The 72,089-nt window shown below is 35.6% G+C and overlaps 3 protein-coding genes across 4 annotated transcripts in view; all 3 read left to right on the forward strand.

Annotated features, from left to right (window-relative positions):
• Positions 1–561: 561 nt before the first annotated feature.
• On the forward strand, positions 562–23,562 carry LOC149419139 (uncharacterized). Its single transcript, XM_089637934.1, has 18 exons — positions 562–639; positions 723–804; positions 2,736–2,871; positions 3,843–4,030; positions 5,117–5,180; positions 8,772–8,896; positions 10,355–10,473; positions 11,647–11,746; positions 11,860–11,972; positions 13,341–13,526; positions 13,849–14,036; positions 14,570–14,725; positions 16,233–16,377; positions 17,174–17,279; positions 18,726–18,790; positions 20,969–21,038; positions 22,205–22,242; positions 22,996–23,562. Exons 1-18 carry the CDS (start codon positions 562–564, stop codon positions 23,266–23,268), a joined length of 2,232 nt encoding a protein of 743 aa, XP_089494060.1. The 3' UTR covers positions 23,269–23,562.
• A 605-nt stretch (positions 23,563–24,167) lies between these two features.
• LOC149419140 (beta-ureidopropionase pyd3-like) lies at positions 24,168–39,324 on the forward strand. The gene is made up of 6 exons (XM_089637696.1): positions 24,168–24,541; positions 26,309–26,571; positions 27,841–27,935; positions 30,836–31,150; positions 34,280–34,486; positions 37,524–39,324. Exons 1-6 carry the CDS (start codon positions 24,438–24,440, stop codon positions 37,695–37,697), a joined length of 1,158 nt encoding a protein of 385 aa, XP_089493822.1. The 5' UTR covers positions 24,168–24,437; the 3' UTR covers positions 37,698–39,324.
• A 26,753-nt stretch (positions 39,325–66,077) lies between these two features.
• Positions 66,078–72,089, forward strand: part of LOC149419141 (alkylglycerone-phosphate synthase-like) — a 12,625-nt gene continuing 6,613 nt past the window's right edge. For both annotated transcript variants that reach the window (XR_016302890.1, XM_089638125.1), the window contains exons 1-2: positions 66,078–66,320; positions 70,850–70,936. Coding sequence is in view for 1 of the 2 variants with exons in the window: in XM_089638125.1 (XP_089494251.1) it covers positions 66,169–66,320; positions 70,850–70,936 (239 nt within the window). In the remaining variant the exon portion in view is untranslated. The remainder of the gene's footprint in view (positions 66,321–70,849; positions 70,937–72,089) is intronic.

The raw sequence follows: 72,089 nt of genomic DNA on the forward strand, positions 1-72,089 counted from the left end.
AAAATTTAATGAAATAGCAGGATTATTCAGAGTCCCGTAGTAAAAAATAGAATATGGAATTTTGTAGCTGTGGCACTCGTAAAACTGGTGTTGATTTTGTCGAAATTCACTAAAGTGCCAATATCTCATAAATTAACGACTTTTCCTAAAGTTATGTTTAATGTTTCTGTATATATCAAAAGTTCTATCCAAAAAACGCTTTTTCATAATATTTAATTTTATATTTATTTGCCGTGTCGCGCCACCTTCTTCTTTTGCCAAAGTTTCAGACAGCGTTACAGTGTTCACCATCAGGGCCGAGGTGTAAGTATTAACGCAGTAGTAGTAATATTAGATTAAGATATTTTTTTTAAATTACTAGGAACACAACTATTTAATACTATTACAAAAAATCCGAAGTTACATCTAATTTCAGGAAAATCGAATTCTTTAATGTTGAGTATTTTATAATTCAAACACACAAAAAAATAGCTCACTACCGTACTAAATGTTTCCTATGCCTTCCATATAACTAAGTACGCTTCTAAGTACCCTTGTGTAGTACTAACTTTGGTGTGTGGCATGCCAACTTACACCGTGATCACAGAATTTCAAGCTAGAGAGGAGAATGAAGTGCTTTTCTCCGACCAGTTGGGTGATGTAAAAAAACCGCATAACCTTTCACATACATTTCATGGTACCGTATAATCTAAAAGTAATAATTAAATGGTGTTATGTTTCAGCAAGGAGAGGGGGTACAGGGGGAGGAGGGAGGAGAAGAAGGCGAAGGAGGAGAGGGGGCCGGATCGGAACACGAGGTGACAGGTCAGTTGAAAACTAAATTAACGGAAATCATCAATATTTTTTAGTAATATATAAAAATATAAATGATAACTAAGGATGGGTTGTTTCACAGAATTTTAACAATTGAGCTGTTTGTGTGTAGACCATGTTAACTGACATTTTTGCAAAACATTTTTTTTTCTTGTATATAAATCATACTTTCTGATGTCTTATTTTGCTGGAGATCATTTTCACTGTGGAAGCACTGTTTTAAGAGAAGATTTTTGCTGCATAATCAATAGTATTCGACAGCCTGTTTCATGTAAAGAATGGTAAGTGATACAAGATGGCGGATGACCGACACATACCACATTCTGTGACATCACAATTAACTGATGAAGTGAATGCAAACATTGTAAATTCTGTGGATTCTTTTGATAGTGTAGCAGATCCCACATTTTCTGCTGAAAACAATGACACAAACTCTTCAAGTAGTGAAAATAAGACCATGATAAGATTTTGATGCATTTCTAACCTGTTTCATGTAAATCATGTTAAGTTTACTTGCAACGATTTTGATTGATTTAAAAGGCTTTTAATTGTATCTACATGCACATGCCATTGTTTACCTGAAAATATCATGTTATCACTCGATTACATCTTCTGTGATTCACGAGGATCCAGATGAAATCGTGGATGTAATATTATACCTTTTTTACTAGTGTAAATTTCACTTTCAGCATACTTATCGTGGATTTTGCATTGGTAATTTTTTTTCCCTTTTGCTCTTATAACATATAAATACAATATGTATCATGAATTGGTTCTTACGTTCATGTAAAGGATGGTAACCCCCTCTTTTTCCCATTTTCAAGCTTATTTATTTTTTTATTATTTCGGTTTAAATCATATTACTTCAAGAAACATTTCTTTACATTGTCTTATAATGAAAGATTAATACAAAATAATAACCACTCTTAATTTGGTCGGTAAGGGTAAGGAATCGACATTAACTGTAAGACCCGGCGTAGAAATGTCCCAAAATGGCTGCGCTGCAAACCGTAGTAAACTTCACTTTCCTGTGCAGGCTCTTACAGCACTCGAGTTATGTCGATTCCTTACCGGACCGTGGGACAGCGGGTTTAGACTCGTTGAGAGTGTGGGGGTGGCATAAGGATTACAATTTATGACAGCGGACAAGGACACAAAAAATAAAAAGGTAACAGTTGCAACGGGGACTCGAGACCAGAACCTGTAGTCTTACTGGACTGGGGTCTCTATCAATTGAGACATTGCCGTCATTCTCTCAATGAGATTGATAAAAAAATGAAGGAATATATTAAGGTGGCAATAGCTCAATTGGTAGAGATGCCAGTCCCGGTTAGGCTAGAGGCTAGAGGATCTGGGTTCGAGCACCTGTTGTGTTACTACATCTTTGTCTGTTTCATATTTTCATTGAGAGTTGTTGATATTATCTTCTTCAGCGAATACATGAATTTTTTTGTGAAGATTGCAATGGTGACTTATATTAAATAGACAAATGAGGTCTTATTGACTTTCCTTTCCTTTTAGCTCAAAAGAGCAAGATGTCTGAAACAATCACTGTGGGTAAGTTAGTAACATTTTCCTTTTTCATTTATAAGATACAAAAATATTTTTTAATTAAATTATTATATCCCGTAAAACGGATCAATATGATGTAAATTAAGCTAGTAATACTTGACCAGTGAAAATGAATTCCTCCGTATGAGGAATTAAACAATATGTTTTGTACCTAAATATCTAATAAGTAATAAAATAAGTACTTATAATATTAATCGTGTCAATTTTTACAGTGGAACACGTTGGGGAGGAAGGGGGAGAAGAAATAAAAGAAGGTATTGTCACCTGTAATTAACCTGTGATTATACCTGGATTAATGTTGAATTATGTGTATACTTACACAGGTGATGTTTTGTTTTTTTGTTGACTAGGCACGGGCAGCAAGACGTCCGCCAAACGCCTGTCGGTGGTGACCTCTTCGCAGTACAATCTTCTGGAGCAGAAGGTCAGTCAGCTCGAAGGACAGCTCAGCGACACGGTACCTAAGAACAAGGAACTCCTCTCCAAGTGTGTTGTCCTTCATTCTTTTATAACTACCTAGCTTTTATCAGTTCATTGTTGGACATGAGCTTCCTTACTTCTAACTCCTAACTGTTTATTGTTGGATATAAACCTCCTGACTTCTAACTGTTCATTGTTGGGTGTAATCTTCCTTACTTCTAACTATCCATTGTTGGATATAAGCTTCCTAATTCCCAACTGTTAATTGCTGGATATGAGCTATCTAACCTCTAACTGTCTATTATTGGATATAGGCTTCCTAAATCCTAACTGTCCTAAGTGTTATTAGCAATGAGCTTCCTAACTTTTAATGTTCATTTTTGGGTATAAACTTCCTCCCTTCTAATTGTTCATTGTTGGATATTAGCCTCCCAACTTCTATTTGTCCATTCTTGAATATAAGCTTCTTAATTATTAACTGTCCGTTATTAAATATGGGCTTCCTAACTTCTAACTGTCCATTATAGTATATAAGCTTCCTAAATCCTAACTGTCTGTTATTAGAAATGAGCTTCCTAACTTATAACTGTTCATTGTTGGGTATAAATTTCCTCACTTCTAACTGTTCATTGTTGGATATGAGCTTCCCAATATCCTTCCTTCTATCTCTCCATTCTAGGATATAAGCTTCCTAATTCGTAACTGTCCATTGTTGGATATAAGCTTCATTATTCCTCACTGTCCATTGTTGGATATGAGCTTCCCAAACTGTTTTCATCTGCGACCTTGATCGTGGCTTTAATGTCATCAGACAATGCTGTGTGAGGTTTCCTTCTCTTCCTCTTTTTATCCAAAGTCGCAATTGAGTTAGTAAGCTCCTTGGCTCTGGACCTTAATGTCAAAGTTTAAATATAATAACCAACACCCCTGCCATAGGTCACCCCAAGTGGTTCGCTATGTTTGGTGATGCAGTTGGAGCAGGGGTGCCCAGCTCTCCAGCATAATGATCCGCTTATCTCAGTGTGATGTTATTTCAGGACCCAGCGCGGCTCCAAGTCCGTGTCGGAGATGTGGCAGATGATGAACATGGTGGCACGCATGGAAGCGGCTGAAGCGGGCATGGAGAAGCTCTCCAGCATCATAGAGGACCTCTCCCACGAGTGCCACCGGATCAAGCAAGAGCTCGGCATGCCTTCTGATGCCGCCTCACAGACCTCTGCCACAGGTGACTCTATTTAATTAACTAACTAACTACACCGTGTTTCTGCAACGCTGTCTTGTCAGCACACTTCTATTAGTTCATCTCTTCAGTGGCTGCTATAGAAATGAATCTTTTTACAATAATGAGTAATGCTTTCCAATGAGGTCTCGCCTACTACTGTAACGTCTGGCATACCCCAAGAAGTTTATATATCTAGCTCTGCTTCTTTTTAACATATATTGATGTAACGTCTGGCGTACCCCAAGGAGTTTATATAGCTCTGCTTCTTTTTAACATATATTGATGTAACGTCTGGCGTACCCCAAGGAGTTTATATAGCTCTGCTTCTTTTTAACATATATTGATCTAACGTCTTGCGTACCCCAAGGAGCTTATATATCTAGCTCTTCTTCTTTTTGACATATTTGTAAACGATATTATTGGTGTATTTTCATCAATAGAATTACCTCTGACTTCAATAACATAATTAAGTTCCCTAAAAACTCTTTACTGTTTATTGGTTTGCCCTAATTTTGAATACGCCTGCGTTATTTGGTCTCCATTCTATGATGTTCACATTAATCACATTGAATCCATACAGCATCGCTTCTTGAAATTGTTTGGAGGTTAGGGCTAGAAAGAGGCGATAACTCATACGATGAACTTGTAGTAAAATTAAACCTTTCTTCTATAGAAAAACATAGGAAAGACTTTGATATATCTATATTTTCAAAATTACTAACACTATGATTGACTCAACTACTTTGTTGCAACTCATCCCTTTAAATATACCTTCCCGGAGATTAAGATATAATTAATTGCTTTTCCTCAATCAACATTCCATAAAATATGGATACCATTCACAAATGTAATCATTACAGTGAAAGTCTCAATGATTTTTGTCAGTCATTATGCAAGTAGTAATCCAAGTACTTTGTGGCAGAAGTCCACAAAACCTAGTTCCTGTCTTGACATTATCTTTATTGTTTTTTTTTGTGCCATAGGTGTAATTATTTTGTATCATTTCTCCTTGTGTTAACTCCGTGTAATATGTATTGTATTGTAATTGGACAAAGTTCGAATAAATAAATAAATTATTGTTATCCACAGAAGTCAGAGGTCATGGTACGGGAGGTCGCGGTGCCGAAGATAAAGAAAGGAGGGGATCGGGAGGGTAAATGTATTCCCTTATTAGAATAATATCTTCATAAATTGTGTAACATTTACACAAATACAATTTTACTACTCATATGTGGGGTAGAATTCAAAATAAAATAGATGACGTCAAATTAAAACATTTATTTGCAAGTGTACGATTTACGTGTATGAAATTAAATATGTAATACATAATAAAACTCGAGACTCTATAATTAGGACTGATTACATCTCAGTGTGTGTACAAGATTCCTTTGGAAACTCTTGTAACTTGGAGTAATTGCAAAGCATTATTTCGTACATGTGACATTATCAAACCATCAGTACTAACCTCGTTACAAAATGTTGGACGCCATGTGAGTCAAAGATTGACCTCACAAAATATAATACAAACTAGAAACACAATGTCCAGTAACATGAAAGCTAGCTAACTCGTGGCCATGTCGTCTAGAAATCCACCCATGAAATCCTTCAATAAGACCGCTTCCGTAGGCTTTCCTTTGAGCACTAACTCTCTCGTTCTCCGCCGGTAGGCTGTTCCGTTGTGAGCCAAAACGAGCGGTTATACACCCGAAATGGCTAGGTGCTCGTTTCAAGTTAATATCAGTTCTCGAGTCAACATTCGATTCCTGGGGTAGCAATTATAACTGTTAAAATTGAGCCCATGTACTGAAAAACAGTGTTATGTGAAAAAGTGCGTTCCGAGATATTGGTTGTTAAACATTTCATTTAACTGTAGTGACCATAAATATATAGGTGTCCGGGGTAACGTGCAGTAACTTCGGAAGGTGATTCTACATGATGGTAGGAGCAAAAAAGATAAATAACTTTTCGAAATTCCTTTTTTTTTTCCATACAAAAAGACACATCTACTAAAAATCCTTAGTAGAGGTACACACTTACCCGATAAATTCGCTGTGTGCTTGTCGAGCGCAAGTCTGGTGACGTTGTTTATTATTACATCCACCTGCTGTCCGGTACACCCCCAACGTGAAAAAGTATTTTTCACCAAATAGTTTCCTCGGACAGTAAGGTATCTTCTTAAGGGGTTAAACACAATGGTTTTCACAGAAAGTGTGTTGGTGTCTTCCAACTGTCGGTATTCGTTGAAGTTTCCGTCGTTGAGAGGTATGTTGTAAGTATGTTGTCATAATTTTATTGACTCATTTATTGACTCCATATATAGAATTAAGCATAATCTACACCAACACTTTGTTGGATCCTACAAATTAGAGTAGCGTTGGTAAATTAGTTTTAATGTTTTGTCTTATATGTAGTGTTGTTGTAATTTCTTTTTTACTTTATGTTACTCTTACGTTTTACTAATATTGCTTCATATTTTTTGACATTTTCTCATTATACTTGTAATCACAATTTTACAAGTGTGTATTTTTTACCTTCTTTAAAATGGATTACATCTATTTACTGTCAATATCTCCTGTATAATACATATTCTCTTATTGTACTGCATCATGTATCACTTCTATGTAAAAGCCTTTTTAGGCGTATATATAAATGTGGATTAAAAATCCTTATCTTTTTCACGGCTTGAAACGATCATTTATGAATGTAAAATTAATTTATGAATGAACCTCTTGTTACGTAACGGGCGGCCTTCAGGCCCTCTAACCCATTATCGAGTTATGTAACCCACATGTATAGTGAGTACATGTGAGGTATTTGTTTATAATATTTCTTTAAAGTTAACAAATCACAGCTGTTCTGTTACCAGCTGTAAAGCGCGGGAAGGGGGGGTAGCGGGTGTTAGTTCCAGGATCGGCCGGTCGATTTCAAATGATTCAAAATCAATAATAATGCAGTACACACACACCGGAGCAATTTTTCGTTTGTAGCTGAAAAGAACATATAAAAGTTGAAATTTCAAAAAAGTTATTTATCTTTTTTGCTTCTACCATCGTGTAGATTCACCTCCCGAAGTTACTGCACTTTCACCCTGGACACTCTGTATACAATTTAAGCCATATAAATTTATATATAGTAATTATTTCAATTAATAAACAACACATTTTATGTACCTACTTTAATCAATTCGTTCATAAGTTTAGAATACAATGCATGTGAAGGAAAAAAAATAAATATTTAATGCCATTTTTCCTCCACATATCACTGTCATTTTACTAACATAAAATTTGAAAATGAAATATTCAATATATTTTACAACAAATTAATAAATAACACAATGCAGAAATAAAACTTTATCATCATAATTATGATAAATATGCCAAGCTTAAGTTTCAATTAAGTTATGTTCGACTGGTATAGAGAGCCCGCTACCGGCCATCACCGTGGTCCTTGAACTGTCGTCTGTGGTTGAGATTTTAGAACAATTTTTTGCTGTATACGTAGTTGGATGTATGGCGCGTAATTTGAATGGATCTGCACAAAAACAGTGTTATTTCGATAAGGCTGTTTTTCCGCATAAGGGCTCGATTATTGTCATCTTTATCGATCGTTTCAAAACTACATAGCATGTAACATGATGAGAACTTTGTTGAAGGGCTGAAAATATAGCTAAAAATGAATGTACATAAAGACAGAAACATTAAATTTGTGTAATGTAAACTCCCTATAATTTACCCTACAGTGTTAATAGTTCATGAACATCGTTCGATTGTCGAACGTGCAAGTCTCCTCCACGCACCACATACCTCCCCCGAACCAAAGGAACACGGTTTCAAGTCTCCGTCTGTATGGGCTGACTAAAATAACTAACTGATTCATCATCAAGCTGTTTCTCCGAAGGGGTAGGCAGGGAGGACGGACCGCCAAACAACTCTGTCTTGAAACACACCTTTAAAAAGTGATGTAGAGTCATTAAAAGTGATGAATAAAAAACTAGGTCAAATAATTACCTATGTAACCTAGTTTTTGTTTCATCACTTTTCATGACTTTAAATCACTTTTTGTAGGTGTGTTGAACTGTCATTTTGATGAGGTCACCTATTCATTCACCGTCTCATACATACCCTTCTGTTATTCTGACATTATTAACACAACTTAACTCAAGTATTTAGATCACTTGATCATGTCATGTCTTCCTCAGGCGTCCCCGACTTCTACCATTCACATTTGCGTAATATTTTCTCCATACACTCCTTTCTTCGTTCATTCGCTCTACATTTTCAAAGTTTATTTTCAAGTTCAGTGAAAATTCTATTCAAGTTCTATTTTTTCAGTTTTGTGGAAGAACTGACCCACAATAAAATAATAACAGAACTTGAGTAAAACTTTCACAGAACTTGAAAGTAAACTTTGTAATTTGATGAATTGTTCAAATTCTACGAAACAATTAGCCCTAAGCTTACTTCAGCCATTTATTCATCGGCAATCTCCACATTTCTCAAGCAATGGTTTTACCACCCAGTCAACTTTAATCCTTCCTCTGCCAGTTCCATGCCTCACTGCTGTACATCAGGGTAGGTACCAGGACTCCATTTGGACTGCTAGTTTCTCTTCTCTTCTTTGGCCAATTTTTTTATAGTTGACTTACTACAACTCTCTTTCATAAACCTCTATGTTATTATTTACCATTCAAGCCGCATTGAAATAATTAGCACCGATGTAAAATGTGTTTACTTTATTTTCCCAGGAGGTTGGAAGGATCCACCAGTATTCTGGGTCTGATAGACGGACTTCTCATAGACTTTGATGTGTTAAAGGGAGAGGTGAAGGAACTCAGCAATGTATTTATAACCTTCAAGTCCAACATGCCAGGTATGACGCAAGTCTCATTTTTATGTACTAAATTATCTTAAAATGATTTGCCTTTGATTCAAATTCAATCACTTTGGGAGATGGATGTGGATAACGCCGCGCCAGGAAGCGTTTATTCATAGAATAAAGAAGAACACAGAAAATGCTATGTGGACGTGTTTCGAGATCAATATATTTGTTCAATCGGGTCGTAAATTTCAAATACAAAACTGTGTTTCACTATAATTGCGAAATTCAAATGGGATGGAGATCTACGATATCAGGCAAGTGTAAATGAGATAGAGCGCGTTGTAAATGGTCTAGAACCAAAGCTACTAAATCAGGCGACAATTCTAGTTTTCTTCTTCATTCTATGCTTTATTGGATAATCAACACCTCTGCCATCGGTCACCGCAAGTGGCAAGCGAGGTTTGGTGACCTAGCACGGGTTTATGGGGTGAGGATCGTCCAGGCTTGATGGAGGAAACGTCTGCCCACCACTGCATGGCGGGCCGGATCGGGAGAGATCCTTTTACCTCTTCAGCCGGACGCTCTCGACCCTTCGCCTTGCACCACAGTGGGTGGATGGGTTCAAACGTCCGTCACTCCTACACAAGATGACCCCCAGATTCCTACACAACCCTCGAATCTTTTTCCTTCCCGGAACTTCCTCTTCATACTGTCCCTTTAAAGACCCTCCACATGGAAACGTACATATATGGAAACTAGTGTTTTAGTGTTGAAACTAGCCATTTAACCTTTTGAACGGTACATAATTTCAAATACCTATACACGCAATTAAATGTCAAATTATAGCATTCTGGCATGATTTATTGGACTATATAGACAGAACAGATTATTCTCCACAATATGAAAACAAATCCTCGTGTGTCAACACTCTTAGATGTTTATAAAAACAAAAACATAAAATTTCATACAAAGACGTACCGTATCTTTTGAATGTGGTCCCGCCATTCACTCGGCGTGTGTGTACTTAGGTGATAGACACAAGTGGGACACCATGATCACTTATCATTTTTAGTTATGAAAAGTTGTGAATGACATACTAGTACTAACGCCATCCATTGAAAAAATGTAAACTAAAGGACTAAAAGACGCGAAGAGGCGCACTTGATTATCGATCTTTTTTCATGAAATACAATTTTATTTTTGAGAAATTCTTGTAGATGTTAGCATCGTGATAGTTCTACGAATGTCCAAATGAGCAAGAAATACATTTATGACGAAAGAGCGCTGGAATATCGGCCGTCAAAGTTTCTGCATCAACTTTTGATACAGCCGCGTGTGCGTATAGACTTTTTGCCGTAACAACAGTTGATACGGCCGCGTGCAAAGAGTTAAAGAATTTAAATGATTACTATTCTATATTTTTCTTTCGTAAGAATATAGAAACCTTAGTGAAATTTGTGAAAGAGTAAAATTAGTGACTGTGCTCTAATGATGGGATATCTGTGACAGAGGAACTAACGGATGGCAATGGGTCCGGCCTGAACATGAACCACATCAGCGGGATGGACGCCAAGTTCTGCGAGATAGACGAGCTCATCACCCGACTGGACAACGCCTTCAACAATCAGGTTCATATTTCACCATTCAATAAGGATATCTCATCAAATTTTTTTTCGTAAGTCAGTACTTATTTCAGTAAATATATGAAGATATACGGTTAATAGGCGCATTTAATTTTTATATTTAGCAATAACCAACTATTTCAGTAACTGGAAATGGAAAGTAATACATTTCAACAGCTATTTTGTTTAAAAAACGGGTAATTTGGCATCTTTTCTTCACCCCATGTTTTTGACATAATAATATTTAAATATGATTTTTAGCTAGTTTTTAATATATTTATTTAAACCTAAAATAAGAACCGAATAACCTGTTTTAGGTATCTAGGTTCATAGTTTTGGTTAGAAAAAAAAAACTATTTTTAAAAATTTTGTAACAATAACAATAAATTTTCCATTCTCATTGTTATCTAACTGATACAAAGTATTTTAAAATAAAATGTGCCTTCAGTGTCCCGTTTATCTGTATGTTTATCCTTATTCTTATTTAACCCCTTCAGTAATCATTTAAAAATTAAAAATGAAAAAAAAACACCTTTTTTTTTCAATGAATTTTATTTACTCAAAATATATATCCTCATATAAAAGCCATATTCGGGCCCAAAATGGGACTGAATATTGATGTTGTGGTGCATAGAGTGAAAAATAATTAAAAAATTTCTTCAGTATGAATTCCGAATTCTGGCACATAATGACACAGTGGTCCTTAAGAGGTTAAAAAGCACAAGAAATAAGATTAAGAACTGTTTTTGTGAGCTTGCATCTTAGAGAGATTGTATATTAGAGAAAACCTATGGAACGATGGAAAGGAAGTGTCAATTTCTTTGGCAACCTGCACAAGAATGTACATGCCGTATTGAACATATGTACTAGAGCGCAGCATGTCGCACACATCCTCTAGTGTGGTCAATACGTACTAAGAATTCTAAAATAAGACACTTTTGAAATGCAAGTTAAATTGATATACTTATTAAAAGTATTAGGTTGGACTAATTCCAACCCACTTATTGGACTAATCCCAACAACTATTTACTATCAGTCTCGACACGGTAACTTCTGACTTCTGCATAGTAAAAACCATTGTTATATAAATTAGTATTACCGAGACATGGATGTGTTACGAAGTGTAGAAAGATAATGAATAAATAAGTACTTGCCTAAAGTGCACTTTTCTGTGGACAGATGAACATCTTCCAGGACCAAGTGACGGATATTGAGAAGGAAGTGATGGGCATCTGGGAGAATATCAATAACAAAACCGAAGCGGAAGCCAGGGCTTCAGGTTACTATACATTTAGTTTACCTACATCACCATATATCTAATACATAGACGCGTATGACTATGTATCTTATACATATCTATCATTCTTATGTATCAGTGTTGGTTGGTTCAAGGTGCGGGCGAGTTTCTGTCCAAGATCCTGGTGGTGCAGGAGGAGATGGAGGGCCTCAACGGGAAGGTGCACCGACTTAATGAGGACAAGGACGAGAAAACTCTCAAAATCAACGTAATAGTGCCTTCAGTTTACCATTTTAACCCGTACTAACTGAAGCCAACGCGTCGAATGGCTCAGCTTTCCTACTGTCCTTTCCTTAAGTCAAGCCCATAGTTTTAAAAAAAAATACATACACTGAACACACAGCTATAAATTTTACATTAAGTCTAGTTCAATCCCTTCCCACACATTTATATTAAGTCTAGTTCAATCCCTCCCCACATGTTAAATTAAGTCTAGTTCAATCCCTTCCCACACATTTACATTAAGTCTAGTTCAATCCATTCTTGACACGTTTACATTAAATCTAGTTCAATTCCTTCCCACACAGAGAGGGAGCAAGTTGGATGCGCGTGGAGGCGGCTTTAGTCATCTTTTGGAAAATAGTATTTTTTATGATGGAACATCATTATTTAATTCTAGCTGAAGTCCCCGGCGTTGCCCGGGCTTTGCGCAGAGTTTTTCGAAACATAAATGCAGATAGTGATCTTCCTTTTGTTTTGAAGGTCAAGTGTGCAAAATGTCATCAATCTCGGAATAAAACTGTAGATTTGTATGCAAATCAAATAGATGCCGCCCGCCCCCCAGTGTCCGCTACACGGCCACCCGCCCGTTACAGACACTCTTTACATAAATAGATAACTCTGATACTTTATATATATGTATCATTTTCATCTATAACAACCGTCGATAATTACAGTCACATACATAAGGTTACAGAATTTTACTAAATATTAATCTAGTTAAAAAACCTGTTGGCTTTTATAGTGTTATTCACCTGCTTCACTAGGCTAGCCTGTGTTGAGGCATTGAGGCAATCATTTTAAAATATTTACATTTCAATGTATATTAAAATATTTCCGTTTATTTTATGTTTTAAGTGAAACTGCCCAAGAGTCCTAACTGCTTCCGACTGTCTGTAGCCAGCGAGACGATGGCGTTTAAGAAAATACTGAAGATTTTTTGTCAAAATATTGTTGGGATATCGATTCTCCAAAAAACAAAAATCAAAAACATTTATTGGTCTGCGCTTCAACCTAGAAAATTTTTCGCCTTCCATGCTTTTTCCGTGTCTTGGTGAATGTTATAATTCATATTACACACTCTTTACCCCCACCACATACCTACAACGATTGGGAATACTAGAGAAAAAATTTTGTCTGCGGCGCTTTTTCCGTTTCTTTGTGAATACTTTGTACTATTTCACATATTTCAGTTTATTACCTTGTCAGTATGTAATTCGGTCCCATTTACGAAGTTTACCAGGGTTGTCATTGTTTTTTGTTTAATGTCCCCTGGTTCCTCTACGCATCTTAGTGTCCCGATACTGGGCCTGTTGGTTTGGGGTTTGGGCTGTTAATGACTACTCGGACTGTCCAGGTGCTGAACGAGGAGCTGGAAATCCTGAAAACGGTGAAAGCGGATATGCAGGAGGTGGAGTACCTGCTTGAAGAGAAGGCCGACGTGGTGCTGACCAACACCAAGCTGTCCATCGCGCAGTTTGACATTGCCTACGCCAACATGGCGGAGTCTCTCAATGAGGCGCATGTTAAACTCACTAACCAGGTAACATTATTTATTTACGTTTGAATGATCCTAACGACAGCCTCATTTTTAATGAAGGAGCTTAAGTCACTGGTAAAGTTCACAAGCGGGGAAGAACACTGATTTGTTGGAGTGATCAAGTATCATGTCGGGAATGCCAGTGTCCGTGGTTCTTCATGCAGCGCAGGACCGGGAGGAGTGATTCACTAAGATAATCGAAGTGGAAGTCATGATCCTCAACAATGAGGCTGATTTGAAAGATTTGAGAATAGAGAAGTATTATTCTATTGAGGTGATTAAGTTAGCTTACTGTCTAAATATCATAAATGTGTTGTTTCCACAGGAGATAACCCTGCGAAACACCCTGGACGAGATGCAGCGCGAGATGGAGCTGAAGCTGTTCCGCGAGGAGTTGTCTCCGCTGCGCGACTCGCTCACCGACAAGATACGCAAACTGCACGAGCGATTGAAGGTCATCGAGAACATGAAGAAGGAAGCTGAAGCTGCTGGCACCAAGTCTAAATACCTCAAGTGAGATAACTAAACTTACCTTAAGTAGGGCAGTCTATACTCCTCAGTATCTGGCACGGTACCATATCAAATACCTTTTCCATGTCTTTAAAACCAGCAAATATCATCCTGCAGCATTCCCTGCTACTCTTTATAGAAAAATCGCAAATGAGGTTGGCGGCAATTCCAAAGGTAAGCATCCAGTTGTCCACCCTAGACAAAAGTGGCTGAGCCTGAAATACACGAAGGTCACTGAAGTAGCGCAGGACAGGGATGCCCGGAGGCGCCATGTCCAAGTGACGGCTCTCCGACCCGAATAGGGATAGAAGATGGAGATGATGATATATCTAGAGTAACAAGCATAGACCCCTTTAGTAAACTGTTATTAAAAACATTAATTTTGGCTGTTCCTCTGTCTATAACTCTGCTTCAACAAACTCTCGAACTTTTGCTTTGAACTGTGTCATCATTTTCAAAATTGGAAGTGTTTGTTTGGAGTATTCAGACAAGCAATAAAGTACCTACCTATAACTTAATGCATTTTGTTCTGTCAGGGACGTGAACTGCATCTCGTGTGACAACAAGGTGGTGATGCTGCGCGGGGAGGAGGTGCCGCAGTTCCCGGGCTTTAAGCCGCTGCCCATACACCCGCGCCAGGCCCAGCCCGGCACAGGCCCCGGGCAGCAGGGGCTGGCCAGGGACATGCAGCAGTGAGTCTCTCTCAAGCCATCTGTGATAACTATGCTTAATTAATAGTAATGATAATTTGTCAACTTTATATAGCGCTGTTCAGTGATTCACGTCACTTCAGGGGCGCTCTACATTGGTTTTTGTAAATAAGTGTGCTTTTAAGTGACTCACAGTTTTCAAAGCCAATTTCTTTATGACAAGTTATTCATAAATTGTGGACCCGATGAGTTGAATTTTCTGTTCCCAAACTTCACAAGATTCATACGATCGGGCTCAGTCAGTCAGTCGCTCAGTCGCTGGTTGATCTGAGCATGCGTTGCCTCCGAGTAATATTGTCCCATAAACAAGAAATATGATGGTGCCAGCCGCTTTAATAAACTCAGTTTGGTTCACCAGCGTATCCTTAAGGATACTATAATCTCTGAATATATGTAGCTATTCTGGGTAAACTACTAATGTTAGATTATAATATGCTATTTTTATAAATATCTAAACACAATATCTGTTAAGACGGTAAAATTTACAAAACATCATTTTTAAAAGATATTACGAAAATAGATTCGGCTGGCACACAACGAAAATTTAGCGTCGGCGTTCAAAAAAAATAAGTCAATTTTTTGACATCCAGTTTGCGTCCTCACAAACCTCCAGGATTTTAAAATTTATAAAGCAAATAATCATTCCTATATCTGTGACAAGTTAGTCTAAGTGAAGAAATTAATGGGTCCAGATCTCTGGTTCACAATATAAACAGAAGAGGACCCAGTCCAGTTCCCTGTGGTACGCCACAACTAGAGAATTCTCATGACATCTTTTAACCGAATAATAAGAGATTATCATATGTAGTACGGAGGTGTGAATACTGTATTTATTTATCACTTTATGAATTAATATTTCTTGATGCACTGTATAGAAAGCAGTGCACATGTCCAGTATTGCAACTAGAGCCAGCTTATCTTCTTCTACCGCCTTTCATTTCTTGAGAAAACATAGTAAGGTATCTGTTGAGTGAAACCTTTTTATATCGATTGAAACTGAAAGTGTATATATTTTTTTTTTCTTCCATATTTATACAAGGCGTGGAAACATGGAGCCTGTGAAAGGAAGCTGATATATGCGCTTGAAATGTAGTTCTGGAAAATATGCTCAAGAATCCATGGACAGCCAGGCACACTAGTGTATCTATTCTAGAAGAGCTAGGCATCCACGATAGGCTATCAACTGTCTGCATGTAGTGTATCCTAAGATATTTTAGACACGTTACTTGTTAAACTGAGAACTCGAACCTGGAGCAACTCTTGGTCAGTGGCAAAGCTTTTGGCAGGAGAAGCAGAGGAAGATCACCGATGCGTTGGAGTGATCAAATATGACAGGTGTCCGGAACGTCGGTGTCCACGACTCTCCATGCAGCGCAGTTCTGTGAGAAGTGAGGGAGCCTGGTTCACCAGGGAAATAGGATCCTCAGCAAGCTCCAGGCAGCGACTAAATAAGGAGAATGCCTATATGCGTGTGCTCGTTTGTTTGCAGGGCTAATGAGAGCTTGTGCAACCGGTACTGCGGAGGGGTGCACACCATGACCACAGCGCAGCAGAGGGTGCAGCGCGGAGGAAACTTTGCCACGCAGTTCGGGCTGATGGCCGTGGCTATTGAAAAGCCGGGCGCAGGAAGGAGGGTAACTATGGCTCTAATGTTTTCATTTTTTGCACATTTCACTTCTAGAAGTGTGATCAGATTTGAAAGACACAATTTATTTATCTATGGCAAAGGTAATAATTATTTGACACCGTCAAAGTCAGCAAATTTATTTTAGACATAAAATGGTAATTTTGTTATCAATAATCCTGAAAAAGTGTTCACCTATATTTCAAATTTCTATCATTCGTTTTAGCTTTTAGTCGATGTTAACTACCAAACGTAATATTGTCATGCTAGCAGAAGGCAACTAATTACCGATCAATGATGACAGTTTAAAGGCTTTCACGCTAGGTCCTGTTAGTTGATATATTGCTTGCAATTTAATACATAGAATATATTCATTAATGAGTATGCTGTGAGGTTGAAGGTATTAAGGAAGGGAAGAAGAAAGTGGGAAAGTACCTGGATATTCAGATCTGGTTACTAAACACAGCTATAACCATTTCTAGCAACTTTTGAATTCTGATTGGTGTTCTTCCACCAGGACAATAATGAGAGAATCTTCCACTCTGGAACGTACTGCAAATATGCAATATTTACTATTTTAAATGTTTTAATTGTGAAAAAACACAAATATAATTTACTTGCGCACTCTGGGATTTGAACCAGCGTAATCAGGATTCGTAGTCGGAGAGACTTACCCCTCGATCAATAAAATTGATTTTATTAAATTATTGATTGTTGATTGGTTAATTGGTTGATTGATTGGTTTATTGATTGGTATATTGATTGATTTTTGGTTGATTGTTGATTGATTGATTGATTGATTGCAGCCGTCTTCCGCCCCGGTGATGCGTGACCAGGCCGTGACGGCTCGCCTGAGTGCCGAGATGAAGGAGGAGGAGCTGCTGCGCAAGAAGTCCGTCTCGCCCGACCAAGGTATTATTATAAGACAATAGTATACATATGTAGAAAGTGTCACCAACTAAGCATTTTACCAACCACACCAACGAGCACATCCAGTTGTTCTTCCGTCTTAACTTTTCTAGAGTTAGTTAGAGGCACCTCTAACCTCTACGCTGACTGTGACTAATCTCTCCTATTAATACTATTATTGCATAATTTACAAAAACATATTAGGTACCTAAACACATAACAGATGTAATTTTCTTAACGTGTTTTGACACATTCAAACTTTTTGATTTTGATCTAAGGTTCCTGTTAGGGTTACCTAAAAGGAATATTTGTGCTGCCTTTTTCATACAAAACTTAAGTTTTGATTTGAGGCCAAAATACTCAACAAAACTGAATTAAAATAAATCTATCAAAAGATATAGCAAATATAATAGTTTTTAATCCAAATATATATGCCACCAAAAAAGCCAATTACCATGATTTTAGATACAATTATTTTTGAGTTAATTACAATCAACTACTAAATGTAAAATAAAATAAAAGTAAATGTTATAAAATATAAAATATTAAAAAAAGCATTTTGACAGGCTTAAATTTAAATTGCAAATGACCGAATTACGTTGGAACATAAATTTGTTGTATTTAAATTAAAATTTTGACCCAAAAACAACTTTTTTACGATGTTTTAATTTATATTTGTTTATATTAACACAGTAGGTTGGAAAAGATTTATTTTTTAACATTTTAGTGATTATTAACAAACTAAATATTGCCAAATTTGCAAAGTACCTATAATTATTTAAAACACAAATGTGTAATATGATTCACATCCTTACTAGATATAGACTATAAATTTTGATATTTTTTAAAATTATTTACTCTGGTTGGGTATTTTGGCCTCAAATCCAAAATTAAGTATTGTATGAAAAAGGCCACACAGCTGTCTCTCTTGAAAAGTCTTTATAATCATAACAAAATGATGTCATTGTGTTTAATCTAATCCCATATTATTCTTCTTCTTCCTTCTTCCTCTTTCTATCGTTAAAAAGTTTTTTCATTGTTATGCCGACTAAATTCCTTGAAAGCGAGTCATTTTTAGCAACGTCATTTTCATGCCGACTAAATTCCTTGAAAGCGAGTAATTTTTAGCAACGTCATTTTCATGCCGACTAAATTCCTTGAATGCGAGTCATTTTTAGCAACATCATTTTTATGCCGACTAAATTCCTTGAAATCAAGTAATTTCTACCAACATCATTTTCAATTTTTGGGGAACATTGTGAGGCTGACATGTAAGAAAGGGTGTGAAATGGGGAAGAAGAGGGTTTGGAAGCACCTGGCTATTCAGAACTGGTTAAATCCATATCAAGAAATGTTTGGAGTGGTGATTCCAACACAAGGGCGATACTGAGAGTATCTACCAGTCTGAAAGATAATAATAATATAGTGACCCGCCTTTTTCTGTTGCAGCTGGACCCCCCTCGGAGAAACCTAGAGGAAGCAAGGCGTCCTTCGCTGAAACTGGAAAACCAACCGTTGGTTCACCTTTTTTATTATTAAGCCCCCGTATACCCAATTTCTACCGATTTATAACAAGTATCTCGTTAACTCTTTAAGTTTTTAAGTTCCAAAAAAATATATGTTATTTTTGAAGATAATAACTATAAATTTGGCATGCCAAACGTTAATTATATGATAGAAAAAAATTGCAAAGTAAGCTCCGAAAATTATTAAAAACACGTTTTGTTCTGTTATTTAATATGTTATAGGCATGAAAAAATTCACAGTGTATCATTAAATGCAACTAAAGCATTTGTCGAGAAATTTTTGCTCTATTTCAAAAGAGTCATGTTTTATTAAATATTTTCAACGTTTTCGCTTAATTATTATCGTTTTTTTTATATTAGGGCGCTCCCTCTAACATTCGTATTTATATATCTCCCTTTCAAACCATATTTGAACGCTTACTACGGGGCCATAACCCAACACTGGAAGCCCCGTCGTGCCACGTTACATATTATATATTATGTCTAGTAACGGCATACCATAGTGCGTGCTTTTCCTGAAAATACAGTAACACATACTGATGGGGGTTATTATCAATGACATTACAAAACTTATAAGACACGTTGTAAGAGATCTCAAAGTGGCAAGCAAAAGATACAGTAATCCGTCCTTTCAAATTATAATGTACTAAACATGTCGGTTGTGTTCTATCTTTAAGCAAATTGCACAAATGAGAACATTAGAAAAAAATTAAGGAATAACATTTTATTCGTACACGTAAATTACTTATTATTTATTAAATATACAGGGTTTTCCAATAAGAGGTGTTATTTTGAATAGCCCGCTATTTCGGTAGATGTTACTTTTGAAGCTGTCATTTTTTGACATTTGACAAGTAGAAACTACGCCATTAATAAAAATGAAACGATACACGCTTCAACAACCCATTGAAATTATTAAAATTCACTTGAGTGAATCAAATGCAAATCATCTTGAGTGATGAGGCCCATTTCCACCTCGGTGGCTTCGTCAACAAGCAAAATTGTCGCATCTGGGGCTTGGAAATCCAAGAGTTATTGTTGAAAAGCCTCTCTATGCTTAACGTGTTACTGATTGGTGCGGTTTATGGTCCGGCGGAGTCATTGGACCTTACTTTTTCGAAAATGAGGCTGGAGCAACAGTTACGGTGAATGGATTGCGCTATCGAGAGATGATTAATGATTTTTTTAAGGCCGGAATTGGATGGTATTGATCTGGACAACGTTTACTTTCAACAAAACGGCGCTACGTGCCACACAAGAAACGAAACCATTGATCTTTTAGGATTGAATATCAAAATACCACCTCTTATTGGAAAACCCTGTACAATTATTTCGATTGTTTTTTGAAGACTTTAAGCGCCATTAGAGAAAGTTAGATAGCGAACGTAGCATAAGAAGGGCAACTTACTGATAGTTGGTCGTCTCGTACAGTGTTCCATATTCATCTTAGTAAAAGCAAGTAAGCGTATTTTCATCTCAATCACATCCGTGATATAGAATTTAGTATTCGATGTAATGCTGTTTAGTAATGCTGCCCGGTTGTGTATCTATTTCGTTCATTCACAGATATTCTTTGAATGTCTATCTGTGTCATACGTGAATGAGCGTTTGAATTAAGAATTTACTGGAAAAGTAAATGTGTTTGTTACACATTTTGTATTAATTTTGTAAGCCAATTAATTCTTTAATTAAATAGTACAAAACAATGTCGCTATCCACATCTGTTTGTTTGTGCGCTTAGTTCTTCTAAACTATGCAAAGGATTTTGATAGGGTTTTCACTTAGAGAATTTATTCTGGAAGGTTTATATATATATAATAAAGGATATAAATACATATTTGTAGAAAGTAGAAAAAAGTCCACGTTTTGTAATCAAGTCGTAAAAAAAATATTTTCGGGTGCTTACATTGGTGACACTGGCTAAACCTTATGAGATACATCAAAATAATGTACTACTGAATTACACATCTTAAAAAAGGCTTACAGAAAAGTCCGCGATGGTATATGTCTATTTTCCAAGGACAACCCCAAGCAACGCCGGGTATATGCCATCTAGTGTGTCTATATATTTGTAATGTCATTGGTTTTCCTAAAAGTGTTATTTTGAAAATTTTCTCATTTATGTATTGTTTTTGATACCTGTTATAATAAAGATTCCGTTTGCAGAGTGCCGCATCGTTGAAGGAGGGAGCCCGAACCAAGTCCAAGTCTGGTAGCAGGCACGGCTCTGCCCAGAGTGAGTACCATTCTCTATTCTCACTTCCTCGTTAATCATAATATTGCGGAAAATCTCAATTGTTTGTTTTTTCCAATCCTGAATAACTTTCACACAAAACTCTCTAAAACAGATGGCATCAATCTATGCACCAAATTAATTAATCACTGAAAGCACATCAAACACAGCGGTGCGCGCGTGCCGTTATCTTTTACTTTCTAATTTTTAACTTGAAATGAACCGACGTCAAATAAGTGCTTACTCTTCAAGAAAGTTTAAAAATTGTCAGAAAGAAGTGGAAAAAATCACGCTGTAAAACGCGTAGATGTAGTGCAGCGTTTAGGAATCGCGGCATTTAATTTAAACGCATTAATTTATAAGTGAAACATTTCATTTTTTTTTTTAAAAATGAAATGTTTAAATATTTTTATAAAATCCCGCATCCAATGTTTGTTTCAATAGGATCCTTTAAAAACGGTAGACAGAGGTTTCACTGTATATCAAGACAGTTATTTTTTTGGATTGTACATTTGTTACTTATGATAGCAAAATATATAACTACATTACAACTAAGTCTTCTAAAATAAAATAGCTAAGAAACTAGAAATTGTCAGAGGAAAGGTAAAAGATTTCGCACTCTGCATTCGGTTTCATGATAAATCAACACAATGAAGAATCCACATACCTTTAAAAAGTTATATAAAGTCATTAAAACAGATGAAAAAGTTATATAAAATCTTTAAAACAGATGAAAAAGTTATATAAAATCATTAAAACAGATGAAAAATCTAACTTTTAAACCTAACCTACGTATCCCAGTTTTTGTTTAATCACTATTGACTATTGACTCATTTTTTAAAGGTATGTTGAATTGTCATTTTGATGAGTTATCCGGGGAGCTCAACGTTCATGTCTATTTTGGACTTTAAGGCCATTCGTACATGGAGATACTTTCAAGCGACTAGAATTTTGTGCGCGTGGCATACGCGTCACTACTGGAGTATTCGCCATACTATTTTGCTAGTGGTACTACAACTACAGACAATTGTTTGTAGTTCCTAGTACGCCAGACACCATTACATCTTGTGGTTGCAAAGATTTATCTTAGATTTTCCCTCAAAATCATTCTGCTGTTCTTTATCCTAATCACAACATGTATAATAATATAATGATTTTCATGTTTTCAGAAGTGGCTGAGGAAGCTACTGCAGAAGGCGGAGACCAGGTTTGGATTGCTGTTGTTATTATGTTTGTTTATTAGACTGAAGGTACTAACTTTACCACTAGCTCTTACATTCCTCTCTGTCCCAACCAAACCAGACCCGCATTAAATCTAGCATTCACGTAGAACCTCAAAATCATTTTTACTTGGCATTATTGAAGATATGTTACATCGCCGAGAATTTTATGTCAAAAGTTTCAAACCCTTGATATTCCAAAACAATAATTTATTTCTTAGTTAATGTTCAAGTTTAACTGTCATAAATTCAAAGATGCATACTAACTTCTTTTTTCCACTTTTACATTTAATCTATTTTTTATTACTGAAATGGAATTGAGTTTGTTGTTCAGTTTTTGTGTATTTTTTATACGCCTTCTAAAGCTTTCAACAAGCCTTATAACTGTTCTATTCTCTGCCAAACACTGTTATTTTCTGTAACCGACTGCGAATGATTCCTTTATCACGGCGTATTTTTGAAATTTGTTAAACCATACAAAATAAACAATATAAGTGAATTTTCTGATTTCTTCAAAGAAAATTTTTATTCTTTGATGCGGTAAAAGTACAATGAACTATGTACCAAAATTGTTAGATACTTCTAAATACAATTACATATTGCAGCATGCTTTTTAATGTTGAATACGTACCTTTATCATTCCTCAAACCCTCCACAAAACATCCCCAAAGATAACAAAGGGAAATGACTTCATCTTTATCATTCTTCATATGAATAAAGTGTTTGTGTCTGGTTTGAAGGTGCCGAGTCGGCAAGTCAGCGCCACGAAACAAGGCAGCGCCACCAGCGCTACGAGCGCCCCCAAGCAGGTCAGCGGGGAGGCCCTCGGTGAGGAAGCCCTCGGCGGGGAGGAAGAAGTCCCGGAGGGGGCCCCGGCGGAGGGCGAGGAGGCCCCGGCCCCTGCAGAGGGCGAGGAGGTCCCTGCCGAAGAGGCCCCACTTGAAGAAGCCCCGACAGAAGAGGCCCCTGCGGAAGAAGCCCCGGCAGAAGAGGAGGCTCCTGCTGAAGAATGATAAAATGAAACGCAGAAAACACATATTTTTATCAAGATTTTGCATATCAGAATACTATTCTTTTGTTCAGGAGGAAAAATAATGGTTTTATTGTAAAATAAGGATGTGATAATGTAATGTAATTATCTCTTGTGTTTGTCCTTCTTCTGAAAAGTATTATATTAAATATAGGCATGGTTTAGTAACAGAAACGACTGACTGATATGCCTTTTTTATAGATGAATGTCTGCTTGAAAATGTGAGAAAAGTCTGCTAGAAAAAATCATACAGATTATGTTTTGTGAAAAATTTATGTGACATGTTTTTATAATTGAATTTATTTTTTTACATGTTTACAAATTGTTATTTATTAATATTAAAGTATTCTTTTTTATGAATGTGTTTGATTTATTCGAAGAACTGTATATGTATTCATTTTTATGATTAAAAATAATAATTTCTTATTTTATTATTACCTTTTAATCAACAAGGGTTTGAAACATTTGTGAAAAAGTTGTTGTTTTTCATAATAATCTAGCATTCTTTCAACACCAACGTGAAACAGTTACATATATTATGTAGGTGTGTGAGTGTATATAGGTATTAATACCACCATTCTTTCAACACCAACGTGAAACAGCTAGACATATTATGTAGGTGTGTGTGTGTGTGTGTATAGGTATTAATACCACCATTCTTTCAACACCAACGTGAAACAGCTAGACATATTATGTAGGTGTGTGTGTGTGTGTGTATAGGTATTAATACCACCATTCTTTCAACACCAACGTGAAACAGCTACATATATTATGTAGGTGTGTGTATAGGTATTAATACCACCCACACATCATTTCAAGTTCAGTCTAATTATAATCGAATAAATAGCTGAATTTTGTTTGTGTTTTCATTCCAAGCAGTAACTGTAGCAGGTACCTACTCATATCTGTCAGCGACTTGTCGCTTCTAATAACTAGTTTTAGAGTAAGTACCTGTTCACGTAGTAACAAGTGCCCTGACTAGGTTACAAATGAAAGTGCATTGCCTTCTTTAGCACAATTACATCAGCTGTGGCTACACTGTTTTTATTGATGTGTCAAACAATAATAAAACATTTTGAGGTTACTATATTAATATTAATAGCACTGATTGTGGCTATTGAAGACCATTGTTGAATCTTCGTTTATATTAAAATGGCAGGGAAAAGCGAATTGTTAAGTGCAGAGAGTATAATAAACAAACTGAGCGGAGAGGATCAGAGTGAACTGAAGAGAATTCTATATGGCAGAAGAGATGAGTAAGTATTTTGATGTCTATCCTTTCCTTGCTAAACAGATATACATCATGTCCTTTATTATTTTTTGTAATACCTGTACTTTCACGACAACATTTTCTTATACAGGTGTCGGGGGTACAGTGCACAAACTTCAGGAGGTGATTCTACATGATGGTAGAAGTAAATACTTAAATAACTTTTTCCGAAATTCCGTCATTTTTCCCCATACATAAATATTTTTCTATGGAAGAATATTATTTTCTCCATAGAAGAAATTCAACTTTTTTACCTAAAAACTACCTTAAATGTTGAAGTTTCGAAAAAAGTTAATTTTCGTTTTACTTTTAAAATCATGTAGAATTACCTCACTTTAGCCACGGCCACCCTATATGTAACCCATTTTTTTCCAATCAAGTTTTCAATTTCCAAAAACAATTTTTCTGTGCCACATTGGGTAATCGGTGTGAACATCAATCTTATTCTCACAGAATTTGGTGGCTACAATTACTACTTATATCCGATATACCGTTTCCTCAAGTCTCTCCATTTCGGATGTTTAAAATCTTTGTGGAAACCACTCTCCAATTAATTCAAGATAGTTTAGACTAAACTTAGATGTGAACTGTGTCACCGCCAGATCATAGATCTGTATTTGATCTGATCATAATAAAACTAACTGCAAATGACTTAAATGAAATACATATATCAATGGACTGCTCCGGACTGCTCCAATCCGGACTAAATGGACTACTCCGGACTGCTCCAATTGCGCCTGCATAGGGCCAGCACTACTCCTAATATGCACTCATTCACCCTGCACTCTGAAGGCATATTATAACTGAACATAATAAAATCTCAACAAATTATACTGATTTTAACTCTCTGCCGCGTAGGTGACTTTTTTGTTTTCATTCTGCTGACATATATGCATTTTAGGTACTATTAAGAGTTTTTGTTGTTGAATAGGGTTTTTTTAAAATTTAAAATAGTTATTTCATGAAAAGGTCTTATAAGAAAATTGATATTTACGAAATTTTGGTACAACCTGCTCTAAATATTTATAAAAAAATTAAATAAAAAATATACAAAAACATAACTTTGCTTTCTCCTGGCTTAAAATAATGCACATAAAAACATTAAAAAATATTTATCCTTAAGATGTATTGTCTACCAGATTTATAACTGATTACTGACCTTACGTCCCGTGTGCTCCTCACGTGCAATCACCGCGGCTGCTGTTGCTATGCTGACTTGTGGCGGGGGCGGGAGCTAGCTCAGGAAAGTACTGAGCATGATAGAATGATGTGCTACAAAATGGCTACGTAGCAACTGCACATAGATTTTGTTGTGTCTGTCAGACGTAATGTCAGCAGCAGAGGTTTAAAGAAAACTAATGTCGCCAATTCTCATAAGACCTTTTGACTCCTTATACAAAAAAGGCCAATGAAATTGATCATCTGTCCAAGAAAAAATTTTGATAGGTGAAAATGTTTTATTAATTTCTCAACAAGTTAGGACTAACTGCCAAATGCCCAATGCCAGTGGGACTATGGCATTCCCCATAATTGGAATATGTTGGCTGAAGTAGAGATAGTAAATTGGGAAGAGGAAGTTTGGGAAGTTCTTGGCTATTCAATCGGGTCAGCAAACAGCATTTCAAGGAACGCAACGTTTCGATTCTGGTCTCTCACACCAGGGGATGTCTCTAACTGTGAGGAGTTGAGTAGAGGAAGGTTGGGATGTAAATTAACCAATAAATATGTTAAAACTTTTTGATTTCCTTTCAAGTTGTGTATTGCCAACTTCGGAGGCGACCCGGCAGTTTGCAGCGGCGCGCGACACGGACGTATCGGTCTACGGCTTCACAGCTGTGCGCGAGGAGACGCGGCCGCCGCGTGTGGTGAGGGTGGGGGCAGTGCAGCATGGCATCGTGCTCCCCACCAGCGCACCCATCCTGCAGCAGCGTGATGCCATCCACACCAAGATTGGTGCGCTCATTGATGTGGCAGCTAATGAGGGGGTCAATGTTTTGTGCCTTCAGGAGGCCTGGAGTACGTCACAAATATTATTACTATTCATAATAATTTTTTATGTACAAAACACTGAAGATATAAACCGGTAGAAGTGTGTTATGTAGATCCGCTCTTGTTGTCTTCCTCGCTACACGTAATCAATCAATCAATCAATCACATCAAAATACAATTTTGTATTTAATTCAGATAACTTTCCTTATAAAAAACTTTCTATAATACTAAACTCTACAACAAAATCCCACTCTCCATTCAAAAATCACAACAATAGTAACATTTAAATCTCAAATAAAAAGCTGGATACAAAATACAGGGAGATCAGAAATAAAAAAATATACTGACAACAAATACAAACTGATACCCATACCACTCAACTGGACTAAAAAACACAATGTAATATATTTATAATTACCACAGACATAGGAATTAATAGACGAGAAGATAATGGCGAGGGGTAAAATCAACTGTTGAAGAACGAAGGGGGTTAAGCTGACTGTGATTCGTCAATAAATCAATCTGACAGTAAATAGGCATCTCGCATTATAATATCACCATTTAGTTCATAAAAGTAAAATCTGCTTTTGAATGGATAGACATTTTTACATGGGAGCGCAAATTACTCGCCACGTTATGAACTAATTTCGAAGTCCAAATTCGGCAAAGTAAATTTCTTCTGTTTGCAGAGTCGTAGTTAGTTTCAGAGTATTTAGTTAAGACACTTTTACAAATGTTTCATAATTTACTTACCCCAGTAAACAACGATGAGCACACTTGAGAATCGCTACATTGTGATGTGATAGTATATGTTTCTAAAACTGATCCATATAATACGGTGTGAATAAGCTTAAAATAAAGTAAAATAATGCTTACTTATGGAATGTAATACGACAATTGGGTTTATTCTCTTTTTCACATCTATTTTTACAAGTTTTCATATCACAAGTCAACATTTTGCCGTGTTATTTCGTAAAATGAACCGATGATGCCTCGACCATAGTTCGCACAAGAATGATGACGTCACGTTTTCAAATTTCACTTGAGGCCATACGCGAGCCCAGCCGGCTCCAATGGAACCGGTATGGGGAGTGGGGATAATACGCTTTTAATCACTTAGGGCAGGTCTACTAATATTCATATGTCTATGATAATTACATATTTCAGAAAAACACTATGTAAAATAATATATTTGATTCATTCATATTATCCTTCATGAGATGTGAGTGAAGATATCATTATCTCTATTTGTTACAAAAAGGAAGATAATAAAATATTTATTTTTATAAATTCTAGCGATGCCCTTTGCTTTCTGCACCCGCGAGAAGCACCCCTGGTGTCAATTTGCCGAGTCAGCAGAAGATGGACCCTCCACCCGGTTTCTACAGGAGGTCAGTTCATTTCTTCTTCTTTAACTTCTTTTAGAATGGTTGGCCACCTTATACTGCCGTAGGTACTAAGCATGAAGGAGTTATCTCCTCCGTAGGTATTTTTGAGATTTTTATGAACCATGTTTTAATACAATGAACGAATTTAAATATCTATAGAAAATCTAAGTACGAAGGAAGACTAAATAATGCAGTAGAAATGAAATCCCCAAAGGGTATATGGGAAAAAGTGGTCAAAGGATGAAAGGCGAGCAGGAACAGTGGAGTTGTAGGTTATATACTGATGTAGATTGGTGCTGTAGAATTAAGATCCGCAAAGCGTATGTGTGGTAAAACTATGTACAACCGTATTACGAAAGCGAGGACCAAAAATAATGTTTGGCCGATGAAAGCGTAATGAACAAGATTAAGAAAGGGAAACTTAGAAGGTTGGATGGATGAAGAAAGAAGCATCGGGAAATTACGTGATGGGCAAGTAAATGTTAAATAAGTTGGAGTCAAGAAAACATGAAATGATCATGTGAATAAAACGTTATTAATTACAAACATGTTAAAATTATGTTAATTTTCCAGTGTTGTGTCAACATTCAGTGTAACGGAAGGGTATGAATGAGGTGTGATACTATAATATTATAATGCTTGGTTAGGTTAGGTTGGGGCGTTTTTGACTTCACCAAAGTTCAGTATAACAGAAGAGTATTTATGATGTGTGATACTATAATATTTTAATGCTTAGTTAGGTTAAGTTGGGGCGTTTTTGACTTCATAAAAGTTCAGTTTAACAGAAGGGTATGAATGAAATGTGATACAATGGTTAGTTAGGTTAGGTTGGGGGGTTTTCGACTTCACTAAAGTGGTGCTGAGAATCAGCGTACGTGCTGATCTTCAATTTGATGGTAATCATGCGTGATTTTGAAACACCTCAGCTTATATTTATAATTTTACATACATCTATAATCTACACCACATAGAGAACTAAAAATAATTTCAATCTGAGCAATACTTTATTTTTAAAGTTTTGGAGACGAATACAATGTTTTTCAAATTTGACATAGAAAAAAATCCACTTTCGGATTCGATTTACTCGACAAAAGCTCAAATCAAAAAGTTTTCAACTACTCTCCAACTGACATTTATTTCATATTAAATTAACTGCCGTAATGCCACCCGATTTCAGAGTATATGTGTATATGCCTGCATGCTTATATGGGCCCGAATGCGTATATTTCATTATTCATTTACGTAAAATAAAGAATATAATTTCATAAAATAAAATACTTTTTTGTTTTAAAACCACGATATTTATTAATTTAAGAACCGACCGGTTTCGCTTTACTTAAGCATCATCAGGGTACAAATTAATACTAAACAAGAAGTACATAATGTGTGTATATATATAACAAAATATAGAGGGAGACAAGATGATACAAATATAAGCAACACAAAGACGGTCATAAAATACATTAACATAAGTGCACAAGTAATGGAAAAACCGCTAGATAATTATGTAGACTAATGGGTTATATCAATAAATCGGGAGAAACAAAGCATCAACTGGCATGGTGGTAAGGAGGTAAGGAGAACTGGGATTTTTTTATGGGTTTATTGGAAACAGACCTAATATTGGACTACTTGATATGTCTAATTGATTATTAAGTATCTGACTTTTGGTTTTTACAGCTTTTTTAATTTCTAGTGCCTCTAAGTTGTTTAGTCTGTTACCATGCCCGTTTTTATGTAAGATGTTAGCACCGGTGCTATGACAGAATGTATGATCTTTATCGATCAAATGATTTGCGAATTCGGAAAACCCGTTATTATTGAGGCAACGAAGATGCTCCTTTATCCTAATATTAACATTACGTGATGTCTTACCGATATAGAAAGCCGAACAATTATTGCAATTTAATTTATAAATCCCCGAATGACTTAATTTATCGTCCTTATCTTTAGAATTAATTAGAAATTTACCTATATTGTTATTAGTATAAAAGGCCGGTTTGACTTCAGAAGGAAGGTTTTTTACACTTAAGGTAGAAAAGTGATTAATAAATAAAATTCGCCGCCATTGATAATTAATATTATTATCATTGATTTGAGGACAAGGACAAGCAAAGAGGAAGCGATTAATGGCTATTTGTTTTAGCTTTTTATTTAAGATTAAATCTATAAAATTTGATTCATAGCCATTATTTACATCTATTTTTTTAATTAGTTTTAGTTCACTATCAAAATTACTATCGGACATTGGAATTGTGACTAAACGATTTACCATTGAATGGAATGCGGAGTGCTTATGTGAAATAGGGTGATTGGAGGTGCTGTGTATGACAACGTCAGTATAGGAGGGTTTACGAAAAATGTTAAAATTAATTCTGTTATTAACGATCGATAAGGTAAGGTCTAAAAAATTTAAGGTTGAATTTATGCCTATTTCTAATGTGAATTTAATCTTATTATGAAAAGAGTTTATAAGTTTGAGGAAGGAATTCAGTTGACGCTTAGTCCCTGTCCATATACACAAAACATCATCAACGTATCTTTTCCAGTACAAGACATTTGTGATTTCCAGTACAAGACATTTACTGGTACATTTCCAGTACAACCCCCCCCCCCCATGGAAATAGGAACCGTCAGGTATTCAGTGGCCCGCCAGTGATTCAAAATCGTCAATTTCGCCCAACTGTTAAAAAGGTTGGGCAGCCTTGTTATAGGGTATTCGCTATTATACGTCTATTTTAAAATCTGTTTTAAAAAGCTCAAAATTAACTCCAAATATTATGTAGATTCTACGGGTGAGCTTCCCGCTTGTACTATGAGTTTCCGAACACCATATATCATTATTATCATTAAATAAATCATTATTATCATCATTATCATATATAATAATGCACTTTTTGCAGTACTGCTCGAAGTATGACATGGTGATCGTGTCCCCCATCCTGGAACGCGATGCTCTGCACGGCGACACCATCTGGAACACAGCCGTGGTGATCGGGCCCGCGGGTGTGCTCGGCAAGCACCGCAAGAACCACATCCCGCGCGTGGGCGACTTCAACGAGTCCACCTACTACATGGAGGGTGCCACTGGCCACCCCGTCTTTCAGACCAAGTTTGGCAAAATCGCTGTTAACATTTGCTACGGCCGCCACCACCCCATGAACTGGATGATGTTTGGCATCAATGGGGCGGAGATCGTTTTCAATCCCTCTGCAACGGTAAGTTGGGCGACATTGCCGAGAGTACCATCGTTAACAGCTACTTCACTGACGGCCATGGATGCAGTAGGTACCTACCGCCATTTTTGAATGTAAATTTATTTGAATTTTGATTTTGTTTTCTTGATTGAATGAATAAATGAAATGGAGTCTTGGAAGTGGAATCTTGAATCCACTTCCCGACATCCGTTCGAGCTGAAACTTAGCAATAGACTCGTTGTCGATGACAAATAGGATTCTGATGCAACAAACCCTACGCCACCGAGTACATACATGAAACTACTTTGTAGTGAGAATAGACATTTAGTAAACCATACAGGACATAAAGGTATTGAGGGCAACGAGCGGGCTGACGAACTAGCAAGGAAAGGGGCAAAAGCACCACTTGTAGGATCCGAGCCGGCCGTAGGAGTAGCAGCTTGCCACACAAAGTTACATATTGATAGGTGGGTCAAATCCCAGCACCGCAAAGAATGGGAGAGGGCACCTGGAATGAGACAATCCAAAGTACTCATAAAAGGACCAGACCCTAGACGAACCAAGAAACTACTCGATATGGACAGAAACTCGCTGAGGGAACTGGTAGGGCTACTAACGGGACACTGCCATCTCAGGAGACACATGCAGATATTGGGAGTGGAAACCACCAATAGATGCAGGAAATGTGAAGAGGATGAAGAGACTCCAATTCACCTATGGTGCCAATGTCCTGCCCTGGTGGGAACTAGGCTCAGATATCTGAGGAGACATACGGTAGAACCAGAAGACATAGCCACATACCCAATAACAACCCTGGTGAACTTTATTGAAGGGACTGGGTTGTTGTTAAAGGATTGAGGTAAAATGGGAGATTACACAATGGGCCTATAGCCTAAGTGCTCACGGGAAGTATGTGTAAACCGTCTCCGCTTTAAAAAATAAAAAAGCCATAAAATAAAAAAGTTGGTCTGTCGGTGCACCTTTTGGAGGATTCCGCGCAGTCAAGCAAATAATGAACGAATTTTTTCATAAAAATTACGTCATAATGTACATGAACGGGAATAGTTTCCTGTGATAGGGGTCGATTAGTAGATGAGAAAAACAGGTCTGTCAACCGGCAGCTTGGAGCATTCGCAGGCAGCCAGATTTAAGTTGCTTAAAAATGTGTAAATTTTACGTCATCGAGTACACAAATAAAACCAACGAATAACTGTAGTCTAGATTCTAGATCATCCCATTGAAGATTTTCTTAGTCTGCTGACTTTTGTTGTTACTTGCTTTGTTTGTTATTGTTATTGCCAAATTTAAAAAAAATGTTTTTAATGATAATTAAAAATAATTTGAGTGTTCCGAGTAGCAATGGGCAAAGTCGGCGATTTATTCCAAATTTTTGACCATCGAAATATTTCGATTCATTGTCATGGACAAATCGATTCTGTCAAAAATCATCACACAGTCCGAGACAATCGTTTTCATTGAACAAGGAATCGATTCTGTCAAAAATCATTCGAAACCACAGCCGTCACGTCATTGGTCAGAAATAATCAATATAAAAGCAGTCACGTCATTGGTCAGAATTCATCGATTCCTAAATTCGATATACGTCAAAAATATATCGGACTCGGATTGCGTGACAAATGAGATATTCTTCCCGCGGGTGCATTGCGTTACGTACTCCCTAATATGATTTGATATGCATTTGGGATTACGCAATTATTGTTTGCTAATTGTGTTACGTTCCTAATGTTAGGTATTAGATATTAGCTGTTTAATTATGGTATTATCTTATTATCAGAAACCGAGGAACAACGAGCGTGTGAACAATTCATTAATTCTTAGGTTGGGATTTACGACGCCCGTACATTTAGTGTGTGTAAAAAATGGCATTCTGACTTAATATAATAAGTTCTTTCTGATATAATAAGTTGGGAAGGTAATTAATAAAAATAAATTCACATTTTTTATGGCGCCGTTTCTGTGAAAATCTAAAATAAACAATGAATAATCTAGGGTTGACATAAATTTTAAGGTTATGTAATGTAATTGTTGTAAAAAACCTAATCAGCCAGATATATAAATTTTTATTTGGTTTTCGTTTAGTGTCCAGGTTTTTATGTCCATGGGGATGAAAATTATTTCTTCTATCGAAGAATGACTTCACGGAAGTATAAGCATTCAAATTCGCAGTCAAAGAAAATGGGGATAAGCATAAATCAACCATCTATATATGGCATAAAGAGTAAACAAGAAAGATATCATTGCCAGCATGAAAACATTGGTTTTGCCTATTTATTTCAAATTAATGAAGTGCCAACCTACCAAAACGTTTTGAAAGGTTTTTGATCGTGTCAAGATTAAAAGTTGAAGAAATCGGTGAACAGTTAGTTCAACCGTAGGTAAGAGTTATGTCCAACTCTCTTCACTGCCAGAGATTAATTTCGACTAATCTCGTCGTACTCGTCCATGCATTTGTACACACCACAGCAATACGGAACGGACTCAAATTAATTTTTATTATCTAAACTATCAGTAAAATACAAATGAGTTATGGCGATATCGGAAGATGTGTTCATAAAAATTCTAATATTTTCGCATTTCGTCATTATATAATAACAAGATAAACGCAGCTGCATGAACACGTGTTCCGATATACAGGGGGTGTCCAGGGGTAAAGTGCGCTAACTTCGGGGGGTGATTGTACATGATTTTAGAAATAAAAAGATAATTTTTTGTAGGTAGTTTTTAGGTAAAAAAGTTGAATTGGAGTTTGTTTGGGAAAATATATATTCATCTATGGAAAAGTATTTTTGTATGGGAAAATAAACATTCGAATTTCGAAAAAGTTATTTATATTTTTTAATTCTACCGTCATGTAGAATCACCTCCCGAAGTTAGCGCACCCGCACACCCGGTATTATGAAAGTTCTAATAGTTTATTAGGAAATGGCTTGCTGTGACCTTTTTGACAAGATTTTAAAAAATCAGCAATACCGTTAAAACAATACTCCGTGCATATTCCCGGGCATTTCTGTTAAGTCAACAGCTGTAGCTTGCCGTTAGGTGACCTAAGACACGCCAGGTTGTTGATTATCCAATGAATGGTTCCCGGGGCGGCGGTACGCAAATGAAAGGGTGTATGTTGTGTCTCAGGTGGGCGCCTTGTCCGAACCCCTGTGGGGCGTGGAGGATCGCAACGCGGCCATCGCCAACAGCTACTTCACGGTTGCCATTAACCGTGTGGGCAGTGAGGACTTCCCCAACCCCTTTACCTCGGGCGACGGCGCGCCGGCCCACCACACCTTCGGACACTTCTACGGCAGCTCCTACGTTGCTGCCCCCGATGGCTCCAGAACCCCGGTTAGTATTCTGCCAACGAACGCTAATAAACTTTCTCTCCATGACAAGAGTCGATCATCTATCGAACCTTCCGTTGCTTGCGATCTATCCTCGATCGACTTATTTTGTCATATAAAAAAATATATTTTACAACGAAATTTACAGTAAATTTATAATTTCCAAACAATATATAATACAATATAATCTGCCATAGGATACACATGTCAAAGATATACACTCACTGACACAAATAATTCCTTTTACGATTCTGCCAAAGTATAATATCACAACTGCCATTCTCTAAACCAGTCTTTAATTCCAGCAAAAAACACGATCAAAAAATCAAATACACTTATCGTCATCTATTTACACAACTAAATTTGGAATTAACTCCTTACAATACATTGCACATAAGCAATATAACGCATTACCTAGTAATCTAAAACTTCCGGCAACGAACAAAAAAACATTGGCAAAAGCTCTTAAAAGCTATTTCCTCAGCAGTTTTATTAATGACTGACACTTAGGGTGGATCGCCATTGTATGGAATTTTTTTATTTTTATAAATCAGTTTTCGCGGGGTGCGGAATAGATGCTCTAGGTACATACAATTAAGCATACAAAATATAAATTTAAAATTTTGACAACAAGTACTGCCCCAAAGCAGTTGAATTATTTAAAATCTGGTAAAAAATTGGCCCTTTATAAAACAGTTTTGTGTCAATATTAATACATTATTTTTTACTTTTACATTTCATAATGAATAAAAATTGCCGCGCCTTAAATAATAATACTAAAAAAATATGATAATATTTATTTTCCCGCGAAAATTTGACAAATTGCTGAGTCCACTTTCGCGCCTCGCTCGCGCACCGCGCATCTTTAGATCAACCGTCCATATCTCGCAGTACAGTTGCAAGTTTTACTAACGTTGATCTTTCAACTGACCAACAATACTTTGCCTCATCCACTTCTTCTCCTTATGCAATAAATCCAACAGACAGTGGACCATCTATTGTATCCAGAACATTGGATCGATACAGTATTTTTGATCGGGCAGGTGCTACATTGCAAGATATTGGATTAGTGACAAAAGATAATCAAACACGATAATCATTCGTGCATTTGCATATCGTTTGACGGTCGAGAGGATAAAACATTAATCATGGAGGATGGACGCAGAAAAGTTGTGATAGAAGAACATATCAGTATTTTGAAAGAACCTGGCTCACAATACATTGGCAACGTAGGCGTTAAGTTCAGTGATGCTAAAACAATAGCTCACAAATTGTTTGCATATTTTGTGGTAAAATTAATTGATTTAGCGTGCATCGTGGCTATCGGATGTGACAGAACAGCAGTTAATACTGGAACTAAGTCTGGCATTATTCGACTTCTTGAAGGAAAGCTCCATCGTCCACTTTAGTGGTTGGTCTGTCAGTTATATGCTAACGAGTTAAGTTTAAGACACCTTTTCGAATACCTTGGTGGTCCTAGAAGCTTTAGCGGCCAACTAGGAAAGTTACTCAAGAACTGTGAACATGATCTTGTGATAGAATTTCAAGCAATAGAATGCAACTTACCGGACATTACAAAATCCCGTTACCACCATAGCACAGACCAGCTTTATTTATTGAAAATATGGACAATGTAACGAAAACTTCAAGAATTTGACAGAAAATCAGGTGATATTGACTGAATGTGTGCTAAGAGTGTATGCTCCGATGTGGTTTAAAATAAAAACACAGCTTTCGTTTGTTTACGGGGCGAGACACCTCCACGAAACCATAAAATTGCCTCATTACCTTCCAAAGCATTTGAAAAAGGTGGTAGATCCCGTAATTCAACGCAAAGGGTATTTTGGCCACTGCGAAAATATACTTATAAGTATGTTAAACGACGAACGAAGACAAATTAGAGAGTTGGCTCTAAGACGGATTCTAAGTATCCGAGGACGGCAGTCAGGGTTCTCTCCAATAAGAGTATTTAAGCTATCTACTTTTAATTTGAACGCAACAGACTATTTTGACTTGATCTACTGGGAAAAAACCATCAGAACCACCTCTTACAAAACTGATATCTAGCGAGACAATAATTGATGCCATTGCAGACCACGAAATTATCAATCAATTATCCAACATTTTGTGTAGATTCCGATTGATGCCCTGTCACACGCAAGCCACGGAAAGATGCATCAAAGTGGTAACGGCATCATGCTCTGCTGTTTGCGGCCCTGAAAGACGTGAAGGGTGGATACAAAACAAGCTAGAATCTTGTCGTATAATGCCAGTATTCAATTCGAAGAACGACTATAAAACACAATAACTTTTATGATTTTTGACTTTATTTTTTAATATTGTTTGTGATTTTTTTGTGTAGCAATGATACTATTATTGTTTCTTGATTAGTAGATAATGTTATTAGTAAATAAAATGTTATTTTTTTTATATTTTAACTACTTTTATTGAGCAAAGACTAAACCCTTCTTTTTCTATTTTCACGCTGTTTTTTTTAAATTTGAATTGACTTGGGGCAGTACTTGCACTCGAAATATCTTAATGCTGTCATAATGACTTTTAAAAGTATCCCCATAGAGCATCCATTCCACACCCCGCTGCTAAGAAAAACACAAAAACAAAAAATCGATCCACCCTATGACACATTCTTTCTTAGGAACTCCAAAATAACTTTTGCGTTTATTTAAAGAAGGAGGTAGCACAGCACCCCATAATATCCCAAAAATATTGAGTAAAGAAGAACACAACAAATGTCTTTTGGACGTGTTTCGTGATCCTAGAAAAACCTCAATTTATGCCTATATTTCTATACAAAACAGTGTTGATGATGGGATGGTGACATACATTATTAAGGCAAGTGTAAGAGAGAGAGATCGCGTGCAAAATGCTCTAGAACCAAAAGGTAGGTACTAAGTCGTTGGTAGTTTTCTTTACGTTCAAATGTATATGGAAGGCATTTCCAGTTTTCCTCTTTATTTTATGCCCAAAAATAAATCTATTCTTGTGATATGTGAGTAAGTTGTTTTTTTGTATTTCCGTAGGGACTGTCTCGCGTGAAGGACGGCCTACTGATCGTGCAGATGGACCTGAACCTGTGCCGCCAGGTCAAGGACAAGTGGGGCTTCAGGATGACGCAACGCCTGGAGATGTATGCTAGGAGCCTCGCGGATGCCGTTCAGCCCGACTACCGCCCGCAGCTCATCGGGGGACAATAATCTCGCCAGAAACATGAACCATTATTAGGAACCTGCACCGAGAAAAACAACCATATTAAAAAAGTGATAGCATGCCATTTTCCTGATTAAATATTAGTCATTCAGAATATATCGAGAACACGTGCTATTTTCCTAATAAATATAACGTAATACAACAATATCATTATGTCTATGTCCTCATAAGAAATTCGCTTTTGACTGATAATTTGTTAGAATCTCTGTCAATTTATTCCTTAAAGGCCTGCAATCCCGTTTTTAATAGGAATAAGAATAATTTAACAAGATTTTTAATTAATAAATTACCAGTATTTCTTATCAGTAAGTTCTCTCCGTATGACAATTTGGCAATATTTTTCGGCAAAGTTCTCGTTATGTTTTTCGAATTTCGCTATATTTTTTGTGGAATTTTTTGGTAATTTTTCAAAAAATGCGTTGGATTTTTGTAGCAAAAAAGTGGCAGAAATCCTTATTTTTATTACCAGAAGATCTCGTAAAAAATTCTAAATTTTGCGATATTTGCCTGTAAATTTCCAATGAAAATGGCAAAACCGCGTAAAAATTACACATTTCGCATAAAAATATGCTGTATCGCAAACGCTAAATTTGTCTGTAACTGCCTATTAACCATCAAATTAATGTGAATCCGACGCGCGTTAACGTTACCTACTGTAAATCATATCAACTCACAGCGGAGACCCTCCTTTCAAACCAAAGACATTGAAATACAAATTTCAACATATATATTATATACACAGGTTTGAAATGTAAATAAATTTAACTGTAAAAAAGTGTTTATGAAAAATGTACTTGCTTATAAATAAATATGTAAATGCTTGCTATTGTTTTTTCATCTCTCAGCGCATTTTAAGTGAAAGAATATTGTAATGAAGTTGATTCTATTTTTGTTTGCAAGGCGCAACTTTATAGAATAAAGAATAGTGTAATTCCTTATTCCATGCCTACCTATAGTCCGTTCCTGAATTCCTTATTGTATGCCTACCTATTATCCGTTCCTGAACTCCTTATTCTATGCCTACCGTTCCTGAATTCCTTATTCTATGCCTACCTATCATCCGTTCCTGAATTCCTTATTGGATGCCTACCTATTATCCGTTCCTGAATTCCTTATTGTATACCTACCTATTATCCTTTCCCGAACTCCTTATTGTATGCCTACCTATTATCCATTCCTGAACTCCTTATTCTATGCTTACCTATCATCCGTTCCTGAATTCCTTGTTGTATGCCTACCTATTATCCGTTTCTGAATTCGATAGCTGATAAAATAGAAGAGACCTACGTACGATATAGAATATAGACAATAAGAACGTTAGGCCCAAAATAAATAGGTAGGTACTTACTTACTTATTTGACATATTGAAGGTCTTATATCGAGGAAATAACAAATTAGTATTGATGTTTTTCAGAAATCTCAACAATGAGACGAAAACACAGTTTTTACGTTGTTTTAAAAACACCGTAAATTTTAATAAATCTACTTACCCAATGTTATTATAATATTCAACCGAAAAGGCTCTTTGGTCCAACTACTATAATGTTTTCGGGCGATAAACGATTTGTAGTTTTTATTTAGATATTTTAAATTATTTTTAAGAGTTCAGAATTATTCAGAGAACACACTATCGAAGATTGACTATTATCAGGTCAATAGTTGACTATCTGCAGCCAACAAAAACTTTGCGGAACTGCGCTCGTAACACCAGTACGAAGATTTCTAAGCCATGAAGTCCGGCGTTTTCCTCTGCGTCTTAACTCATAATTTGTTATTTTTGCTAATAATATCGACCCCTCCCCTACATCCGGGGTTAAAGTGCATCAATTTCGGGAGGTGATTCGAAATTCCATAGATTTTTTCCCGTATAAAAATATTTTTCAATAGAAGGATTTATTTTTGCACACAAACAATTCAACTTTTTTTAATACAGGTGTCCCTAAAAAAGTATCGGTCCAAAGTCCTCATGGGTAAATATATCACTCCATATATATTATGTTCCACGATTTTTTGCAGTTTTCGATTTTTTTCGTGTTTTTTTGTGAAACCTTAAGGCGAAGCTTAATGCCAAATCACTATTTTGATTAATCTTTATAACGAATTAGTGTACATTATGAAAACCAAAAAATATGCTTTAGTTAAATTGAAGGTTTTCCTATCGTTTCGCTTGAGTAGAATACAAATAAAAAATAAATTACTCAATAAAAAATTTAAATGTAAGCTACAAAAAAATATTTTTCAATAGAAATGTATGAATGTATAAAGGAAACAAGTTAAAAATACAGTATTATAGCTAAGATTATCTGTGACAGTTTCACTTGATTAACTTTTTTGCTTTCTTATAAAATTATTTTCAAAATAAATAAAAACCAGTTTTGTGCTTGAAATCGAACGTTTCTAGACTCCGTTTGTCAAGCGATTTTAATGCCTATAACGTACGAAATAAGGTATACCAAGAATATACACATTTTTGGCTTGTAGCTTCCTCTTAACTTCCAAGAGATTATTGGTCACAGAGAAATGAATTATTTAGATAATGCTTATATCGCACTGTCGATCAATGAAGGTTTTGTCGATAATGTTGGTAAATTGTCATCGTTCCCAAGCATGACTGCAAAAAGCCAATGAACAAATAACAGTTTACAATGACTAAGAAGTGTTCTTATTACTATTTATTTGACGTGAACTGTTGTTTATATGTTAGCGATCTGCAATCGTGCTCGGGAACGATGACAAGTTATCGTCATTATCAATAAATCCTTGGTCGATCGACCGTCCTAGATATCCTAGTGACGTATTGATTGAACTTACGTTCCTTACCACTCAGTAATAAAAATCAATAAATAACGTACATAAACGTGATAATACGTATAGCACATTAAGGTGCTGGCAGATTACGCTATAAGTTCAAAGCGTTTTATACATATAAATCCAGTTTGCAAGTTTGCATACAATCCCATACAGACTTGTCACACCTAAGATGATGTGTTATAAGTGTGGGCGTGGCGACGATACGCGCTGTGATCTGCTAGCCAGGCTATATTTGACCCCCTCTCCTACCTACGGCAGGAGAAGGGGTCAGAACAATTTACGGAGCGCTGTAATTACGCGGCTGCCATCTGTTAAAGTGACAGCTCCCATACAAAGAAATGATATTCCGCGGCAGTTCCCTAATTGATCTGAAGATTATAGCGTAGTGTGTCAACCCAACATATAATATGTACACGCCACGCCCAATTTAAGCGCGCATAATATGTACAAGGCCTTAAAAATGATTTACAAAAAAATAACAAATATAAAATATCATGTTAATGTTCAAAACTTGTCGTGATTATAGGCTTTTTATTTTTTATTGATATTTTAAAAAAAAGGTACAAATTAATAATATATTACATAACATCAGTTAGTACAGAAATATTGCTATTGGGTCTAACTGGGGAGCTAGTTAATTTACTTAAATAATAAATGACAATAAAATTTCTTAAAAATATGTATATCTAGTTGTAAAATATTATAAATATTGGACAGTAAATGAATCAGTGAAAATAGATAGAAAATAGCAACAGAATAGTGAAAGAAATGGCATCGGGAAAATATCAATCACTCTCTTGGTTTTGGATAAAAAGGTAATGGACCTAGTACACGTTCGCCCAATGGGCGAATGCGCTGGCCTAACGTGTACAGAAACTCTTGGTTGTTGCATGCGTTGGCCGCCAACGTTGGCCGGTCTACCCGATTATTGTCGGTTTTCGTGCATACATCTTGGCCCACCCGCCAACAGCTTTCACACGTTGTCCAGTGTTGCCAACGAAGGCGATTTATCGCCATTTAGGCTACTCAGAACGAGAATCGGCGACGAAAAAATCTAAAAGGCGACTGGTCGCCGATTAGGCTTTTACAGAAATTCTCTAACAACCCCCCCCCATGGATTTCGAATTATAAAAGGGGGAATCAAGCTCACGTAGAATATTTGTGGGGAATATGTGGGCAGAATTTATGCGAGTTCATTAGAATTACTGCAACTGAAATTCGGCCATATTAGGCTACTAAATGTTTGAAAAACGGCGACATTAGGCCAAGATCCGTTGGCAACACTGACGTTGTCCCCGTCTTCAGTAAACTTCAGTTTGAAATACACGTTTAGCGGGGCAGTCGTGTCGATTGTTGCATGTGTGATTATTTACGTTTACGAATTACGATGATTATTTTTATTTTTTATAGATACATTAGAATATATATTTTTATAAAATATGATTTGGTAATGGTTATTATACGTGCTGAACGAATAAATTGTCGCGGCTGCGATAATTTCCGTATATATCTAGATTTGACGACCTCCGTGGTCGAGGGGTAAGGCTTTCGACTAACAATCCGAAAGTCTCGGGTTAAAATCCCGGCGTGCGCAAGTAAATTTTTTTAAATGAATAAATATTTTTCTAAATTTATTCATTAAAAATAATATATGGCACACTTGCGGCACGTTCCAGAGTGGAAGATTATCTCAGTATCGCCCTTTTTTTTTTTTTTTTTATAGTGAATACCTCACAAGAGTCCCAACTGCTCGCGTCTGGAGCCAGTGCGACTATGGCATCCCCAATTGGGGGATGTTGTGAGGCTGAAGGTAGGTGGGGAAGGGAAAGAGGAAGGTGGGGAAGTACCTGGCTATTCAGATCTAGTCACTAAACACGGCTAAAGCCATTTGGAGCAACGTTTCAATTCTGAATGGTGGTCTTACACCAGGGCGATACTGGTAGTATCTTCCACTCTGGAACGTGCCGCAAATATACTATATATTATTTTAATTAATTAATTGTGAAATGACACAAATTAATCAAATAAAATTTATTTGCGCACGCCGGGTTCGAACCCGCGACCTTCGGAATGGCAGTCCAATGCGTTACCACTGGACTATGCCTGGTGAAAGACCACCATTCAGAATTGAAACATTGTTTGAAATGGCTTTGGCCGTGTTTGGTGACCAGATCTGAATAGCCAGGTCAATTTGGGAGGCGGGTTTGGGTACCGCCGCCCCGGGAATCTTTTATTTGATAACCAACTCTTCTGCCATAGGTCAAACCAAGTGGTTCGCTACGTTTGGTGACTAAGCAGGTGTGCCCATGTTCATCGGGTGAGGTGTGCTCAGGCTGCGTGGCATTCGACCTTTGACATTTCCAACTGGTCTCTCGACCCATGCACCGCATTGGGAGGCATATATTCACTCCTGGACGTATTGATCCCTAGATTCCTACCCAACCTTTTACCTTCCCAGAACTTTCTCTCCTTCCTTTCCTCAGAAAAGTCGCTCCACACAGCCTTCCAAAAGATGTGTGGGGTTAAAGTAAAAAAAAACTCCCTTAGAGATGACATAGTCTCTCTAGGTCCAGATGGTTGGGAGCAGTTGGGACTCTTGTGCGGTATTCACATTAAAAATAGATCAAATGGCCAACGCAGAATAGGGTATTTTCATTGTATTTTTGATTCTCTTAAAAAGTCACGATGATGAAGGCATAATTATTTTATTTTTATGTTGACGAATCAGTTTTCCATAACAATTTAATGTGCCAATTTCGATTTGCCGCCTAAACGACAAGATCTTTTTTATTCGTAATTGGCGTAATTGACGAGTTGGCGTCAACGTTGGCCCAATGCGTTTGGCCAACGTGAACTAGGGTCATAACATTAGCTTCCATCGATATAATAATATTTGGTCGATGTAGGCTTCCCAAAAGTAAACTTACATTCCAACAGTGTGTTTTATAAAGGACAAATTTCAAAAGCCGTAACAAGGAAGCCAAAAGATTTGTATAGGTAGGTACCATAGACATATGAATATTAGTAGACCTGCCCTAAGTGATTAAAAGCGTATTATCCCCACTCCCCATACCGGTTCCATTGAGCCGGCTGGGCTCGCGTACGGCCTCAAGTGATATTTGAAAACGTGACGTCATCATTCTTGTGCGAACTATGGTCGAGGCATCATCGGTTCATTTTACGAAATAACACGGCAAAATGTTTACTTGTACTATGAAAACTGGTAAAAATAGATGCGAAAAAAGAGAATAAACCCAATTGTCGTATTACATTCCATATATAAGCATTATTTTATTTTATTTTAAGCATATTCACATCGTATAATATGAATCAGTTGTTACTATCACATCGAGAAACGTCTGGACGCGAAACACAAAGCTGGTTGGTTGCTGGGAAGTAAATTATGAACATTTATAAAAGTGTCTTAACTAAATACTCTGAAACTAACTACGACTCTGAATATAGAAGCTGCCTTACTTTGCCGAATTTGGACTTCGCAAATTTGTTCATAACGTGGCGAGTAATTTGCGCTCCCATGTAAAAATGTCTATTCATTCAAAGCAGATTTTACTTTTAAGAAGTAAATGGTGATATTATAATGCGAGATGCCTATTTACTGTCAGATTGATTTATTGACGAATCACAGTCATCTTCACTCCCTTCGTTCTTCAACAGTTGATTTTACCCCTCGCCTTTATCTTCTCGTCTATTACTTCCTATGTCTGTGGTAGGTACCCATATTATATTTATGTTAATTTCATAACAATTTATATCTAGATACTTATCTTTCTTGCCTTTCTTGCTTATGTGCTTATTATTTACTAATATTGGGAGGCGGTTTTGGGTACCGCCACCTTGGTAACCATTTATTAGATAACCAACACCTGTGCTGTAGGCACCCCAATTGCTTCAATTGCTGATTTAGCAGGGGTGTTCGAGTTCACCAGGGAGGTGTATTCAGGATAGGCCATGAAGGAAATTATTTTCCTTTTTTTGTTTATTTTGAATCGGTCGCTTAAAATAATAACATTTTTAAATACATATTTCAATTTCACTTTCGTTTCCGTGAATTAGTGAAGGAATGCAAATCTTTAAAGTGGAAATGAACCTATTTTCAGATAGACTCGTTGTCGTTGACAATTCATTCTATCAACTTTCGGTGACATATAGACACACATTTATCTGAAATTGAAATTACGGCAGTTGATATATGAAAAAATGTCAATCCTATTCAATCGGGATTTGGCGCAGTTGTTAACGCGGTTAACTCCGGTCCTAGGGGAGGAAGGTTCAATCCTCTGTCAAATAAAAAAAATGGTGCAACAAAGTTGAAAATTAAAAACTTTAAGTGTAGTAAAAAACTTTTTTACAGGTTATCTTGGCAAAATTTTGTTTGACTTTCCGAAATAATAAGTATTTAAAAAAATATGTTAACATGGCGCATTGTTTTGCTTTCTATAATGTTATTTATAAAATACGGTTTTAAAAAATATTAATAGATTTGCAAAGTTAACCGTGTCAAGCTGTACGTGCCGTACCCCTTGCGGACCGCGAACAAATTGAAAATAGATAAATTGTTCCTCTGGTTATAAAGATTGATCACCATTGATCTAAATAAACTTTTAAAAACTAAACAAAAACAAAAAACATAAAATACGAGTATATCCCACGTTAACATCAACAAGATCAACTTATGAGGAGTGTTGTCTTGCCGACTGACGTTGTGATTTACATCACAACTTGTGATTAAGTTCACTGTCTAACAGATACCATTACCATTTTTACCAGATATTGTGATCTGTTCCGATTTGAAAGAAAACTGATGTCACCTCCTAGGCTTCGGACGGGCCGATAAAATGGATTTTTAGTATGAAACTATGGATAGCCATTTGCGGTTGTTGTGACTTGTGAGGCTGAATGTAGAGGGAAAGGAAAGGAGATAAGGGAGAGGAGTTTGGAAGTAGGTATCAGATCTGACTCCGTGCCAAAGATATTAGAAGAACGAGATATGCTATGTTGGCCGCCGGACCGTAGCCGGAGTACTACCTAATTAGGGTACTTTGAACGGTATCGGGACGTGTACGCACAGAAATCTGTTCTATGTATTAGTGCGGATACCTTAGCGCAAGCGAAGGTGTGCAGTAGTATTGGTGAACAAAACCGGCGACACTCGGCAAAACAATTCCACTCAGTACGAACTGCTCATAGCACATCTCGTTCTTCTAATATCTTTGCTCCGTGCCTTACCCTTCGACCACCGAGTACGTAACCCGTAGCCCGCGGATCTTAGTATCCCCATTGGAGATACCTATGTTGTAAAACTGGAGGAGAATTGTGTTGAATTGTCATTTTGAAGAGTTATCATGGAACCAGTAATCGTGATTACTACTTTTCATTCCAAAGTGTAGATGGTCTCAGTACCGCCACGGTGAAAGATCATTATTCTGAATCGAAACTTTGCCACTTGAAATGGCATTAGCCGTGTTTGGTGATAAGATCTGAATAGCTGGTTCTTTCCATCCTTCATCTAAACTTCTCCAGTTTTACAGGTTCCATGATAACTCCTCAAAATGACAATTCAACACACCTTTAAAATGTGATATAAAGTCATTAAAAGCGATGAAACAAAAACTAGGTTAAATAGTTACACATGTAACCGATCGAAGGAAATCCTGGAAAAACGAAAACAGTTACAACCTCAACTAGAAGAAGAGAAAAAGAAAGGAAAAATTGCTTACATAAAATATGACAAACTGATAGTGTTAAAACCAAAGGACAACATTAGCGAAAAGCGAAAAAGAGGAACTTCGGATTCTCTTAAGTCATCAGCACAGAAGAAAGTAAATATAAACAAAATATCAAGCAATCCATCACAACCTCTACCCAAAACTAGCATGGAAGAGACCAACAGACCTAACATACTGAACTATGTCAACCGGGCAAGTTCTGACCCACAACTAAATGCTCAAAAAAACTAATTACTGTCTCGGAAGATAGGAAACAAGGAATATTAACACCAACCAAAACCAACCAATAAAAAGTCTCCCAATTCGGCTGGTCCCCGCAAAAGTTTTTGACCACAACCCTCTAACAACAAGAAGAAACAAAATACTCAATATTGCAACTTTAAATACGAGAAAAATTAGAGGAGGCCTATGCCAAGAGGCAAACTGAACTTCGGGATATATTAAAACAAACAAAACATTTCTAATATTAATATACCTAACAGAAGTTCAGAATAAAAGGCTTATTATTATTAGATTATATTGTTTCATCACTTTTCATAACTTTACAACACTTTTCACCACGATTACTGCACCTGCTTTGACGGAATGTAATAGCCACCAAAAATTAACAGCATCATTGATGTGTATTTAGTCTATAATCGTATAAATTTAATTAAAAAATTTCGTATAGAGAATTTGGCACTAGGATATTGTTGAACAGTGGAACATTGGTATTTCTTCAATATATTGATAACCAATATACATAACACACTAACTGGGCCGCTCGAAGTCCGAGGACTGCGCCCCGCAATAAGGAAAACCATTAAAATATTATTTTTATATTTCACTGCACGTATTTAATATTCAGATTCAAATCTTTTCAATATTACAAAGCTCAAAGTTTATATTTTTGACAAGCCAACTTCATCTTTTGATATCCGAACTGCTCTGTCGGTTAAATATATCATTAACTATACTTTTTTTTTCGTAGACCGTCGCAAACAATCTTTCCTAAGTTTAGCAAAAATAATACAAATTTTCCAATTTTTATAGTGAATTTTAATAATTTCAATGCGTTGTTGAAGCGTGTATCGTTCCATTTTTATTAATGGCGTAGTTTCTACTTGTCAAATGTAAAAAAATGAAAGCTACAAAAGTAACATCTACCGAAATAGCGGGCTATTCAAAATAACACCTCTTATTAGAAAACCTTTATATTAGACTTGAGCAGTGTTGTAATGCATCGAGAAATCTCCTTAGTTCTGGGAAAACAAATCATTCGGAATTTTTCACGAATAAAATGATTTTTGAACCTGGAAAAAACATTAGATTTTAGTTACATGAAATCTAATACATTTTTTTTTACATATGCTAATGTTAGCCCCCAATTTAAAATAGAAATTACTTATTTTTATTTATTACACTTAAATAAATATACATATGTATTTCGATTTTTAACTACATAATTCAATGCTATTATATAAATATTTTAATAAATTATTCAAATCTTCTATGCGTCAATATAAATAATTAATTAGAGGTATGTACTTAATTTTATAAATTTAAATTATAATTATAAAACGCATTTATTAGAATATCCACGCACAGCCTTTACCTTTGTGGGATTTTATTTTTATCCGTCAACAGTCCCAACTGCTCCCTACCGTCTGGATTTGGTGAAACTGGAATCGAATGTTTCAAAACCGAATTTTGGTCTTACATTAGGGCAATAATAATAGAAGTATCTTCCACTCTATATATTATTTTGCATGATCAAATTGTAAATAACACAAATCAATCAAATAAAATTTACTTGCGCACCCCACGACTTTCGGATTGCTAGTCGATAGCCTTACCCCTTGACCTAACCTTCCTCTACCCCATCTCCTTCCCTTCCCCACTACCTATGTGAATACCGCTCAAGAGTCCCAATTGCTCCCAACCGTCTGGAGCCAGTGAGACTGGAATACCCAATCGGGGTATATTGTGAGGCTGAAGGAAGTGGGAGGGGAAGCAGATAGATGGAGAAGAGGAAGGTGGGGAAGTACTTGGCTAATTAGGCCAAAGCCATTTGAAGCAATGTTTCAGTTCTGAATGGTGTTCTTACACCAGGGCTATACTGAGAATATCTGTCACTTAGAAAACCTTTAAATTAGTTAATTGAGAAATATCTCAAATCAATTAAATTAAATTTACTTGCGCACGCCACGATTTGAACCCGCAACCTTCGGATTGTTAGCCGAGAGGTTTACCCAAGACTACGGACGCCGTGCACAATAATATATAGACAGAATACCTAGATACTTGCAGAATGTGTTAGATAGGTAGATACTTTAATTATAAAAGACAACGAATTTCCTTGTGAAAGACCACAAATCAGGAACAAAACGTTGCTTGAAATGGCTTTAGCCGTGTTTGGAGGCCAGATATCAGGCTCTTTCCAACCTTCCTTTACCCCAACTCCTTCTCCTCCCCACTATTTCAGTCTCACGACACACCCCGATTGAAGATGCCATAGTCTCACTGGTTCCAGACGGTTATAAATTTATTAATCAAATACATACATCAAAATATTAAAATAATCCCTGATAGGTACTATGTACTTCATAATAAACCCAGATAGGAAACTATGTACTTCATAATAAACCCAGATAGGTACGTATGTACTTAATAATAAACCCAGATAGGAAACTATGTACTTAATAATAAACCCAGATAGGAAACTATGTACTTCATAATAAAACCCATATAGGTACGTATGTACTTAATAATAAACCCAGTTAGGAAAGTATGTACTTCATAATAAACCCAGATAGGAAACTATGTACTTCATAATAAACCCATATAGGTACGTATGTACTTAATAATAAACCCAGTTAGGAAAGTATATACTTCAGGATAAACCCAGATAGGAAACTATGTACTTCATAATAAACCCAGATAGGTACGTATGTACTTAATAAAAACCCAGATAGGAAACTATGTACTTCATAATAAACCCAGATAGGTACGTATGTACTTAATAATAAACCCAGATAGGTACGTATGTACTTAATAATAAACCCAGTTAGGAAAGTATGTACTTCATAATAAACCCATATAGGTACGTATGTACTTAATAATAAACCCAGTTAGGAAAGTATATACTTCAGGATAAACCCAGATAGGAAACTATGTACTTCATAATAAACCCAGATAGGTACGTATGTACTTAATAAAAACCCAGATAGGAAACTATGTACTTCATAATAAACCCAGATAGGTACGTATGTACTTAATAATAAACCCAGTTAGGAAAGTATGTACTTCATAATAAACCCAGTTAGGAAAGTATGTACTTCATAATAAACCCAGATAGGAAACTATGTACTTCATAATAAACCCAGAAAGGTACTATGTACTTAATAATAAACCCAGTTAGGAAAGTATGTACCTACTTCAGAATAAACCCAGATAGGAAACTATGTACTTCATAATAAACCCAGATAGGTACGTATGTACTTAATAATAAACCCAGTTAGGAAAGTATGAACCATAATAAACTCAGATAGGAAAGTATGTACTTCATAATAAACCCATGTAGGTACGTATGTACTTAATAATAAACCCAGTTAGGAAAGTATATACTTCAGGATAAACCCAGATAGGAATGTATGTACTTCATAATAAACCCATATAGGTACGTATGTACTTAATAATAAACCCAGTTAGGAAAGTATATACTTCATAATAAACCCAGATAGGAAACTATGTACTTCATAATAAACCCAGATAGGTACGTATGTACTTAATAATAAACCCAGTTAGGAAAGTATGTACTTCATAATAAACCCAGATAGGAAAATATGTACTTCATAATAAACCCAGATAGGAAACTATGTACTTCATAATAAACCCAGAAAGGTACGTATGTACTTAATAATAAACCCAGTTAGGAAAGTATGTACCTACTTCAGAATAAACCCAGATAGGAAACTATGTACTTCATAATAAACCCAGATAGGTACGTATGTACTTAATAATAAACCCAGTTAGGAAAGTATGTACTTCAGAATAAACCCAGATAGGTACGTATGTACTTCAGAATAAACCCAGATAGGAAACTATGTACTTCACAATAAAACCAGATAGGTACGTACTTCAAATACTAATAATAATTCTTAACCTTTCAAATACATTTGTATATTGCCCAAATTACAACGAACATTATAAATTATAATACCTAAAAATAAATTATTATTACAACCAAATGATTTTTACGTCTTTAACCACAAATAAACCACTCACGCTAACACACACACACACACACACACACACCCTCACACCCTCACACACACACACACACACCCTCAGATGTGCGATGATAATGCGTCGCTCTTCGCTCTTCATAGTTCGTTTTTGTCAACAGACCATTTTTAGCGAAATTGAGTTAAGAGGAAGCTACAAGCCAAAAATGTGTATATTCTTGGTATACCTTATATCGTAGGTAATAGGCATTAAAATCGTTTGACAAAATGAGTCTAGAAACGTTCGATTTCAAGCAAAAAACTGGTTTTTATTTATTTTTTAAATAATTTTATAAGAAAGCAAAAAATGTAATCATGTGAAACTGTCACAAATAATTTTAGCTATAACACTGTATTATTTTAAAGTTGTTTCCTTTATGCGTTCATACATTTCTATTGAAAAAAATATTTTTTAGTAGTTTGCATTTATATTTTTTATTGAGTAATTTAATTTTGTATTTGTATTCTACTCAATCGAAGCAATAGGAAAACATTCAATTTAACTAAAGCATATTTTTTGGTATTTATAATGTACACAAATTCGTTATAAAGATTAATCAAAATAGTGATTTGGCATTAAGCTTCGCCTTAAGTATCCAGTCGTTCTCAGACAGCATTTATTTATACGATACAAGTGAAATAAAAAAATAAAAATTTAATGTGTTTTCAAGACGCAGTTTGTCTGTCCACCAAAATGAAACAACATTCCGAGTGTGTTTATCCAACACTGTCCTACATCCAAATTAAAAACTTGTTTTCTGCGTAATTTTAAACATTTGCAACGAATTTTACTTATATATGTAAAATTCGTTGTAGCACGACGTAGTAATTTAAAATCATCTGTTTTTGGTTTGAAAATTTGGTCGCCTAGAAAAGTTTCAGATGCTTTAATTAAATACTGCGAGTAGAATACATCCTGGCCTTTAAAATCAGAAAAAAATAATGTATAGGCCTATGAAAACTGCTTTAAAGTTCAAAATCTCCTACTTACGAACCCATTTTTGGTTATGGTTGTATTGTATAATGTGGCAAATTAAGTTATTTATAAAATTATCGAAAAACATTTAAGTATTTGTGCCTGAACATCCTCAAAATCAAATAAATTCACTTTTTGGCCATGTTTTTTTCTTGCATAAATCAAAACAGGTGGATGGTGTGAAGCGGGAATTTAAGCTTTATCGCCATCTACGTAAGGTGTGTTATTGATAGCGGCTCGATTCAAAATATTAAACGACGTAGTGCATCGCCTCAAAATAATAATTTCTATCACTTTAAACCACTAGAATTGAGCTAATTTCATTGTATATACGTTTTTCGTAAAAAAAAAATTTAAACGCTATTTCTCCCGAGCGACGAATGTATACGTGTATGCAAAGATATCTTGTATTCTATTATTTTTAAATGTGTGTGTTTGACCGGTTACCCCCCCCCCTCAAGCTCTGGTTCCTGTTCACACACTCGAATTGTGCAAATGAGAGACATAAAAATTCTCGCAAAATTCATTTTTATCAAACTAAATTCTTGTTTTTACGTAAACAACTGTTTTCAGTACCTACACATTTAATTTTTTATTGTATTCTTTATTTGCCTGAGGCACGATATGTGATTTTTTTTACGTATCAACGTTTAGTCCAAAAAAAATGCTTAAGTTGCCTTCTAAAATCATGAATAAATCACCATCTTTGAGAGGCCGATTTTTTTGTAAATTAAAGCAAAAATAGAAAATCGGACAGATATCCGCACTTTATATATTACATACCTTTTGAGTAAAAATAAGATAAATCAGTTTAATTTGGTATTTTAGCCGTAAATCAAAATATAAATTATGTATGAGACAGACCACGCAGCTGTTCTCTTCATATATTTTTTTCAATTCCCTTGTAAACCATTTGGGGTATAGAGTCACGTGGGGTAACCGTGCGCAATTTTTACATTGGGATTTTTGTATTAAAAAGCTTTAGGTATTTTAATCAATTTTTTTGTTTATTAATATGATCGATTATTGAGGCATCTCAAACAACCATAAAAACCTCATATGGTTCATAAATCAAACAGTTATATAAAAAAGTTTACATGCATGTCGATTGCGTACACTTACCCCGTGTGCGGGGTAAGTATACGCATACCGTAGGATAAGTGTTCGCACCGCGAAGAGTTACCCCCCATTGCAATTATCACACTTAAATTGCCCCTTATCGTAGTCTGTGCAGTTCTCATGCCACCAAGCTTTACACACAATACATTCTATCCAATCTTGTGTTGGTGGATCTCGATATTTCTCCTTGCATTGTGGGTAAAAATAGTCCTTAGAAGCCTTAGTCCTTAGTTTGTGCTCTCTTTAAACAGTTATGCATGCTGGAATCTCCCGCCTTATGCTTTGTGGTGTGACTTTCTTGAAAAGAGGTGCTCGTCCGATTTCCATGGTTTTAAATATTGGTTTTCGGACGATTTTTGCATCTGCATCTGTCTGCTTCTGCTGAAGTTTCTTTTTATAGGGACTTGAGATAATTATTTCAGACTTGCAAGCATTTTTCAGTTTGCGTAAAACCGCCGAACTTGAATAACGTTAAACCCAATAGCTCTCGCAATACTTGTGGGAGTAGTCTGTCTTAAAGCTAAAACAGGGTTACGTTTTAGAAATCCATACACCCAATCCTTGCCAGCCGTTTTTGTAATGTTGTCAAATCTGTTCTCGATCTTGTTGATTTCAGCATACCTACTCGTAAACAATTTTTCTCACTGTCTGCATAGTCAGGCCGTAGAACATTTCGTCAGTTTTTTTTACAATAATCAACGATTTCGGCCTGAAAATAAATGAATAATTATTATTATTGTAGAAAGCAATCACTTTGTGGTTTGACATGGGATTTTTAGTTATAATAAAATACTTTTTTGTTTTAAAACCACGATATTTATTATTTTTGCTTTTTTGGCCGTACTCGCCAATTTAATATTATTGTAGAAAGCAATCACTTTGTGGTTTGACATAAAATACTTTTTTGTTTTAAAACCACGATATTTATTATTTTTGCTTTTTTAGCCGTACTCGCCAATTTAATATTATTGTAGAAAGCAATCACTTTGTGGTTTGACATATTAGATCAATAGTTATTAGATCAATAGTTTTTGACATTATTAGATCAATAGTTTCACAAAAAAATGACATCTGCGCGATAAATTGAGTATCTATTTATCTAAAAATCTACCTCTTTATCGATATCTCCCCATTGAAGTTGCTATTAATTTTAGTTTTAGGCGTTTACGCAGAGTGGCTCCACTAATCCCAACAATATCTGCAGCAGCCCGCTGACTCTTCCCCTCTTTCATAAGCATTTTTGCAGTTTCAATCTGCTCTTGAGTGCAAACTGACCTCTCCGGGTGCTTTCTCACGTACACACGCGGCATATTTCACTGTAAAAAAATAACGAGAGTTGAAATATTATGCTATAAAATCAATTTTATCTATCGGGGTAAGTGTTCGCACTCGCCCAACTGCGAACGCTTACACCAGCACACTTACCCCATCACACCAAAATTCAAATAACTTTAAAAATCAGATTAGTGGTTATCTTTATTAGAATTATCACTTTGCACCCGTCTAACTAACAATATTTCACTAAAAATTATCATAGAACACGTCGCTCTGACACAGCTGGTTTCACAATAGCACACATCGGTAACAGAGATGAAAAATTTAAGAAAAGCACGAAAAAAAGTAATTTACCTACCAGTTTTTATTGACAAATCAGCATCCACTGTACACGTGTCCTGCTTCGGCGCGATCCAGGAGGCTACTGAATTAAGGAACGTGCGGGCGCTTAACAGGCACAATCTTGTCGGAAACATCACTGCGAACACTTACACTCCGCGTACGGTTACCCCACGTGACTCTAGATGGTGTAAAGTTGACCCTGGAAACAAAGAGTTCTATCGAGGTATTTAAAAATGAGTAAAATTGTTCTATTTTTGTTTGGGGTGTTATGCCGTGTTGCGCTAACTCCTTCTTTAGCCAACGTTTCGGACAGCATTACAGTCTCCATCATCAGGGCAGATGTGTTATTTGAGGTTGTGTAAAAATGTGAGCTTATGTATGAGGTTGTGATACCGTGTTGCCAGCTCCAACCCTCTGTGCTAACATTAACGAATTATTATTATTTTTTTTAAATTTATTTAAAGTGGTTTTCTTTGTTTAGCTCTGGTGTAGCCGTCAATTACCGGATACCAAGAACTATTGAGCTTAGCTCCATCGTCTCTATTAATGTTTACGGGATTTTTATGTATTTCAATGGCCTCCGTAATCAGCCGTGCTCTATAAGTTTTGGGTCTCCCCAGGATTTCAGGAACAAATCCAAAGTAATGCCCGGTGTCAATCAAATGCTCGGCAATTGCCGATTTGTCAGGGTGGCCGAGTTTACAGGCTCTGAAGTGTTCTGAAATCCTTTTGGAGATAGTCCGCTCTGTCTGGCCTACATAGACCTTGTCACATCCGGAACAGCTGAGTTTATATACTCCATCTGTTTCCAGAGGAAACTTAGTCTTTGCAGACCTCAGTAAGTCCTGTATCTTTGTTGTTGTTCCGAAGACAGTCTTGATATTTTCCTTTCTCAATAGCCTGGCAATTCTGTCTGTCACATTGTGCACATAAGGCAGGAAGGTTAACTACTAGTTTTAAATTACATGAAAACACTAAATCTAACATTCGAATGTTAGAATTAAACATATTGTTTGATTGAGTTAGTCCCAGGAATATGGACAATGGACATATCACGAATTTCACTGGATTTAGCGCACTGTGATTCGACCTTGTTTGTGGCAGATCCGATGTCATCCTGACTGGTCCAGTTGGGTAGATTATAATTACCAGCAATTATGAATTTTGCTTTCGTATGTGAGTATTTCTATGTCCTCATTGTGGTTTTCATACATTTGCAAATCCGATGCAGGTGGGATGTAGACACAGCCGATAATAATTTTGCCAATAGGTATGTTGAGCATTACAAAAATGTGTGCTTGATCGGTAATCTGAAACACGCATAACATCACACCTCCGTTATGTAGTACATTGATTTAGGCCTTATTCTGAGGAGCCGATATCTGCAATTTAGCATGTTTCAATTAGTAATAAAATGTCACATGAGAATAAGGGTGGTGAATTAGTTTTAAGTTATGTTATGTTTGTTTTTTTTTGCATAGCTTATGATAATTTTAGGAATTCTATTAAAATTTTTGATTTGCAAATCATTTTCACCCTTTTATTTTCTCTCCTCTATTTCCTCCCAGAGGTCAGTTAATTTTTTTATTTGTTGGAGGGTCCTATCCGGTTTCATTTTTATTCCATTAAGCAAAGCATTTTTTATTAAAAGTAATACGTTTTGCCAGCTTAGGGTCTTCAAATTCTACTTTAATACGCGTGATTTCGTTTGAAATTTTACTACCAAGCACGTAAATTTTAACTTCTTCAGATTTGAACTTGCTATTTATTTCACTAACGACAGCTACTTGTTTTAATCTCCAAGATACTCTCCATGCTTGAGTTGGAACTAGACTCGGGGACGTTCAGTAATATTACGTATTTGGTGAGGGTCTTGCATTCCTCTATCTCAGCGAATAAGTCACAGATTGGCGTTGTTTCTTGGGGTAGTACTTTCTTTTCAAATAACTTTTCCTTCAACGATTCCTACATTTACTTATAGGTCCTGCATAGTTCCAGAGAGGTTAGGTAGTTTGGTGAGTACTTTTTCCATTCGATCTTTAGTTATTTTTAAAGAGGGATCGGTAATAGCACTATGGATGCCAGTAATCTCTTCCTTGGCTTTATTTAAAAAAGAAGGTTTTTATTCGTATTTATTTAGGAAGCATTCAGCGGAACTTGGCACTATCTATCTATATAAATAAAATGTTAGTTTGTTCAAAGTCTTAAATCTCCTCAAGTTCTTCACTGATTGCTTTGAAAGTTTGACACAACATTGCATTGCAATACGAGTATATTTTTATACCAATGTTATATAGAGGTCACCTGCGACAGGTAAAAAAATACAGGTAAAAACATGTTTTTTGTCACCTGTGACATAGTGGAATTCCTCGCATGAAATAAATTCTCTTTACAGAATTCCATTTTTTAAATGTGACACCGCACAAGATTTTCATCTGACCTGTGCTAGTACTTAATAAAAAAGACTAGTTAGACGGGCGAAAAGTAAGAGTCACTGCACACAGAAGTTTAAATTAATAGTGTTAAGTAAGAGTCACTGCACAATAAGTTTAAATTAATAGTTTTAAGTAAGAGTCACTGCACACAGAAGTATAAATTGATAGTTTTAAGAATGTTGATAATAATGTTGGCACTACAACTTGTTTGAAAACACAACTTATTTAGTTTTATAATTTTTGATATATTTTGGAACTATACTAATAAAAAATATTAATAATTTAAGATCAAAGCAAAAACTCGACAGCTGTTATTGACATGTTATTGTTGTACAACTTGATTGCTTAAAAATTGTAGGTAGGTATATCTAGTTACAAAAAAAATCCAGGAAATATCTCTAAATAGTATAAAACAAAGCCGCTATCCACGTCTGTCTGTGCGCCTACTTCTTCTGAACTACCCAACGGATTTGTTAGGGTTTTAACTAACATTTAGAGAATTTCTTCCGCAGGGTTTATGTACATAATACATTAATATTATATTTATAGAAAGTAGAGAGAAGTCGATGTAGTAAAAAAAATATTTTCGGGCGCTTATATTGTAACGCTGGCTAAACCTTATGAGGTACGTCAAAATAATGTACTACGGAATTGTAAAGCTTAAAAATGGCTACGGAAAAATCCGCAATGATATATGTATATCTCCTAAGGATAACCCACAGCAACGCTGGGTACACGTCAGCTAGTTTTTTTATAAATATTCAAATACAGGGTTTTCCAATAAGAGGTGTTATTTTGATATTCAATCGTAAAAGATCAATGGTTTCGTTGCTTGTGTGGCACGTGGCGCCGTCTTGTTGAAAGTAAACATTGTCCAGATCAATACCATCCAATTCCGGCCATATAAAATCATTAATCATCTCTCGATAGCGCAATCCATTCACCGTAACTGTTGCTCCAGCCTCATTTTCGAAAAAGTAAGGTCCAATGACTCCGCCGGACCATAAACAGCACCAAACAGCCACACGTTAAGGATAAAGAGGCTTTTCAACAATACCTCTTGGGTTTTCCGAGCCCCAGATGCGACAATTTTGCTTGTTGACGAAGCCACCGAGGTGGAAATGGGTTTCATCACTCAAGATGATTTGCATTTGATTCACTCAAGTGAATTTTAATAATTTCAATGCGTTGTTGAAGCGTGTATCGTTCCATTTTTATTAATGACGTAGTTTCTACTTGTCAAATATCAAAAAATTACAGCTTCAAAAGTAACATCTATCGAAATAGCGGGCTATTCAAAGTAACACCTCTTATTGGAAAACCCTGTATTAGTCAGGGCAAGGCTATTTATTATGTTATTTTATTACTATTATGAATAAAATTCATAGATCGAGTTAGGTACCTACTCAGATTTCTGTCTGCCACTTTGCACCTCCAGTCAGCGTTCAAATTCGAAGCGATTACAAGTCAATCATAATCATATTGCACAATATAGTTCCGTGTTATTCTAAAACAATGACTTGGGGTGACCTATGGCAGAGGTCTTGGGTACCCAAAACACCATACCCCAATTGAGAATTCCATAGTCTCACTGGCTCAGACAGTCGGGACTCTTGTGTGTTATTCATCAGTAACCAACCAGCCGCAGCTTTACTGCAGTGGCAGGCAGAGAGGACAGATCACCACTCGACTCTGTTGCGGCACGCACATCTTGCTTTATTCACATTCATACATCGTCTCATACGTCCACCTCTTGACGTGACCCGACTCAAATATTTGGTTCACTTGATCGTGCCATGTCTCTTAATGCCTACAGAAAAATCCGCAATGGTATATTTATTTATTTTAATATCAACGGTATAAAATATACCATATACAATAAATTATAAACAGTGACATCCGAAAATATACAATTAACAGAAACTCTAGATTTATGTAAAAAGTTAGAGATACAAATACATGCGACACTTATAGGCACACTAGGGTAGATTAGTGTTGATTGAAATATATAATAGTATAGATACATGATATAATATATCACTATAGTTACATAAAATGTATGCATTTATTTTCAGGTTTTGGTTGATAGTAGGTAAATGCCAATCAAGCTGTTGGTTCACCGTATTGACTATTATTATTGACCAAGTTTCCTCAGTTGCCCCAGGCAGTTCATTTTATATAAATATTTATTTGAATTTTTACGTAAGTATGAGTAGACTTACATTTTATTGGTCATGATTTAAAAGATATTATATAAAAGCCTGTTTGTACCTAGCTTCTGTGCAGTTAAACAGATCCGCTACATCTGCGTACCTATTACTAGTTCTATGTAATCTAGGTACAAGCGAGTGTTTGAAATGTTCAGTCTAAGAATTGTTACAATTTAACAGGTATATGTCTAAGGATAACCCCCAGAAACGCCGTGTACACGTCAGCTAGTCTAAAATATTATAAATATTGGAAAATAAATGAATCAGTGAAAATAGCAACAGAATAACGAAAGAAATGTCAAAACAATATTTCTGAAATCATCGGTAAAATATGAATCAGTCTTGCTGGTTTTGTATAAAAATGTAACATTAGCTTCCATCGACATAATAATATTTGGTCGATGTAGGCTTCCACAAAACTGAACTTACGTGCATACAACACAGCATATTTTATAGGACAAATTCCTAGTCCTAGAGCAAGTCATCCTGAATAGGTACCTACCTCACCGCGAGTAAAATAAGACCATTCCTGACGAATAATTGGGTTTTCGGATTCCTAGAGTGGTGAGGTAGATACTCGTACCTACCTCACCACGAGCAAAATAAGACCCTCCCTGATGAACAATTCGGTTTTCGGGAAAAACACTCTACGGTCCACTAACTTACTCGAACACATTATCAGATGATTTAATAATAAACGTTACACCGTAGTGGCATTATTGGACCTCGAAAAAGCCTTTGTCACGGTATGGATGGAAGGACTCATCTACAAAATGTACACAACCAACACGCCAATTTTCATCACCAGAATTGCGCAATTGTACTTAGAAAACCGAACCTTCACAGACAAAGTGGGCAATGCAATATCTACAAGGAGAAAAATACCCAAAGGAGTCCCACAGGGAAGTTTACTCGGACCACTCTTTTTCAACTTGTATACATACCTGGATACAGCAGTATCAGCATAAGCTACCTCAAGAACAGGGCATGGCAGGACATGGCAGTGACGTACGTGGAACAACGCCTCGATACGCTCACTAAATACTACAAAAAATGGCGGCTTAAATTGAATGAGGCAAAAACAGAAGCTAAAACCTTTACGCGTAAACGAAAAGAAAAAATTCCGCAAGCAAAACTTCTCATGGGTGGAAAACATTTAGATTGGAAATCCGAAGTTTAGTACCTGGGACTAACGATGGACTCACGACTAACTTGGAAAGCTCACATGGACACAGCGAAAGCAATAGGATCGATAAGCCCAATCTTCAACAGAAAGAGCTAGCAAGCAACAAGACAGAAAATACATCTGTATTCGCCCGGCGCTAACGTGCGCTTTACCGGTACGGAGTAACATAGCTCACACGCAGGGGCATTTAACTAAGTTTTGGCCTTGAAACTCATTTGAAACCGCCACGCCCACCTCAAAATTCTTATAGAAAACGAATAATATGGCTAAAAGCTCAGATCTCATTGGTGAGAACAGAAGGATTGGTTTGATCTCTCGCTCTCTACCATAATGACTCGTGTAACAGAAAGAGATGACGGAATTTTTCCGTTTGACAGTTTCAAATCATTCAAACAAAATGAGAGTGGTTTATTTATACACGCGGGTTGTCATTTTCTGCCGAAATACTATCATTTCCGTCGAAAATATTGCGTGTTAAAGTTGTTCGTGATAAAAATACAATATAAGCCAGTATAGTGTTAGCGAGTTACAAACATATTATATTCAACCTACCTACGTAAGTTCAAGTTTAAAGTGAATTAACAGTTTTAGGTTATTCGTTCGGTTTTTTGAACAATGCTTCATACTTGACATATGTCTTCCTCCACAACGTATAAATGTTATTTATTATATAGATAAACTTATTCATGTTATTGATTAGTGTTATCCTGTATTATCTTATTGTTTTGGTGAAATTAAAGATTTTTAAACATATGTAACCATGAGTTCATGAGGCTGAAAAATGTCGGAATTTTTCGTCGTACTGTCGGACAATCGTGTTTTGGAAATTTTCTTCAGTGTTTTTGCAAATTTCTTGTCATTTTGGGTTTCTTCTTCTCAGATTAACAAGTTTCATCTTAAGGAAATGCACTGTAAAAGTTTATTTTCTTAGTCAGATGAACCTTGCCCTTGGAAAACATTTCGACATTTTTCTGCTTCAAGGACATTTTTATTTTTATAATAGTTTTTTTGGGCTAGTGAATGAATAGAGTAGGCTGAGAGCAATTATGTTGTCTATGGACGCATCTTTTTTTAAATGGCCTTGAGTTTCCTCTACCTTGTCTACTGCTCTGCTCCGCACGGTAGGTACTGCTTGTATATCTGTGGTTAAGTACTGTATAATTCTGTTGGATACAAAAAGCCGGAAGATATCGATCTAGAGAGTGGTATATTTATGCTCACACGACATATAACAAACTTTAAGTAACACAAAACAAATGCATCGCCTATAACACACCACGATACACAAACCTCAAAAAGCTACACGAACACGAAGATATACCCACACTACAGGAGCACGCGTACCAACTCACATCACGATTTTATATCATAATAATCCGTTAATTAAAGCGCTGGGTAATTACAACTCGCCAATGGATCTAGCTTTCAACTACAAACATAGGATGCCCAAACACCTCATCATGAATTTCCATGAGAATGATGACAGCGACAGCGAAGAAGAAGAAGAATAATGCATCATTTCATGTCATAAAGTGTTGTTCTCCCAACTGCTTTTCTCCCTGCAGGTAGATAAGCAAATAAACACAGATATGTAAGTGCAGCAGGACCACCAAAGCGAAAAAGATGCAGCCCAAAGATGAAAATCATAATGGCATAATAGAGTAAAAAGTTGAAAACTTATTGTTTTACTTTTCCTTGCAATTTGTATGAGGTTTTATCCAGTTAAGAATTTTTCCTCATAAAACTAGCTAATTGGAGGATTACGAAAGAATCTATAAAAACACTTTAATGCAACGTAAAATCAGTCCTGCAAATACAACCATCAGAATAGATGGTAATAGTAATAAGTCCAAATGGACTAATAGATAGACACATGGAAGGGTATTGTTATAAGCCCTAGCTAGTTGGAGGATTACGTAAGAATCTTGTAAATACAAGCATCAGATGGTAATAGTAATAAGGCCAAATGAGCCGCAGTACTAGTTATGTAGTTAGACACATGAAAGGGTATTGTTATAAGCCCTAGCTAGTTAGAGGATTACTAAAGAATCCATAAAAACACAGTAATGTAACGTAAAATCAGTCTTGTAAATACAACCATCAGATGGTAATAATAGTAAGTCCAAATGAGCCGCAGTACTAGATAGTTCGACACATGAAAGGGTATTGTTATAAGCCCTAGCTAGTTGGAGGATTACGAAAGAATCCATAATATAAATAAAAAAACAAAAATCAATCAGTACGGCGGCCTCTCGTCAGCGGGGTTCTTGTCATTGCTTTTGTGTAAATTTGAAATGAGTTCCTACTTACTCACTTTAACAAAAACGTTAAATTGGCATGTAGGTGATAACTAGTTGTTTGAATTGCATTATACTATGGAATATCTTCAATTTTACCGCTTTGAGTTTAACAATACTTTCTAAAATGTCAGGAGTTTACTAATTACTATTCGCGGAAAACTTTAGTCTATTTTCAATGTGTTGAATTGGCCGCTCAAAATAATATCCTTTTTAAATATTATTCTATTTGACTTTCACTTTGTTTTCGTCAATGAATGAAAGAAAATCTTGGAAGAAGAAATTACCACACTTCCCGACATCCGATCGAGCTGAAACTCGATAGAAAGACTCGTTGGTAGCAACACGGACATATACGCATATCTATGAAATTAGATGACATTACAGCAGTTAATAAAAGTCGGTCCTAATTGTTAGCATGAATGACTCCCGTCCCTGGGGCGGAATGACTCCAGTCTCTGGGGCGGAATGACTCCAGTCTCTGGGGCGGAATGACTCCAGTCTCTGGGGCGGAATGACTCCAGTCTCTGGGGCGGAAGGTTCAATCCTTAGTCAACACTAAATATTTTTTTGTTTTTGTTTTTGATTTTGGTTACAAGCCGGCCAAAAAGATGGCTCAACTATGTCTAAAATTGATAATTTTATAATTTAAACTTTTTACCGTTTTTTTGTTTAGTTAAAAAAGACAGAATTTGCTTGTTCGACCAAATTGTAGAGTAATTTTCACCTTCGCAGCGTTTTTTTGTTGAGATCTATGTTTTTTCATTATTTAAAATATTTCCGTTTTACAAAAAGTTTTCTTGTCTAAATTTTGTTAACAATGTCAAGCTGTACGTGATCGCGAACAAATTGATAATAGATAAATTGGTCCTCCGGTTAAAAAGGTTGATCATCACTGATCTAAATATACTGTTAAAAAACTAAAAATATTCCACGTTAACAAGATTAATTTGTTGTCAACGGAACGATATGACAAGGACATTTTGATTCACAAAAAAATGTTTTTTTGACAGTCCGAAGTACACAACTCGTAATTGAGTTGACTTGCGCACATTCACTGATAATTCCACTGACGTCAGAAGAGAAATACCTGGGGATCTTGTACAGTGAAATCGTTAACTTTACAATATCGGATTGATAGATGTAACTACCGATGATTTTATGCCGATTCCCGAGCACGGTTCCGCTATTGATTTCCAGGCCGATATAGATAATGCAAATCGACATACGTGGGCAACACTGGCGCATCTGTCTATGAATTGACATTGTCTTACGTTGAGCGGAAACATAATCGTTAAAAATACTTATAAATTGACAATCTCGAATTAAAATAATAACTTTAATAAACATTGGTAGTCTGCTTGTACTTTTGACGCTAAAAGGGAGTTAATTAGTTTATGTGATCATTAGTCATAACCAGAGATGTGCAAAATGGGTACCCAAAACTATTTGAAATGCAAAATGGAAATGGGTCAAAACTTTTCCATTTGAAAATGCAAAATGCAAAATGGTTTTTAGAAAAGCATTTCAAATGCAAAATGCAAAATACCTACTTTCAAAATGCATTGAAAATGCAAAATGGTTTCTCAGGTCAAACAATTAAAATAATTATAGAATTTTTAAACAATTTTGTCATTTAATAATGGACATCAATGTAGAACAAACATATTACATGATGGTAAATCCAAAAACACCACGACTACAGATTATGAAACCACAAAAAATTTGCGCGGGACTAATATTGCCAACGTAAAAACATAGAAACTGCTATCTAACATTTAATATTACAGAGTCATGGCCCCATGTTCAGTATTTGAATCAGTATTTTTTGTAATGGTATCACTCAATTGCCAGGGCTCCTACCAGGAAGCAACTTGACAAATGTAAATTATCTCTCATAGCGAGGTTGAGGACCGACTGATATTTGGGGCTTATGAAAAAAAGATTAGTGGAGATAGTAGGAAGAATGTTGCAAAAAAGCATTTAAAATGGAAAATGCATTGAGAAAAGCATTTAAAATGCAAAATGGTTTTTAGAAAAGCATTTAAAATGCAAAATGCAAAATACCCAAAAATGCCCATTTTGCATTTCCATTTGAAATGGATTTATTTGAAATAAAGCACATCTCTGGTCATAACATAGTTAAGAACTTTTTTGTTTCTCGATGCTGGAACAGAATCAATTTTTGGCGTCTTAGATTCATTAATTAAGTCTGTGGATCGTTAATACGATTTATTTCAATTCCAAGAGCTTAGTTAGTTTATCCGCAGTCGTTTATTTTCCAGTTATTTTGTATAAAGAGCGAAGATCCAAAAAGTTGTGCATATTGACAGCTTATCTGATACCTTGAAGGCCGCGCTAAAAGTACCGGCTTTTGTCTACCGATTGTCGGAATCATATTCTGACAGTGCTCGCAAATATCGCTATCTGACCATAGATGAACGATTTCATCAATATCATATTGACATACGGCTTTATCGAAAGGTGTCTCTGAATATAAAAAAAATATTACTGTAATAATTATTAAAAAATATAAATGATTTCTTATTGACGGTAGGTGTCAAAGAATTTTTTGTAATACTTTTTTGGTTGAATTATAAACATTGGAAGATAAGGCATACATTGTTTTTTTTTATATGAAAATAAAATACTTGAAATTATTGAAGTAATAAAATACTGTATATATTGCAATTATTGAAGAAATGAAATATTGTGTATTTGCAATTATTGAAGAAATAAAATAGTGTGTAAATTTCAATTATTGAAGAAATAAATTACTGTATATATTGCAATTATTGAAAAAAATAAATTACTGTATATATTGCAATTATTGAAGAAATAAAATAAGGTGTACATTTCAATTATTGAAGAAATAAAATACTGTGTATACTGCAATTATTGAAGAAATGAAATACTGTGTATATTGCAGTTAAAGAATAAATAAAATACTGTGTAAATCTTTTAATAAAAAAAAAAACAATAATTTTTTTTGTAATTAAAATGTACTGATAATTCTTTTAGTGAAAACTTTATTTTTAAATGCGTAATTATTTCTCTTTTCCACGTATTCGCAATTTTCAACCTCTTTTTAAATAAATATGGCTTTCAAAAATAAATTAAGATTTATTATTATTCATCGTATCTTTTGAATTTTATATAAAATCAATTAATTCCGAGATTGATGAAATTTTGCACCCTAAACCTTCAAAATAACATCACTGTCTAAATCTGAATTTTAATAACTCTGCGTAAACCCGAGAAACTCTGGGGAGTGCAGCTAGTTTATTTAAAATAATAATAATAGATTTAAGTTTAAGCGCCAGTATTATGCCACTATTTGCCCCCCCCCCCAGCCTTAACCTTTGCTCACACCCACCTACCCCCACGACGGAGGCCAATATCCAAAAATCGATGCCAGAATTCTCACAAAAAATACATTTCATCCGAGTTGCATATTTTAATAAATTTAAGGAATTACCATGTTTTAAAATTTAAAAAAAACGAGTAAAAAAATTCCGAACTTTGTGTTTAATTCGATTGTAAAAAGGGGCATTATAATTAGTCAACTTTTTGCTGTCACGAACCCAAACTTTTGCACTATCCTAAACTTTTTGCATGGTTATACGTATACAGTTAGTGAGTACTCTATTATTATATTAAGTTTGCTTCGTTTGGGATTCTGATTAGTATTTTCTAAAGAGTTGGAGAGGAAACAACCATTAGTCATCTTCGTAGTTTTATAATCTTATTATTTTGTTGCAATCAAGAATCAAGAAGTGCACACAATATTTCACCATGTACGGTAGTTTAGAAATAGATAGTGAAGCCACGCGAAAGGCTGTTGATGAGAAGGGATTAACTAAAAACATCGTTAAAAAATCGTTTCCACGCAAGTTGTCCAGAAGAAGTTCCTCTATCCAAGTCGTCGGCTCCACACCCAAACACAGGTCAGTTTTTATTCAATATATCAACGATTCAAATAGCTAACCATCACCAGTGGCAGTTTTCTCTATGGTTTGAGTGTGTGCAGTGAAATAATATTTAAAAAAAAACATAATTAAAATAAAATAAAAAACACTTCCAATTTTTAAAATTAACCTACAATTCTAATTTTAAATTTGTATAGTACGGTTGTGTTGATGTAAGCTCCTGTTAACAATATTTATAAATGTGGAAAAGTGTGCGTTTGTTGTTTTGTTTAGTTTAAAAGTTTGTCCATAAAAATGGACAAACTCCCTACAGTTTTTTTTCTCAAGCATTTTACTGGGAAGTGCTTTAAAAGTGTTAAAATCTTGTAATTTTTTTCACTGTGGATGCCATTGTCATTGGCTCACACAATTAAAAAAAATACTGGCTCAATTGTTTTATTTGAATTCGAAATACAAAATTTACCAAACTGATACTCGGAAAAATTCATAAAAATGGACTCGCCCAAGTGAACTTGAGATATTTACAAAATTAATCCAAATGATCATCCAGGGGATGAGTATTGGAAACATGATAAAGGAAGCAGCTACAATCATACGAAGAGATCAGTGCATTACGCAGAGAAATTGTCGTGAAATTAAATTGAACTATACTTATCAACAATATGATTACGTGATATGTTAAATTAAATTAAATAAATATGGTAGAACTTTTTGTTATTATTTAAATTCTTGTAATATCTATTTATTTATTTATTCAAAAGACATAAAATGGCCTTTAAAATACAGTGATAATCGAATCACAAGTGTACAGTGGTAAACAAGATAAAAATAGCAATAAATTAAAGAACAATTAATTTGTATACAAAAACACTATTGCAAGTGATGCAGTTATTAATATAAGTGCAGTAAGACAATGCATAATTCAAAAGAAATATATACCAGTGTAACAATAGTTGAATTAATTTATACTAGGCTTGTATAAGACCTGTCGTAAGTCGAAGTATGAGGTGTGTACGATAATAGTCGTAGTGAGTTTATTGTTACTCACAAAATTTATTGTACTTGGAATAGCTGAGTAGGCATTCAATGATACTTGTGGATAAGAAAGAAAAAAAAGTTTTATAATGAAAATAATAAATTCAAAGCAAAAGTTTTACAGTTTATTGAACCGGAACAATAGAAAAAATCACAACCAAAATTAATATTTTTAATTGCTTACCTAATTTGTTGTAAAAATCCTGTATACATTTAGTATGCAGTGCCAAAAACTTGTAAATTCACCGTGATGAACGATGTTGGGCGAATGTTCATGGCCTATTTTTTTTTAAATTAGAAAAACAAGCGAAGTACATATTCAAATTAAAGCGTAAAATTTAAATATTGTATTATACACAATATGCGTGTAAATATCTCAAACAAGTGTGTTTACAACATGTTCGACATAAAAAAATTAGGTACAAACGTCAATGTTAATTTTTTACTGAAACGCTATAATAATTCGACGGCCGGCATAGTCCAGTGGTAACGCATTGTACTGCCATTCCGAAGGTCGCGGGTTCGAACCCGGCGTGCGCAAATAAAAAAATTATTTGATTAATTTGTGTTATTTCACAATTAATTAATTAAAATAATACCTATATAGTATATTTGCGGCACGTTCCAGAGTGGAAGATACTACCAGTATCGCCCTGGTGTAAGACCACCATTCAGAATTGAAACGTTGCTCCAAATGGCTTTAGCCGTGTTTAGTGACTAGATCTGAATAGCCAGGTACTTCCTCACCTTCCTCTTTCCCTTCCCCACTTACCTTCAGCCTCACAACATCTCCCAATTGGGGATGCCATAGTGTCACTGGCTCCAGACGGGAGCAGTTGGGACTCTTGTGAGGTATTCACTATAAAAATAAAAAAAAACTAATATTATGACGGCCAAACAAACGAAGAAGTACACAGTTAAACAGAACAAAGTCACAACAAAATAATTCGAAGATTTTACTTGGGAAATAAGATAAATACGATAAGGGTAATTAATTATATTTTGATTACGAAGAAATAAAACAAAAATCATTGGCTATTATTTTTGCAACACGTTTTTGAATATATTAATGGAATTTGAGAATATTATTTATTTATTTAACGCCCAATTTACTTAACAATTTTTTTTTTTATTTAAACGGGGCTTTTACATGTAGGTGATACAATTTTGATGACAGACAATTTTGAAACACGAGAAAGAAATAATAAAAATTAAATTACATTAAAAAATACTACTCGTACATGCAAGAAAAAAATAAAAGAACAAGAACATAAATTAAAAAATACAGCGATTTGACTGGTTTACAAAAATACAATTTCCATTTAGGAATAGTGTTGAAATAAATCTTTTACGTGATCTACAAAATTCGCAAAGTTAATATTAAATATATCGACATCACCAAGTATTGGTTTCCCATAGTGTAAAACCCTTGTATTGGGGAGTTCGCAATGTAATTGCGCTTATGTGTGTTGCAGTGGAATAGTGTATTTTGTCGTGTTGTTATTGTAGGTATTCGTAAGTTTATGAGATGCAGAAGTTCGCAACAGTCGAATTTAGAGTTTAGAATTTTGATTAAAAAAGTTAAGTCGTTTATTTTATGCCTGTCTTCTTGTATGTCAATGTATTATTATGTCAATGTATAATATTCATTATGTAAATGTTGTGATTTTTTCTTATTCATTGTTCAATCTTGACGTTCTTGCTATAAAATTATGATATCCCATTATCCATTTAGGTGTTAAATATCTTAGAAACTTGTGTTTATACATTATTTGTAATTTTTTGTGCAATGTTTAATAACCCTTGCAAAAATGTCCCTAAAGAAAAGACCAAAACAAGACAGCCATAAGAGAATAAAAGTAACTGTAGAGATAAAACGTAAAATCATTGAAAAGCGAAAACGAGGTGTGAGCGTGGCTGATCTAGCGAGCACATTCAATCGGTCTGCATCAACAATTTCCACTATCCTCAAGAACAAGGATAAAATTAAGAAGATAGATGCAACACCACTCAGTTACTCCAGTCTATGGACCAGCAGGTTATTTCTAACTTTAAGAAACTCTCCACTAAAACACTCCTTGAGCGTTGTTTTGAGGTGACTGAAGGAACAAGTCTCACTCTTAGAGAGTTTTGGAAAGATCACTTCGTTACTTGCCTCAAGATGATTGATTGACAAGGCATGGGAAGAGGTTACCAAGAGGACCCTCACTTCTGCTTGGAAGAAGCTTTGGCCAAAGAGCGTTGTCGAATGTGATTTTGAGGGGTTTGAAACAGTACCTGTTTAATCTACAGTCAACGAGATTGTGTCTTTGGCCAATGTGAATGATAGCAGAAGTCGGGGACGCTCGAGGAAGGCATGGCCTGACCAAGTGAATTAGATACTTGAGTCGGGCCATGTCGGAATAATAGAAGAAGAGTCAGAATAATAGAAGAGTATGTATGAGACGATGCATGAATTTGAATGAGGCAAGAAGTGTGTGCCAAGACCGAGTTGTTGGGCGGTCCGTCCTCTCTGCCTACCCCTGCGGAGAAACGGCGTGATGATTAGTTAGTTAGTTAGAAAAGTGATTTAGGTACTCTAAAATTAATCTCAGACAAAAGGGGCGAACAATTGATTGATAAAGCCATTGATAATTTTATGGATATATATAATATCTGCGGAGTCTCTTCTAGTTGTAAATGGCTTTAGTCATGGTTACCAATATTTATCTTGAAACTTTAACAATGGACGATTTTTCTTTTGATGGCTTCAATATTACATTTAGGATGCAAATTCAAGATGACTTCGAACATAAGAAAAATACAATATTATATAAGTGTTTAAATATTATTTAATTCTTTTCCAATACGTATATAATGTAAAAGTTCAACAATTCAAACAATGGTATAAAATGTAAAAGTACAAAAACTCAAACAAAAGTATTAAGTAACAAGCATAAAATGTAAAAGTTCAACAACTCAAACAATGGTATAAAATGTAAAAGTACATAAAAGTAAAAGCATTAATGATTTAAACAGAAATAAACTCTTATTTTGTATGATTTGCTTTTATTAACTGATAAGAAGTACATTTGTTATACACTCGTTTTGCAATGTCACAGAAGAGGAGGAGTACATATATTCTACCTACAACAAGGTCAAGTTAGAGTTACTACAAAAGGGCGGGAAATTTAAATCCATCAAGCATAAAATGTAAAGGTACAACAACTCAAAGAAAAGTATAAAGTAACAAGTATAAAATGTAAAAGTACAACAACTGAAAGTAAAGTATAGTACAAAGTAAAATGTAAATATACAACAACTTAATGACAACGCAATGCCAGAGCTAGGATTTTAAATCCCGGGCACTTGCTGATACACCCTGTATATTATGATAGTACCTACAGCGGTTGTCTCTTCTGTGGTACAGATTTCCTCAGACATAGTAAGAGTATTCAGAAAACGGATGTAGCTTTGAAAGTCTAGAAAAATAAAATAAATAAGTAATTTGAATGAAATGTGTATTGTTCCAGGGAGGGACTGATCTGCTGGTATGGTTGGGGCTACAGTGACACTGCCTTTAATATGACCGACGGCATTTGGCGCCTGACCGGTGACAAGTGAGCGTGTTTAATTAACTCTATTATTTATGTCACACAGTACGAGATTTGTTCAAAAATAATCCGACCTGAATATTTCCCGATCAAACAAACGAAGCACGGGAGAACGTGTCTTCTGTGGGGGTGGTGGGTTTTCCCGCCTGCAAAGAGCGACGCATGTAAGTAGGTATTCAGCAAAGGTTGGATTTTAATTTGACGTAACTAGTGCTCATTTAAAGATTTAACCCTTTGAACGCCATGTACGAGTACGGGAGACCGGGGAAAATTGTACAAAGGGTCAGTAGTACAAAGGCGAATAACTCATTAACTATAAAAAGTACGTCATCAGGAGATGGCCCTGGCGCGTGCGGACTTGCCACCAGTAGTCCGCGGGATACAGTGAAACCAGGACGTTTGCAATTGGAAGATGAAATGTTTGAATACAATACAGGGGTGAAAAATTGTTGTCACAGTATTGTTCTCAACAATAGATCTAGATTACCCACTTTTAACATCGCAGAACGCTAGGTAAAATGTTAGTATCATAACCGCACATTATAAACAATTTAACGGTGTGTAAAAACCAGCATTAAAACATTTTCATTCAAATGTGAATGTCGACCGAGAAATGAAGATTTAAATTTCCCAAAAAATCCTCACAAGTTCGCTTACCTCCAAAACGAAACAAAATTATATTGAAATAAGCATTGATTTTTTATAAATTAATCATTTTCGGATTTTCTCTTTCGTTCATTCAGGTTTTAAAAAATTGCTGGGAACTCACTCTCACGTGAGTATTATTTTTCAATATGGTTGGATAAGAAATGCCCAGGATCCCTGCATTTTTCACACAAAACGGTTCTCCCCGCAAAAAACCGTGTTAAAAAAGCATGTTTGTCCAACAGATTAAGCTGTTTTTCAAAAAAAAAAAATGTTTTTACCTGTCACAGGTGACATCTAAGCAATACAGGTATGTATAAACACTCGGGTATTCGAATGCAACGTTGGGTCAAAATTTTGAAGAGCTTTTGGAGATTTAATATTAATTATTAAATAGAATATTTTTATTTATATAATAATAATACGACATTTTTTAAGCTGTAATATTTTTCTCTATACTTCCTTATTGTTCTTGATCATTATATTTTAGGTGCGATCTATGAGTTTGTCTCTG

The sequence above is a fragment of the Hesperophylax consimilis genome, chromosome 12, assembly GCF_061612785.1.
Source record: "Hesperophylax consimilis isolate HC1 chromosome 12, BYU_Hcon_1.0, whole genome shotgun sequence".
Lineage (NCBI taxonomy): Eukaryota > Metazoa > Arthropoda > Insecta > Trichoptera > Limnephilidae > Hesperophylax > Hesperophylax consimilis.

Excerpts from the sequence above, each read along its gene's own strand:
- LOC149419140 (XM_089637696.1), top strand. The coding sequence starts at position 24,438 with ATGGCAGGGAAAAGCGAATTGTTAAGTGCAGAGAGTATAATAAACAAA. Across the intron at positions 26,572-27,840 it reads GTGCCTTCAGGAGGCCTGGA|CGATGCCCTTTGCTTTCTGC; the intron begins GTACGTCACAAA and ends TATAAATTCTAG. Across the intron at positions 27,936-30,835 it reads CCACCCGGTTTCTACAGGAG|TACTGCTCGAAGTATGACAT; the intron begins GTCAGTTCATTT and ends CACTTTTTGCAG.
- LOC149419139 (XM_089637934.1), top strand. The coding sequence starts at position 562 with ATGCCAACTTACACCGTGATCACAGAATTTCAAGCTAGAGAGGAGAAT. Across the intron at positions 4,031-5,116 it reads CTCACAGACCTCTGCCACAG|AAGTCAGAGGTCATGGTACG; the intron begins GTGACTCTATTT and ends TGTTATCCACAG. Across the intron at positions 13,527-13,848 it reads ATGTTAAACTCACTAACCAG|GAGATAACCCTGCGAAACAC; the intron begins GTAACATTATTT and ends TTGTTTCCACAG.